The sequence below is a fragment of the Gossypium arboreum genome, chromosome 13 (assembly GCF_025698485.1).
Source record: "Gossypium arboreum isolate Shixiya-1 chromosome 13, ASM2569848v2, whole genome shotgun sequence".
Classification (NCBI taxonomy): Eukaryota; Viridiplantae; Streptophyta; class Magnoliopsida; order Malvales; family Malvaceae; genus Gossypium; species Gossypium arboreum.
Genome location: NC_069082.1, coordinates 81,135,385 through 81,207,473, shown reverse-complemented (window position 1 = coordinate 81,207,473; position 72,089 = coordinate 81,135,385). Strand labels below are relative to the sequence as shown.

Sequence of the window (72,089 nt, the reverse complement as noted above, 5' to 3'; positions counted from 1 at the left end):
TTTGAAAACGAGAACTTCAAACCAACAATTTACAATGTAAAAATAAAACCTTTTATCCTAACAAAAGACAAAATTGTTACTTTAAATCCATGCATGGAATCACAGTTAGTTTGAAAATAAAACCCGCTCAAAAATATTGTCCATGCACCAAACCATATAATATTCCAAAACCAGAACCCGAAACTTTGTGAGTCCAATATCAAACTCATACCACAGTCCTTTTAAAATTTATTACAAATCCAATTGAAAACATATTATCAAACTTCATTAAAATTTTTTAAAAACCCAAACTAAAACGAGAAATTTTGAGACCTCCTCTTTGACGTGTCCAACGCCTAATCTCGAGGGTTACCTGAAAATGATAAAACTAAAGGGGTGAGCTACAAAGCTCAGTGTGAGTCTTAAACAATTTTAATTAAACCGTGTTAAACAAAATCTCAAATTAACATACAAAAATTCTTAAGTAATTCATGGCGACTAACCTATCACATAAACAAATAATTTTGTAATTTTTTATAAATAGTCTCATACATGGCACCTACTGTGACACCCCTAAAGTGACCCTAGTTGGAAAGCGGTTTCGGGACCACTAAACCGAGTCATAAAAATAATTAACCGTCATAGTTGATGCTTATTATATGTATATATGCATGTGTGAAAATTTCATGTTTGAATTTTGTTAATTGTAAGTGAATTTTATTAAATAAGACTTATGTGAGAAAATTTAGAAATGTGCTAGGCAAATGAAAAGTGGCCTATTAATGCATGTTATGAAAATGATGGGTTTGCATGTCAAATTACCCAAAACTAGAGCTAGTGGCCGGCCATGCTATGGGGTGAAACATGTTGTAAACATGTTGTGTTAGCGTGTTATGTTAGAAAGAATAAAATAAAAGGTTAGTAATAAAGTAATGAAAAGAGAGGGGGATGAAAACAAAGTTGTCTCATCCATGCCCCCCCCTCCATTGCCGTGAATGGAAGAAAGATAACAAAAGAAAAAAAATTACATGCTCATCTTTCTTCTTGGTTGCCGAATTTGGGAAAAGGAATATTGAAGAGGAAAAACCAAGGTATTCGGCCATGGCTATCCTAGTTTAAGGTATGCATTGTGATTTTTTTATGGACTATGAGATTAGATTGATAAGTGCATAACTTATTTAACCCATGGTTTAATTTCATGCATCAATAGACAAAGGTCCATTCGGCAAGTGCTAAATTGGTGTCATTTTGATAAGTTTTTTTTGAAAGATGTTAATTATTTGTTAAGTAGCTTAAATGATGTTTGAATGAGTAGAATTCATGGTTGAAAAGTATAAATTGAAAGTTGCCGTATGAGTGTATATACATTTTAGATAGAAAAATGTTGTTGTTTAGTTGAATTTTCATTTGATAAATGTTCATTCGGACAAATGGGAGAAGAATAAGATGAATTTAAATGTTGTGGTTTATTATTTTAGTTGTTAAATGATTGGGTATGAGGTATTTGATTACCTAATTGAAAGTAAGTTAAGTTGTTATTTGATATTAAATGCAAATTCTATATATGATAATAATGTAAATGTAGGTGGATTCATGAAGTATTTTCGGTTATATGCTATGTATAAGTATGAGTTTTTAAAGTTGGATTTATGAGTATATGTATATTAGTCTAGGAACATTCGGTTATATGGTGTTAATATGCCTTTGAAATCGAATGATATTTTGAGTATATATATATATGTACATTCGGTTAAGATAAGGTTTATTATAAAAGCTAAGTTGTGTGGTTAGGGCCGAATGGGATATATAAGATATTAAAACATGTTATAATTATATATTGGTGTACATGGTTGTAATTAATCCTCTACTTGAATTCGATTAGATATGGTCATGGTATGAGTTTAGTAGGGTTAATACCTTAAAATTGAATGGAGTTTTAGTTAATCTTTTGTGTCATGTTCGTTAAAATAGTTGATGATTTGGGTGTTATTATACGCATTTAGGCTAAAGATTTTTCAGCTATGTTTTATATCTATGAAATAATTATAATGGATAATATGTAGGAGTAATTTCGCTTGTTAAAAATGTGGTGCGTGTATGGCAAATGGTATATACATAATGCATTGAAGTTACCCTATAAGGTTGAAATGAGTAATTAAATTATTGGTGTGTATGCATTTTTTATTTTAACTTGGCATGTGAAATGGGTGTATAATAGTTAATATGTGTGCTTAAGGTGATGTGATAAAATAATTAGCTATATGGTTTGGTTCATTATTGAGTATAAGGGTTAAGTGCTTTAAAAGAGCTTTTAATGTTGAAATGATTAAACAAATTCATTCGTTTAAATTAAGCCCAAGAGCAAAGAGGATCAAAGTCGGATAGGGAAAAGAGAAAGTAAGCGAATAGTCATGGATATCTAGTCGTCGACCGCTTCGAGGTAAGTTTTAAGTGATTAAACGTTGAGTAAATTCAATCATAATAGGACATAATGAGTTGATTTAATAAGATATGATGTGGCCATGATATGTCTTAAACTCAAATGGTAAGTTCATAAGTGTTTGGACTTGGAAATTTAAGAGCAAATTGTAATAATTTGCTTTGGACAGCAACAGTAACGTGATTTTAGAAAATCACTATAAATTTTGTGTGGAATTATAGGCTGAATAAAATATGTAATCAAAGCTTAGTTAGTCTAGTTTCTTATAAAAGAGACCGTGTAAGCAAAGAAATTTCCTATAAAGAGATATTTAAAGTTGTGTGGGACAGTGTCAGAATGACTCCGAAATCCCTGTTCTGTTTTTAGAAAATCATTATAATTTTTACAAAAATGGTTATAAGATAAAATTTATATGCTTAGACTCCTTAATGAGTCTAGTTTCAAATGAAATCAAATAGAACACATTTTGAATTCTGTACAATGAAAAATTTGATTTGTAGTGAATAGTGGTCAGATTAGTCAAACAGTGAAACAGAGGAAACTTTAAGAAAAATCTGGTATTGATTGGCCAAACCTAAAATTCTGGAAATTTTATGGATAGAAGATATACGAGTCTATATTCAGGGAAAATTAACGGCAAGTGATTTGGAGTTTTGTAGCTCCAGTTATAAATAATTTAGTGACTATTGCTCAGGAAAACAGCTCATAGTGAATATGTGATTTTGTTGTAAACATGGATAAAACTTGTTTTAGTTGCTCATAAGCTATTGATTAAACCCATACGTGAATTCTAAATCGTGATATTGTAAAATGATATATGAGTGTTAGATGGATCTTTGATATTAAAATATGTGAAATCGTAAGTTTATGAGTATTCGAATATGAAATGATAGTATGGCGTGAAATTGAATTATTCATTGGAAAATGATTGATGTAGATTCGGCCAAGACAAAGTGTATACATGATAGTATATGTGGTATGTGAAGTATATTTGGATAATTGTGATGTGAGTACATGAAAATTTATATTTTGATTTAGGATTTTATGTGATGAATGTGAATGTGTATATATGAGATATGTATATGTGGTAAAGCCGAATGGCTAATGTGAAATATGTATGAGATATGCATATGTGGTAAAGCTGAATGGTCAATGTGAAATATATATATGAGATATGTATATGTGGTAAAGCCGAATGGCTAATGTGAAATATGTATGAGATATGTATATGTGGTAAAGCCGAATGGCTAATGTGAAATATGTATGAGATATGCATATGTGGTAAAGCCGAATGGTCAATGTGAAATATATATATGAGATATGTATATGTGGTAAAGCCGAATGGCTAATGTGAAATATGTATGAGATATGTATATGTGGTAAAGCCGAATGGCTAATGTGAAATATGTATGAGATATGCATATGTGGTAAAGCCGAATGGTCAATGTGAAATATATATATGAGATATGTATATGTGGTAAAGCCGAATGGCTAGTGTGAAATATGTAGGCGATGTGCGTATATTGTGGCCGAACGACCAAATGTGAAAGGTGTGTATTATTAGATATTTGATGAGGCAAATGAATTACAAATATGACAATCGATGTGAATGTTGTAACATGTGATTAAATGTACATGAAACTTGAAATATATTCCGGTAAGACCCGATGACTACGTGTGGAGATTATGTCGGGTAAGACCCGATGACTACGTGTGGAGATTTTGTCCGGTAAGACCCGATAACCGTGTGGAGATTTAAATGCGAGCTAAAGGTCTCGCCAATAATCCGATTAGAGGTTAAAGCTATAAGACTTCGTAATAAGAATTGCTTATAAATATATTCAATGCGAAAGGTTAAACAGGTATGTACTCCAAGTTTATATGTGAGCTTGATTTGAACTAAATCATAAGGTAGTTATGTGATGCATACCAGAGCAATCTATGAGACTATTCTTATGATTATGTAACATCGGATCAGTGTGAGAGGTTATGTGAAATCATACAATATATCTATGTCACATGAGCTCACTTTTATGTGAAAGTTTATCTGCCTATTGTATATGATGAGATGTGCATATTCAGTAAAGGGATGGTATGCCCGAAGGAAGAGTGAAATAAAAATACGAACAACTATGTTATAATTTGATTGTTATCTGTTGACACTGCTTAAAACTTACTAAGCATTGTAATGCTTACTCCGTTTACTTTGTTTTCTCTGTTTTATAGATCTCATTGCGGTTACTGTGCTCGGGGATCGTCGAAGAACTAGTCACACTATCACTATCCATTACTTGTTCTGTTATGTTTAGAATTATTTTATGGCATGTATAGAATAGACTAGTGGCGGAAGAATATTTTTGGTTAATGTATATAAGCCATGCGAAAATGGCATCTTTTGAATGTTTACTTAGAAGTTTAAATTTTATCCTCGGTCGTGCTTAGTACTTATTTAAATGAATGATCTTTATTTCAAGAAAAGTTCAAAATTTTACTGTTCTGACATGAGTTACAAGTCCGGTAATGCCCCTTACCTATTCCGGCAATGGTTACGGGATAGGGGTGTTACACCTACTCTTATACATATCAAATGTAAATATCACAAACGAAAAGTCATACGCGAAGTACTTACTTGAAACAGAACAAATGTAATTCATGCACAAATGCATCAATCTTAAATCCAACCTATAAAACTGCTACACATCATCTTCAACTATCCGACACGCACCAATTAGGGTCAATTAGACCCTTCCATCCTCTACACAACAAGTTTTGGGTTATGGTGGACCCATCCAACCAATCACACCTTGTAGTGGTTTTTTGCCGCTTAATTGTTATGCGGTTTGGCTGCTAAAATTATTGTGGATTTGCCACTGAATTAATAGTAATGCAATTAAACCGACAAATCAAAGTTCATTCACTTTATATCCCAAACCCATCCACAAATGCAAGTGCAAAAACCAAAATGCGTACAAAAATTCAGAATCAAATGTACTCATATTTGATTTTCATATTCCGTAACCATAATCGCAGATTCATTTATTTTAACAAAAATGGAATCAAACTTACTTGTGTACAATTACAAAGTAGTGAAACAATAGTAGACAATTTTCGAACATCGCATCCAAACATTTTGTATACCATGCTTACATAACAGATTATATAAACAACTTAAATAAACATAAAGAATTAATTTACTTAAATATGTATAAAAATGCTTAAACACACAAGGTATTTCTTAGGGACTAAAACGAATCATTTAATGATTTAGGAGTCACAACTGCAAAAAAAGGACCACACGGCTGTGTGGAAGGGTTCAAATTATGTGACAGGGGTACATGGCCGTATGGCCAGACCATGTAACTTTTTGTTCCTGTGTGAAAATATTTCACAATTTAGAAGTAGAGGAGACATGACCGTGTGACTGAATGACATGCCTAAGTGATTGAGTTACACTCTTGTGTGCACTTAACAAATTTTCCCAACAGGGGTCACACAACCATGTGGCCAGCCCGTGTGACCCACTCCAGACCATGTGGTAAGAAATTAACCTAATTTTTACAGCAACACACAGCTGTGTGGACTGCTCGTGCGTGGCACAAGCCCGTGTGATCTTGAAGCTATCCCACAAACTGTTACAAATCACAAAATTTAATAGCAAAATGACCCCTAATTACTTACGATTAAGAAACACACATTAAAAATGCAATTTCAATTTTATCGGATATAAATCATGCAACTCAATACAAAATCAACCCTTTAATTACAAAAGTTTTGAAAACACACTTGATTGACTGAAGAACAAAAGAATAGATGAAAACCCTTTGAGGAGCAGCACTAACGAAAATGGTGATGGAACACTTGAGGTGTCACAAATTACCACAAATTGAAGTATGCTAACGAAGAACAAAAGAAAAGAACCCAAGGTGGGTTGCAAAATAAATAATAGCAAAAATAATGCAACAACCAAAAGAAAGGTAAAAACCCAAAAAAAGAAAGCTTGAAAACGAAAGTCAAAGAAGGGAAAAAACAGTAAATCAAAGTCTGAATTTGTTTTTGAAGAATCAATTTGAAGTGAGAGAGACAAAGAAGGAATGTAAGAGCAGTAAATTTTGGGATTTCTCATCCTTTTCCAAAAAAAATAAAATAAAATGAGATTAACTAATTAAAATAAATTTTAACAAAAGACCCATAAGATTTTTTTTAAAAGTTGAAACCAAAGCCAAAAATAAAATTAATTCCCACTTGGTACACATGAGGATTCAAACACAGGACCTAAGGGCAAGCTGACGTCTTACTATTGAGCCAACAGGCTCATTCTGTTCCTTAAACGCAAAAACTAACTTAATAGTCCAACTGAAGCACTAACCCAACTAAGATACCTTAATTCTTCTAGCCCCAATTTCGGAGTGTTACACTGACAATCTACAAGGAAGAAAAACCAAATAAGGTAAGCTTGTGTAAAGCTTGATAAGTTCATGGTCGTAGTCATGGTCGGAGTCTTTTAAGAAGTTATTTACAAATTACTCTAAGTAATTGTGAACATGTTTTATCTGGAGTCCAACCTTGTATTCTAGAAAACATGAACGAAGAACTAACAATAGAGTTTTGAATAGATAAGGTATCAATGATGATGGAAGGTTGTTGGCTGAATTAAAGACCAAACCGTTGATGTTTGATGGGATCAAGGCAGCGCAGTTAGATGATGACAAGTTGGCAAGAAAAAGAGAAATGGTTCAGAATGGCATATTAGAAAATTTTAGCATTGATGATTGTGGTTGCTTGAGATTTCAAAATTGAATCTGAGTTTCGGATGTTTCTGAATTAAAAGAATTAATACTTCACAAAGCTCATGATAGTCCTTTTGCTTTGCATCTTGGAGGAACAAAAATGTATCGCAATCTACGAGAATCCTACTGGTGACTAGGAATGAAAAGAGACGTGGTTAAGTATGTGGCTAAATGTTTAACTTGTCAGCTAATTAAGGCAGAACATCAGGTTCTCACAGGATTACTTTAGCCTATTTCTATTCCTAAGTGGAAATGGGACCATATCATGATGGATTTTATAATGGGGTTATCTTTATCGTCAAGTAAGAAAAATGCTATGTAGGTGATAGTTGATCGATTCGCGAAATCATCTTATTTCATAGCGGTCAAGACTGATTGGTCACTTCAAAAGCTTGCTGAAGTTTATATTCAAGAAATTGTGAGATTGCATGGTGTCCTTATGTCGATAATTTTTTATCGAGACCCGCGTTTCACTTCGAGATTTTGGAAACAATTGCACGAATCTTTTGATACGCGACTTAATTTTTGCACAGCATTTCACCCGTAGACTGATGGACAATCTGAGCGTATTATTCAGATTTTGGAAGACATGCTTTGCACTTGTGTTATTGATTTTGAATCATGTTGGGAGTTTACTTACAATTGGTCGAATTCCTATATAACAATAGGTTTCAATCGAGTATTCAAATGGCTCCATATGAAGCCTTATCTGGTCGTAGGTGTCGAACATCTGTTTGCTGGATGGAATTGGCTGAAAGAAGAATGATCAGGTCGAAATTAATTTAAGAAATGAAAGATATTGTTAAGAAAATTCGAGATAGATTGAAGATAACTTTTGATACAAAGAAATCTTATGTGGATTTGAAACTTCGAGATGTTGAATATTCTGTTGGCGATAAGGTATTTCTTAAAGTTTTGCCTTGGAAGAATATTTTGAGATTTGGTCGAAAAGGGAAGCTGAGTCCTCGTTTTATTAGACTGTATAAGATCATGGAAAGAGTGGGACCATTTGTGTATCATTTAACTTTTCCTGAAAAATTATAGAAAATGCATGATTTTTTCACGTTTCAATTCTGAGAAGATATTGATCAGACCCGTCTCACATTATTTCGACAGAAGATATTGAAATTCAACCTGATTTGTCATATGAAAAAGAACCGGTTGAGATTTTAGCTCGCGAGGTGAAAGAGTTACGTAACAAGTGAGTTTCATTAGTGAAAGTATTATAGCTTAGTCATAGTGTTGAGGAAGCGACTTGGGAATGGAAAAAGACGATGAGATCTCAATACCCCCACTTCTTTTCAGGTAAATTTTAGGGATGAAATTTAATTAAGGGGAGAATCATAACGACCCTATAGTCAGGGTGTAACACCCTAAACCCGGCATAAACATTATGGCCGAATCTGGTAATGTTAAGAAAAAGGGTTTTGAGAATAATTTTATTTCGACAAAGCTTTGTAAAGTTGTTCGGTAAATCATCCAAGTTTTACAACTAGTACCTAAAGTGTTATTTAATTAATCCATTTGACAAAAAATTGTTTACAGTGGAAGTTTAAGAACCCGTTTAAATTTTAGAAATCCCGTTCGTATTTTTGGAAAAACCTTTGTTTTCGTAACACTTTGATTTTAGTCAAACATTGCAATAAAGGTTAAAACACATCCAAACCAAAATAAGAATCAACAGTCCAAAGAGTCCAAAAGTTACAAAACTCCTAGAAATAGCATTTAATTCAAAATAAAAACCAATGTTTAAAACAGTTTACAAACTCGTGGTCACCGTGAGACTCTGCCGCACCGATCTGCCTAAGTCTGCTGATTACCTGAATAGAACAGACAAACAAATGTGAGTTTTCGAAAACTTAGTGTGTAACCCAACAGAAATAGACATGCAACATACACAGATTTTATAATCAATCAGATACAGATTCAGACCTAAGTCCATAACAGATGCAATTATCAGAATCAGATAAACAGAATAGACACAATGAGTCCTACCCCATCCTCTACACACTATCTCCGACCATCCCATCACACCATGTAGGGCTAAAAACACCTACCTAACCCTATACACCAAATAGTGTCAATGCGACACATTACAGATAATATGCAGTCAAGCTACCAGAATATAGGTGAAGTGTCGCCATACAGATCACTTCCTCAACATATGCAAAACCCACCCCAAACACAGATACAAAAATAACAGATACAGTAATATCATGCATAACATGCTCATATACAGATAACATATATTCTTAAATAGAACAGTCAGATATACGTATCGGGGTTCTACTCAGAGCCGACTATCAAAATATCAAAGCACACCAAACAGGGTTTGGTTAGCCCTTACCAACCCTACAGTAGGCCCACAGTCAATCGAAATGACCCGTGTGACCCTAAAGAAAATTTTAGAATCATGGGCCCTCATGACCGTGTTGGCCCACACGCCCAAATTGGCCTTACCCGTGTGGCCCACACGGCCACACTCACACCATCACACAGTCGTGTCTCGTACACGGTCATGCCTTCATCAAACACACACGGCCAACCACATGGCCAAGAACATGCCCGTATGGTGTCGTCAGATTTTTTTTCAACTTTCGTCGAAACTCAAACTTTTGTGATTTGGGAACACACCTGATTCGTTTAAGATGCTACAGTAATCCATAGCCCTCCAAAACCTAAGAAGCAACATACCAACACTAATTTAGAATTTAAATTACGAATTCATTAATAACAATCTAACAAAAACTCGACTTACCGATGACGAAAACCACTGCTAACACCAACAAATAGAGCAAAACTCACTGTTCACCTCCTTCTCCTACACCAAAATAATCACAGAAAAATCAAATTTCACGATTACACGAACACGTCATCACGGAAGGAAATAATCCACTTACAGAAAATGAAAACTCCAACAACGCAACCCTACTTACCTTAACCAAGCAAGGAGCAACGGAATTCCAAAAGCAATGAATGATAGGAGTTAATAGGTGATGAGCAAAATTGGAGAAAAGAAGAGGAAACAGAATTTTACAGATAAGGGAATAAGAAACATCAAAAAAATAGATGGAGAGATTTTTGGGAAATTAAAATAATAAAAATAAAATAAAATAAAATAGATATGACAACATATCCCTAGATTTTCTCCCACTCCCCTCCCAACCCACTAACTCTTAACCACCTCAAGATTCCAACTTCACTGAAATTATATCACATAACCGAGTAAAAATTAACACCCATGCTCGTGCAGGGGTTCAAACATAGGACCTCCAACACACTAACTCATTACCACTCGAACCAGTAGGCTCATTCTAATATGAATTAGCAAACAATTTAATATAAGTCCACTCAAGAAGAGTAAAGCTTGATTCCAAAATAACAAAGTTTTGCCAAAAGTGGGAATTGAACCCAAGACCTCACACACACACCCAAAACACTTAGCCACTGAAACAGATAAACATTTGTGTTAGATTTCACAAAAACAGACTTAAATTATTCAAGGTGTTACACAGGGGTATAGGAAAGTGTATTTTCGGGACTCCGTTCCCGTAAATCGGACTCGTAAATATTTATCAAAAATATTTATGAAGTTAGTTGGGTAGTTAATTAGATTTATATTAAGTGAATTTTGTGAAATCAAAAGTTATTAAGTATAAGGACTAAACGCGTAAAGGTTAAAAGTTGAATTATAAATTGAAATAAAGTAAATGGACTAATGTAGCAATTGTACCATTAAATAAATTGGTTGAGAGGTGGTCAGCCATGGTTTAATGATATATATGCATGTATATAATATATATTATGTATATGTTAACTTTAATTATAATGTTAATAATAATGATATTATAATAGAAACATAATAAAAGAAAATAGAAATATAGTGGAAAAAAAGAGTGAATGTATGCAAATTAAAAAAAAATGAGAGAAATAACAAGAGGCCGACGGCAACCTAAGGGGTTTTGAACTTTTCAACTCCAATTGGTTGGTCAATTTAGTCCCTTTTTCTTGTAATTTTTATATTTTTGGAATCCCGGTACTTAAGGTTACCCAACCCATGTTGTAATTTTAGTATTGATTAAGATTTTAAATGCTGTTATTATTAAATAGTTTTAGTATTAGGGATTAAATTGATAGATTTTTAAGCTAAAAATAGAAAAGGATTAAACTGTAGAACAAATTGTAAATTTTGAGTAATAGGGACGAAATTGTAAAAATTTTGAAATTAGGGGTTTAATTGAAAATAGGAGGTTAAATTTAGTTTAAAGTGAAATTTTTATAAAAATTAAAATAGTCAATGTGAAATTGAATTGTGCTGTATTAATGTATTTTAATTGTTTTAATTTTTTAGCTAACATCGTACCGGAATCTTCGACTAAAAAGGGAAGGATAAAATCGACATCGAATAGCTCGAAATCCACGGTTTGTATTTCTATAAATCCGAACCTCGTTGTTAATTATTGTAATTCAATTTAATGCACATGGTAAGTGATTGAGGTTAGTATTTGGCATTTTGATAGTTGACTGAAATGAATTGAATTGGTATATACATTATGAATGTATTGGTTAATTGAATTGAAATGAATATATGTGCAAATATGAGAATTGGATATTGGTTGTATTTGAAATGTGAAATGGAAACCTATTAATTGTATCGAGCTGAGTCAGATATAAATGGCATGCCATAGGATAGGAAGATTTCATGGATTGCTTCAACTTCGAGTCGATGAGGGACTGGATGCCAATTTGCTTTAGTTTAACTGATGAGACACTAGGTGTGAATTTATATAGCACTGGGCACAATTGTTACTTCGGATTTATCCAATGAGGCACTAGATGCCAATTGGTGTGTTGGTTGGACCCGTGTATCCATCTGAGTCCGAGTCGTGTTAATAGGGGTAAATAAATAATAAAGTTTTTTAAGTGATATTGAAATAACATGATATGTGAAATGGAAATGAGATAATGGATTGAAAATGAAATGTGAAATATGTTGTGAACAAATGGAATATATGAGTTATGTACTCATGAATTGAATATGGAATGAATAATGTCATTGTCTAAATGAAATGTGGATTGATATGTGAAAAGCTATTTATATAGCTAATGATGTGTAATGAGATATTTTTTAAACAAAACAGTTATGATAGTATGTGAAAATTGAATATGGTATGAAATGATATGATAATATGCATGAAATTGAAATAATGATATATGACAAATATAAGCTTAGACGATAGTATGTTTGCATAATTCAAATTATGCATTTTTTTTATCTTTATGTCTTTAATTGTTCGGATTATAGAAATATCACTAAGTTTTACTCAGTGTATGATTTTGGTTTTCCCGTGCGCAGGTTAGGTACTTCTCTTTTGATCATCGATTCAGCATCCAGCAATGATCCCGATCTCAAATGTAGTGATGTTTATCTTTTTGTGTTGGCATGTAACTAGAATGTCTAGGTAATAGCTATTTTGTGAATAGATTGTAAATGAAGTTATAAGTGTAATGTTGATTTGAGTATGTAAATGTATGTTTGTGTTTGAAGCTATAATTTGGTATGTTGTTTTACACCAATGCTTGTTATGTGTATGTGAAATTAAGTTGATGTTTTAGGTAGACATGAGCTAGGCCATATTGATGGATTTTTGCATGTTGAAAATTTTGATTTGAATGATGCATTGATGATAAGTTTTGATGATATAAATGTGGTACCAATGAGGGTACATTGGTTAGGCACTTAGGATGATTGTTTTGGCATGTTTTGAGTGTGTTTGATCGTGTTTTGAATAGGTTAAATGAATGGTTTTTGAGTTTCTTAATGCCTAAGAAAGTAGGAATGATAAACATATTGTTTAAGGCACATTTTAGGTCTACATGGCCAGACATCCGAGTGTGTCACTTGGCCGTGTGAGACACACGACTAGCACACGGGTGTACGAGGCCATTTTTTAGGGTTACACAGCCTGGCACACGGGCGTGTGGCTTGGCCGTGTGACCCAAGCCAGTGAGTTACATGGGCACGGACACTGGCTAGGACATGGCCGTGTGACCCCTGCAATTAAAAGTTTTCTAACTTTTTCCTAAATTTTTCAAAAGCTTTCGATTTAGTCCCAAATTGTTTCTAAAGTGATTTTTAGACCTTGAAGGCTTGAATAAGGGACGTTATGCATGTTAATGATGAATTATATTATGATTTTGAAATGTTTTGAAATGAATGATTTATATTATGGTTACTCCGTAATGTTCCGAAATCCTATTCCGGCGACGAATACAGGTTAGGTGTGTTACAATATTTTATTAATCAATCTGAAAATTTACAAAGCTTCTCCAAAGTCTCTATTTATAGGCTAAGAAGTATAAATGAAGTAGAGTTCTACTTTTAATTAATATTAGAGCTTAAAGTACATAAAAACTTATCTTGATCTTGATGGACTTCTACTTAATAAGATTTTCAAAACACTAATAATGTGTCTTGTTAAAACCTTACTAAGATACAAACTGTAACCTCCCAAACTCATCCTAGATGTTATGGCTAGATTGAGAAGGCTACATTAGTCACTGAAATGGCTAAGCTAAGTTATGTTACTTTTGAAGATTTTAAAATAAACTCATTTTAGAAAAATCGTAGTTGTACTTTGAGTTAGCATAAAAGCATTCATTCATTAGGCCGTGTATGCTTAGGATTCATTTTATTGTTGATTTTTTTTGTTTTAGAAAAACCATTTGCTTGTCGTTCTTCTTGAAAAAAAAATATTGATGTTAAACTAATGCAGCGAAAAAACCATTTTTCAAGTCATTTTGGAAACTTAGTTGCCTTATCGATTTGTTTTTCAAAAATGGTTCCTTTGTAATACAGTGGAAACTAAGGAACAATATCAAATTTGACTTAAGTCCGATATCATGCATTATCTAGTTATTAGCTTGAGTAATCCAAGCATGCAAAAATCCCCAAAAGAAAAGTTACCAAGCCACAGATTAGAAGTCATTAAAAATTACAAACCTAAACAAATAGAGATTGATTAATACTTATTAAAAAAATAATTCAAGGTCCAAGGTGATTCTCTGAATGCCAAGTCCGATCCTAATTTTGAGGTTTACCTGAAAAGTTAAACACTATTGGGGGTGAGCTTAAGAAAAGCTCAGCGTGAGTCGAATAATTATTTAAACAAGTAAAAACATCAAATACAGTGAAACATATTAGCATTAACAGAAGGAAATAGAACCATCATAGGAATTTCATGTCATTACATAGCCATTATCAAATTGATGTCAAATAGTGTATGAGCATAGGTCATTATTCATTCGAGTAACAATCATTAATTTCGATACCATTCAATAAAACAAAATACAATGCATAGCATAAATCAATAACATTCGAATATGTCAAACACATGATGCAATGCAAAAAGGTTCCTACCCATATCATCTACTCTACACAACGAGTTCCCCAGAACCCGTCTGCCAAACTCCAAAACATTATGAGCATAGCTCGATATGGTAAAACTACCAAATAATCAATAATGCAGAAAAGCTACTAGATATCAAATACTTTGATACAATTGCCAATAACATATAATATGCGATAAAATCGCCAATCCCCTAGATACTCCAGGTGCAGTGCACTAACTACGAATAATGCAGACTTCATATGCCATCGGTACTCCATGAAACTCCTCTGTCAACCACAAAATCTCAACCCAATGCATATGCAATATGTCACACAATCTCATACGTAATCATATTTCAATACTTTTCACATTCATTTGACATGCTCAGCATGTATCAATAATCACATACTTTCAGCAAATGGAAACAATGTTCCAATCTTTCAAATTACCATTGTGTTGGTATCAATCAATATCGTTCAATTTCACATACTTTACGGATTTTCATTGTGCATAAATAGCACCCTTTTCAGTACACAATGACAAATATCTCATGCATTTAAATCATACATAAGCTTAATATATCAACACATTATATCATTCATTCAAACATTCTCATATCTCATAACTCAAATATGCAGTTACAAACTCAATCAAATATCCATACTATCAAACTAGGTTTTTTGGAAACATATCAATCTTTTAAGGCTCGAAACATACCTAGTTTGGCCACTCAAAAAATCAATAATTTTGCTATTAAGTCAATCCAATCAGCAAACTAATTTATCAAATATAACATGATATTTAACATTTTCAAACAATTTTATGAGTTTAGGACCCACACCTTATTTTTTGCTTCCTCACAGCACACTAGTGAATCTTCCAATTTTCCTTCATGATTCATTAAACGAACCTAAACCAAAATTTAGCATAAATTCAATCAATTTACCATTAAACCAACCCCCAAACACCCACTTATGAATTTAAACTAATCGTTGAAATAATAACTATTTTATGAATCCAAACTAGTTAGATTCCTTACGCTGTATTGATGCAAACCGTACGTACAATTGTTCTTCGGCTTTACAAGCTATTTAAAGATTAAATTCCTTACTTTAATTAATTCATAACATTTACCCAACAATAACAAACTAGTTACCCTTAATTGCACTTATGCTTCACGATTTGTAGGTTTCGAATGGCCAATCGATGAAAAATGTTTTTCCCTAATTGAAATGGGTTTAAAAGATGATTAGGAGGGTTAAATAACTCGAGTTAAGGCTGGAAAAATATAAGAAAGAACCAAGAAACAAAACAGCCCCTTTTCTTGCCTATAGGTGCACGCACCACCACCGACAATGGCCAAAATTGGGGCTGAATTTTAAAACGGTTTGAGATTTCATTAAAATATGTAAAAATACCTTTAAAATCATTTAAAATCCAAAAAATTTCAGATCTAGAAATTTATGTTTTTAATGGACAATATTAATGAAGAAATTGAAGAGAGAAGAGACATTACCCACGCTAGTCGAGAGAAATGACAATGACACTTTCTTGGCAATGTTTGGGATCAATCTTGGAGTTCAAGATTTCATATTTGGGGCTGATTTTAATGAGGAAAAATGACATCAATATGGTGGAGAATATGTTAACAAATCTTGTGGCAAAAAGAAAAAGAAAAGAAAGAGATGGTAAAACTAGGTGTAAGCGACAACAACAATGGAGGAAAGGAAAAAAAATTAAAATCAAAAAGAAGGAGAGGAACGACTAGGGCAATTAGGAGGAGGATTAAAGGCTGATTATTAGGTAAAAATTAATATTTATACCTAGGTTAACGAGGTTTGGATGGTCCACATGTTAAAACAAGGGGTTTTTGTCAAAAAAAATTAAATTATCTGCATGGGAATAGAATTGAAGTTAGGGCCTCAAGGATAAGTTCACTAATGTTTAACCATCAAACCAATAACTCATTCTTCATATAATTTTGAAATATTTATTTTAAAAAAATAAGACATGTCACAAGCTAAGGTTTAAGGAAAAATTTGCAAAATAATAAAAATGGTGAGAGAGGAGGGATTTAAACTTGGGTTTCAAGGAACATTTCACTAGCACTTAAACAACAAACCAAAACCTCATTTATTTCCTAAAATTGCATAGATAATCGAAAAAATTAAGGCATCACCACTCTCTCTTGATTCACAAACCTGATTCTACTAACCCCCATTTTTGGGATGTTACAAAAACCCTGTGGGAAAAAAAATTCCTAATGAAGGAAAAAGAGTATACATATCTATAATATGCATAATATGTTGCCTCGTTAAATTTCTTATTAGGAAAATTCAATGGGACAAAACCTCAGTTAAGGGAAAAAGAGTACAACGCGTATTTACTCCCCTATATGAAACATCACATAATATCTCATATTTTATGTATTCAATCTTGAATACTAGCTTTTCAAATGATCATTTGAACGTATTTGCTAAGCATTTATATCAACATTCTTTTGAAAGTCATGAGTGAAGGAAAATTTTGGGGGAAATATATTTTGATCTTTTCAGGAGTTTCAACAATAATAATAACAAACTTTAATTATGATCCCTTTATAAAAATACAAATAGGTATTTTGGATTATTTTATAATCCTCTTTCAACTACTATTGACTAAGCCAAATTTACCACATATGTTCAATTATTTCAATTCATTTAAATGAACAATTTCCCGATAATTTCAATATGTTTCTGGCATTCTAAATCCTTTAAGGATTTTAATATAAACTTTACCATATAGTGATTCATAAAAGGTTGTAACAACTATTAGACACAGGTTAAATCTTTTATGAATTGTTAGTTTAATAATATATCTAAACATTATTATTGCATCCACCACAAAAGAATATTATATCTTTTCATAATCGATGCCAAGACTTAGCAAAAACTTCATACTTTATTCTATTTTGCAAAAATACTTCATTTGTACCCTCACTAGCTTTATGCCTTTAGATATTTGGACTACTGGTCCAAAAACTCCACAAGTTTAATTGTACTTGAGTTGCGTCTTTCTATTTTGATCAATTTATTTCATATTTGTATTTCTCAATAAATTTATTCAAGTTCCTCCTTTTATTTAATAATTTCAACAATAATATTGCATGCAAAACCACTGTTGACCACTATTGTTATCGATTAGACATTTTCTCGAATTGACATAACTTATCGAGATCTCTTATTTTCACTATTTTCATCTTCAATTTTAGGTACCTGAATCTGTTTTGGAGTTTTACTTATTAGTTAAGTCTTGGGTCTTTTTTGGAGCACCCGCCTTCGCTATATGACCATTTAGATTTATTATTTTCTTTTATGAGAATTTTCATATTTGGAACTTGTAATGAGTTGTCCTTATTGAACTTCTGATTCAAATTACTCTCTCCTAACTCATTACAAGTTATTATTTCTCTCCCCTAATGTCGGAAAAACTATCAAATCAAAATAGTAATAACAAATCATGTCATAATTGAATCTCCGATACATTTAAAACGTATATTAATACAAGGAGTCTCGTAATTAACAAATCATCTTTGTTGTGGTGGAGCAATTGGAACATATACACATACAAAAATTCAAAGATGAGAAATATTTAGCTCTTGACCAAAAATCAATTATAATGGGGAATATCTATAACTTATTGGCTTGATGCGTATAATACATAAATTAACATAGTCTTATGTTGAAATAGGAAGTTTAATTCTCATAAGCAATAGTTTAGACATTAGCCAAAGACGTTAAATCAATAATTTCTCCAAACCATTATGCGCATAAATAACAAAGTTTTACAAAAGTTTTTCAAACTCAATCAATAAAATACTAAGATATAAACACATCAGTATTAGCAAGATGAATTGTCTTAATTGCATGATCTGAGATTAATCATTTAAACAAGAAATCTTGCAAACGTCAAGTTGCAAGTTAGTAACACACATGTGATTATTTTGTAGATGCATCTACCAAAATCATATAATATCAAAATCATCCACATGGTGGATGAATGAGCCCATATTCATTTTAGAAATGCAAGACATCAAATCTCAACTTTAGCTAGTGAGTTTATAATAATCAATTTTCATTGAGAATAAGCAACAAATGAGAATTCTTTAAATTAAAGAATCTCCTGGTTCTTTAATGGATGTCCATATGAATTCTCGATTAATTTTCGCATCATATATCATCCAGGATAGTCTAATTGGTCATGCCAAGTACTAAATGTATTTGTATTAATAAACTTCTAGTTTACTTTAATATGTGTTTCAATTGTACTAAATTGTAACAAATCGATACTTTTACTATCATTCCTTTTACTTTGTATCCACATATAAATACTATTGTGATATTTACTACTAGAAATGTCTAAATCAATGTGAATTCTATAATGCCATTAAGTCAATAAATATAATTTCCAAATAATTATATGCAATATTCACTTCAGGGAATATACCAAAATCTCAAAATGAAGGGCATTTGGTTTTGTGGTATGATTCTCGCTCCAGGTGCGAAAGGTCCCGAGTTCGATTCAATATAATTTTAAAATCCTTTTAACTAGAGTTTTGCATAATCAGTTAACTATCAAGAATAACTGCCTAGGTTATGTGTAACACCCCCAAACCGGCCTAGACGTTATGGTCGAATCTAGAGATGTCACATGGAATAGGATTCGAAACCAAGTTTGTCGAGTTAAAACCGTTCCAGTTAATTAGCTTTTATCTTAATTCGAAGTAAAACGCAAGTTCCTCGTTATGTCTAAAATTGTATCTTTTTAGCAGAAGCTTTGGAAAATACTGTTTTAGAAAAACCGTTTAATCTTAGTGAAAACTGAGTTTGACCTTGCCTCGCAGTAATAAAATCGTAAATCAAGTTTTTAAAGCCAAATAGTCCAAAGTCCAACAGTTATATCAAAACCCCAATTAAGTAATAAAATCTGAAAATTTACGGGAAGTAGTCTAAAATTTTCGTGTGGCCACCGACGAGTCCTTTACTGCACCGATCCGTTAAGTCTGGGGATTACTTGTACAAATTAAACAGAAAGGGTGAGTTTTCGCAAACTCAATGTGTAACCCCCACAGAAAACATGCATACATTTTATCATCAGAAATCAGTCATATACAATCAAGGGGTTGAGCCGATTACAGATTCAGTTTGGGCCTTAGCCCATTCAGATTATAGTTTCATATATAAATTAGGGCCTTGGACCATCTCAGATACAACACGCAGTAACAGAAATTAGAATCCTACCCACTAGCCTGTACATACCATCTCCGACCATCCCTACACACCATGTGGGGTTTAAAACACCCACCCATCCCTACACACCATGCTGTACCGAAATGCAACACATATTGAGTAATTTGCAGCTGAGCTGGTAGATAACAGGCTTAAGAGCCTTTCAGACACTTCCTCCAAATATCATCCACCCACCCCGATGCAATGCAACATACAACAAATGACATGCTAATATGCATTTATCTGTACATACATTCAGTGTAGAATACATGCTCAATATTATCAGGCTCAGTACGATATCATACAAATAGTTCACCTATATAGGGGTCTGAATGTTGCTTACCGACCCTACAGTAGGTTCACAGCTGACTTGGGCGACCCGTGCAGTCTTAAAAACTTTGCAGTAAAAATGGGCTCACACGCCTATGTGGCCTACCCGTGTGGCCCACACGACCCAAAATCCCACACGTCGTGGGCCCACATGGCCGTGTGGCCCACACGGCCCAAGTCAGTCTAGCTCGTGTGTCACACACGGCCTACTTAGCCGTCACATGGCCGTGTCCTGCGGGCACGGCCTGGGCTCGTAGTTCACATGGCCGTGTCCCCTCACATGGCCTACCACAGGGGAAACCACATACCTGTGTGGCGTCGACAGAATGCTTTTTCAGCGAACAAGACAACCCATGATTTGATGCAAAACCAGTCCCCAAGCGAACGGCACCTAAAACAGCAACAAGACAACCCATGATTACTTAAACTTCCCCAAACCAAACGAACCGCTTCTAGACCATAACTCGTAAAACAAAACTGAAACCATTTCCCAATGGTTAAACAAACTCACCTTTCTTGACAGCCACAACGACCTTTCACTACACCACTGAAGGATCTCGTTTTCGCTCAAGGAACACCTACCAAGCGGTTTAATGAATTAACTCGAAATACCTGAGAGAACAAGTAATACCAAATGAACTCACAAATTCCTCAACAACCCTTACCTTCAAAAGTAGAAAGGCAGAACTGAGAATAGCAACCCACAATTGCAAGAAGGAGGATTCGACAGACCAAAAACACAAGAACGTCAGAAAAATGGAAATTTTCGAAAAGAGGGAAAAACCTTTTGAAACAAATAAAAATATATGATAGGCCACTAAATCCTTTAATTTACTCATCTACTAACCTACTTCTCAGAGTTTTAACCCTACCAAAACTCTTCCTAAAAACCAAGAAAAAATAAACTCCCCTGCTCGCGCTGGGATTCAAACTCAAGACTTTCAGCAGACTAACACTCCACCTAACCACCAGACCAGTAGGCCCATTCTGATATAGCTTATCAATAATTAAATAAAAGCCTATTGACTAAAGATTGGGCTTTATTCATAAAAATACCAATTTTCCCAAGTCATGGCTTGAACTTGGAACCTCATACACACACCCAGAACACTTAACCACTACGACAAGTACACAGTTGTGTCACCCATTCGTAAAAACAAAATTTTTTTGAGGCGTTACAACTCTACTCCCTTAAAAGAATATTTCATCCTCGAAATTTATCTGATTAGAATAGATAAGGATACTGCTGACACATTGCATCCTCAGGCTCCCACTTGATCTCTTTAGTGCTATGATTCCGCCATAGCACCTTCACTAAGTGGATAGATTTCCTTTGTAGGACCTTAACATCATGATCTAGAATTTGAACCAGCTCCTTCTCGAAGGTCAAATCTGGCCTAACCTCAATCTTCTCAACCGGGACAATATACATGGGATTAAAGCGGTAGCGTCTTAACATCGAGACGTGAAATACATCATGAATGCAATCCAACTCCGAAGGTAGCTTCAACTGATAAGCGACAGGTCCCACACGTTTCAGAATTTGTTAAGGCCCAATAAACCAAAGGCTCAACTTTCCCTTACGACCAAACCTCAGTACTTTCTTCCATGGTGAAACCTTGAGAAATACAAAATCCCCCACAGAATACTCGATATCCTTCTTTTTCAGATCTACATAGGACTTCTGCCTATTAGAAGCCACTTTCAAACGATCCTGAATCGGCCTAACCTTATCCTCTGTCTCGGAAACAAACTTAGGACCCAGAACACGTCGCTCGCTTAATTCAATCCAACATAAAGGAGTGCGACACTTACGACCTATAATGCCTCGGAAGGTGCCACCTGGATGTTAGACTGGAAGCTATTATTATAGGCGAAATCTTCCAACGGCAAGTATTCCTCCCAACTACCTCAGAAATCAATCACACAGCTTCTCAACATATCTTCCAGTATCTGAATCACCCTCTCAGATTGGCCACTTGTCTGAGGATGGAAAGTAGTACTGAAATCCAACCTTAAACCCAGAGCTTCGTGTAGCTTTTTCCAGAACCAATACGTGAAGTGAAGATCACTATGATCGAGATAGGTACCTCATGCAATCTCACTATTTCTGGTATGTAGAGCTTAGCTAATTTCTGAAGAGAAAAGTCTGTCCTGACCGGGATGAAGTGAGCACACTTGGTCAATTGATCCACGATGACCCAAATAGAATCCTTTTTAGTGAGTGTTAGAGGCAACCCACTAACGAAGTCCATTGTTACTCGCTTCCATTTCCATAACGAAATCTTAACTGGCTGCAGCAAAGACAAAGGTAACTGATGCTCAGCCTTAACCTGCTGACAAGTCAAGCAGCAAGCAACGAAGTCAATAAGTTTACGCTTCAACCTTGACCACCAGTACAACTCTCGAAGATCTCGGGACATCTTATTTCCACCAGGATGCATAGCATAGGGGCTACTATGTATCTCCCTCAGAATAGACTGTCTTAAATCCTCATCATTCGATACGCAAATCCGACAGCAGAAATAAAGTACCCTATCACTGTTTACCCTAAAATCAGTAGTACCACCATTTTCAACCTGATGAAAACATAACTCAAGAGACTTATCCCTTAACTATTTACCTCGAATCTATTCAATCCATGTCGATTTAACCTGGAGTTCTGCCAATAGACTTCCACCGTCAAATAGGCTAAGTCAAGCAAACCTCTCTTTCAGATCGGTCATAGTTGTATGGCTCAACGCATCAGCCATCACATTAGCCTTGTGGGGATGGTACTCAATGGTACAATCATAATCTTTAAGTAGCTCAACCCATCTACGCTGCCTCAGATTCAACTCTTTCTGAGTGAGAAGATACATGAGGCTTTTGTGATCAGTCTATATGATACACTTCTCACCATACAAATAATACCTCCAGATTTTCAGTGCGAAAACTACCGCGGCCAACTCCAAGTCATGTGTCGGATAGTTCACCTCATGAGCCTTAAGCTGATGAGACTCATATGCTACCACCTTACCATCCTGCATCAACACACATCCCAAATCGACATGTGACGCATCACTATAAACAGTGAACTCCTTTCCAGACTCCAGTTATATCAGAATAGGAGCCTAAGTCAGAATAGTCTTGAGTTTGTCGAAGCTCTCTTGCTGTATCAGTCCATAAAAAAGGAACTCCCTTACGTAGAAGCTTAGTCAATGGAGCTGTGATCAAGGAGAACCCTTCTACAAAGTGCCGATAGTAACCCACTAACCTCAGAAAAGTGCAAATTTCAAACACATTCCTCAATCGTTTCCAATCCAACATTGCTTCAATCTTATGAGGATCGACTCGTATCCTCTCAGTAGAAACTACGTGTCCCAAAAATGTTACTTCCCAAAGTTAGATCTCACACTTGCTGAACTTCGCATACAACTGTTTCTCACAAAGAGTCTGTAGTACCACTCTAAGATGCTCATCGTGCTCATCTTAAGACTTAGAATACACCAAGATATCATCAATGAACACCATAAACCGATCCAAGTAGGGCTAGAACACTCGGTTCATCGAGTTCATAAATGCCGTTGGTACATTAGTCAATCCAAAGGGCATCACTAAAAACTCGTTGTGACCATAACTAGCCCTAAATGTCGTCTTATACACATTAGCCTCCTTAACCCTCAATTGGTGATAACTCGAACGTAGATCAATCTTGGAAAACACAGAAGCCCATTTAAACTGGCCGAATAAATCATCAATCCTCAGAAGTGGGTATTTATTCTTAATTGTTAGCTTGTTCAGCTGTCAGTAGTCGATACACATCCTCATTGTACCATCTTTCTTTTTCAAAAACAACACAGGTGCTCCCTACGAAGACATACTGGGATGAATGAATCTATGATCCAACAACTCCTGAATCTAAGCCTTGAGCTCCGTATGCTCTTTCGGTGCCATTCGGTATGGGGCGATAGACACCAGAGCTGTACTTGGAATAAGTTTGATCCCAAATTCCACTTCTCGATTTGGAGGCAAACCTGGTAGCCCCTCAGGAAAGACATCCAGAAAATCTCTTACAATTCTGATGTCCTGTACAGAAGAATCCCTAGAATTAGAAACACTTACATATGCCAGATATGCCTCATAACCCTTCCGAACCAACTTTTCCTCCACCAACGTAGAAATCATATTAGTCAGAAAGTCTCGACGTTCCTTAATCACTACCACCTCGTCGTCTCCCTCGATTCTCAAAACAACCCTCTTAGTCGTACAGTCCAGACTTACTCAGTGCTTGACCAACCAATCCATCCCTAAAATTAAATCGAACTCCCCTAACAGAAGCTCCATCAGATTAGCTAAAAATACTATCCCTTGTACCTCTAGTGGAACGTCTCCATACAATTTGCTACCTCGAATAGATTGCCTCAAAGGACTCACAATAGTCACCTCACTAGAAGTTTCCTTAACCAAAATCCCTAAAATTTCACAGTGCTAGCTACGTTGGAGTGTGTAGAACCTATGTCTATCAATGCCAAAAAAGGTACATTGTAAATTAAAAATGTACCCATAATGACGTCTTAAGAATCTCAGTCCTTTCAGCAACGAGTAAAATAAACAAGAGCAGAATGCCTCACCTCAGTATGTCCAACACCCCAGCCCGGTGCCCTTTGTCCACGGCCCATACCGTTACAACCCCTAGCTTGACCATGGCCCCTAGGTGGCTACTGAACTACCCTCTGCGGCTGCACAGTACAAGAAGAGCTTGCGTCAGATCAGCCCTCAGCGGACACTCTTGAAGGTGGTACTCAGTAGACCCACATCTCAAACATGCCCTAGTCATCCTCCAACATTCGCCCGGATGTCGTCTACCATAATGCCTACAATGCAAGATCCCAATAGGTGCAACAGAGGGCCCAACTCTAACTAGCCCATCAGATCTGGCCTTTTTCTTTCCTCTTAGCAAAACTCGAGGGCTCCGAATCTCTCTTATTCTTGCCTCTCTCTTTATCCTGGTTTTGGCACTCAGCACTTCACCTTTTCAATGATCTTCGCCTTCTCTACCAATGCTGAAAAGTCACGCTCCCTCTACGGAGCTATTAGAACTCTCAAACTATCCTTGAGTCCATCCTCGAAGCGGACATAACTCTCATATTCAATCGCCACCATGTCTCTCGCATAACGGCTCAATTTCAGAAACTCGTCCTCATACTCGGTCACTAAACGATCCCCTTACGTGAGATTCAAGAACTCACGTCTCCTAGTGTTGATGTAGCTTGCCCCCACATATATACCTTGAAAAGTAGACTTATAGAAATCCTATGTCAGTCGTTGGGTTGAGTGCCCTCCTTTACGGTCAACCACCATTGGTATGCTTCATCACGAAGCAAGGAAACAGCCTCTTTCAATTTCTGTTCAAGGGTAAAGTCTAGATTGTCCATGATTCTTTTAGTGGCCTCCATCCAATACTCGGCCACGTAAAGGGCAACTCCAGTGACACTCCTAAATAGCTTAGCCCCGTTAGACCGAAGTAATTTTGTAACCGACCCTCAGTTCCCAGATCCAGCATTGGTCCAAGCAACCCCCTCTAAAATCCTTAACATAGCCTGGGACAATGTGTCGTCCCCGACCATGGTGTCTTGAGACCTAGTCTACGTGGCAAGGGAAACTGGCGTCTCATTCGTGTCTAAATTAGGCATGCGGTTAAATGCCAAGGACTCAACTCGAGCCCCTCTACGGCCCCTTCCACAGCCTCTAGTACCCTATCCATGAATACCTTGTGTAACACCCCTTACCCGAGACCATTGCCAGAGTCGAGCACAAAGCGTTATTGGACTTAGCTTACTAATTCGGGGCATAAAAATTTGATTTCAAAATTAATTTAGTTTCATTCATTCAATATGTCCCTAAAAATGGTCCTCGAAACCCTAAATCATTAAATTGAAATGGTTCGGGAACAAACCGGAATCAATAAAAATTTTCCGATCACTTAAACAAATCAAAACAATTTATTTCATCTTTCATAAATAAACTGTCCGTTTGCGTCATAGTCACTAAATAAATCATAACTCAAGTTACAAAACTCAAAATTCTAATCCGTAAATTTTTTTTAAAATCTAAACTCATATATCTTCTTACTAAATTTGTTTCAGAATTTTTTGTCTAGCCAATTAGTACAGTTTATTAGTTAAATTTTCCCCTGTCTCAGTGTTTAGTTGCTCTGACCTCTGTTCACTAAGAATTAATTTTCTCCTTGTACAGAATTCAAATAACCATGAGGTTTATTTATATTAAAATTATACTCAATAATTAATCTATACATATAAAGTATAACTCCTAATTATTTTCATAGAAGTTTTAGTGAATTTCTAAAGTTAGAATAGGGGATTTAGAAATCACTCTGACCCTATCTCACCAAAATTTAAGTATCTCATAAAAAAACTCCTTTATTTACTCTGTTTCTTTCATATGAAAATAGACTCAATAATCTTTAATTAAATATCTCATTCACTATCTAAATCCATTTCTAATATTTTTAGTGATTTTTCAAATTCATGTCATTACTACTATCTGATACTGTTTCAAAGCAAATTTCACCTTTTTCATGATTTCCATGGAATAACTAGCATTTAGGCATACATAACACCAAACATGTCATTGATTAGCCATTCTAATAGCTAATCATTATCAAGCATTTACATACCATTCATTAGCCATATCGTAAGATCATACACACAAAATGGCTACGATGTTATACATGCCATACTCAAAATGAAACGTCTAGCTATACCAAAATAATCCTTATGATAGTGTGCCCGAACCTCTGACGTACTTTACGATCCCTAAGTTAGCTTGAAAAAACTATAAAAAGAAGGAAAATAAAGGGGTTAAACATTAAGTTCAGTAAGTTTTCATGCAAATAAATAAGAACATTCATAAGAATTATCTTACTACTTGGCATGATACTACTTAATGCAACTTCATTAATTGTCATAGACATATTTTAAACTTCTTCACTTACTCACTTACTTAAATACTTACTTAATCAAATTTATTAATACATTTTACTTACCTCTTTCCTTATCAAGCATACATGAACATTATATTCTTACCTTTGCTCTTCTAGCATTAACTTGTCTTACCTTTTTAGTATAACTCATCTTACCTTACATTACCTTGATATTCTCTTTAAATTTTCCCGTTGAACCACTTGGAATGACTTGTCATGGTCTTACATGGTATCCTTTTGAAACTTACCATTGCCATGTCTCGACATGGTCTTACATGGTATCCTTGCCTTATGAACTCACCAATGCCATGCCTTGGCATGGTCTTACATGGGACCTTTGCCTTATAGTAACTTATCAATGCCATGTCTTGACATGGTCTTACATGGTATCCTTGCCATAGAAACCTTACCAATTACTATGCCTTGGCATAGTCTTACATGTATCCTTAAACCCTAATGTCATGACATTTGTATCCTACACATTCCTAAGGTTCAACCGGGACTTTCTGAAATTACTTCTCCGTCAATTCATGCTTGAGTCTTCTTTCAATAATTTCATAAAATAAATATACACATGCTGGAAATTAACAACATTAACATAAAATAATAGAATATTCGATTTATTTACCGTAAACTTACATCGAAACAAAATACGATCAACTATATCGATTTAGTCCACTATCTTTTTGTTTCCCCGGTCTAACTTCGAATGTTGTTCTTCGTTATCTACAATAAAAAATTTAGCTTATTTAATACTCACATTTACTAAAACAGTCCTCGACTCAAACATTGGAAAAATTACACTTTTGCCCCCAAACTTTTACATATTTACACTTTTTTCCCAAGACTCAGAAATTAAACTTCATCCTATTTTCTTATGCTTTATGACACGCTGATCATTTTTCTCTTCTATTGCAACATCAAATTCTCACTCTAACATGTACTTATGAATATTAGGTATTTTTACCAATTATGTCGTTTTACTCGTTTTCACGTAAAACCGCTTAGCAAAAGTTGTTTAACACAATTTCAAGCTTCATATTCTACCATAAAACATCAAAATAAACACATTTGACCTATGGGTATTTTTCCAAATATAAACCCTAGGTTAAATTATTGCTAGAATAAGCTTAATCAAGTTACCAGGACTCCAAAAACGTAAAGAACATTAAAAACGGGGCTTGGAATCACTTACTATGGAGCTTGGAAGCTTGAAACAAGCCCTAGCTATGGAGAACCCTTGACATTCGGCCTAAGGAAGAAGATGAGCACATTTTTGCTATCTTTTCCCTTTTTAATTATTTTATTTGACACTTTACTAAAATGCCTTTCATTAAAATTTTTAGTTATTTCTACCTATGTATATCCATTTTTGTCCATGAAAATATAATGGTCTAATTACCATTTAAGGACCTCTAATTCAATTATGGAACTTCAATTCAACCCTTTATTAATTAGAACTCATATTTATTGACTTTTGTAATTAGGCCCTAATATGCAAATCAGACATGCAATCACTGAAATTTCTTATCGGTATTCTAACACATGCATCTAATCACTCGGTAAATCATCAAATTAATCGCAATAAACTTTTCTATCTTAGATTCGTGGTTTCACAACCACTGTTTCATTTAGGCCCTATTTTAGGACATTACATTTCTTCCCCCTTTAGGGATTTTCGTCCCCGAAAATCTTACCTATGAAGAGATTTGGGCACTGTTTTCGCATAGCCTCTTCGGGCTCCCATGTAGCCTCATCTACCCCATGTCTATTCCATAATACTTTTACAAGTGAAATACTTTTTTTCCTTAATTGCTTTACCTCTAAAGCTAAAATCTTTACTGGTTCTTCACCGTAAGTCTTGTCTGGCTGAATCCCAACCTCTGTCTGAGAAATCACATGTGATGGATCTGAACTATAACGACGTAGCATAGATACATGAAATACATCATGAATCTTCTCTAACTCAATCAGCAAAGCTAACTGATATGTTAATGGTTCGACTCTCTCAATCACTTCAAATGGTCCAATAAAACGTGGACTTAGTTTGCCTTTCTTGCCAAATCTGAGAACTTTCTTCCACGGGGATACTTTCAAAAACACTTTGTCGCCAACTTGATACTCAATCTCTTTTCTCTTCAAATCTGCATATGACTTCTGTCTGTCTAAAGCTTCTTTCAAGCAATCTCTAATGACTTTTACTTTCTCTTTTGTTTCTTTAACTAGATCAACCCCGTAAATCTAATTTTCCTTAAGTTCTATCCAATAGAAAGGTGTGCGACATTGACGTCCATACAAATCTTTATAAGGTGTCATCTGCAAACTCGACTGATAACTATTATTGTAGGCAAACTCCACTAATGGTAAGTACTTTTCCCAACTATCTTGGAATTCCAGTACACAGCACCTAAGCATATCTTCAAGTACCTGAATAACTCTCTCTGACTGACCGTCAGTCTGAGGATGGAAAGTTGTACTAAAACTCAACTTTGTGCCCAAAGCTTCTTGTAACTTCTTCCAAAACCGTGAAGTAAATCTTGGATCTCTGTCTAAAATGATCGATAATGGTACCCCGTATAGTCTAACTATCTCTAAAATATACAACTCAGCCAACTTGTTAAGTGAATAATCTATACGAATTGTGATAAAATGAGCTGACTTTGTTAACTTATCAATCACAACCCATACTGCATCTTTCTTTCTAGGTGTCAACGGCAATCCTGTCACAAAATCCATAGTAACTCGGTCCTGTTTCCACTCAGGGATTAGCCCAGGTTGTAATAAACCTGAAGGTACCTGATGTTCAACCTTTACGTTCTGACAGATCAAGCATCTAGAAACAAACTCTGAAATGTCCCTTTTCATTCCTACCCACCAGTACATTTTCTTCAAATCATTATACATCTTTGTACTACCTGGATGAATAGACAAAGAACTATTATGTGCTTCCTTTAAGATCTTTTGAATAAGCTCATCATTCTTCGATACACATACCCTATCTCTGAACATCAAACAACCGTCAGAACTTATCTGAAAATCTGACTCTATATCCAACTCACACTAAGCTCTTTTCGCTAGCAACTCACTGTCATTTTTCTGAGCTTCACAAATTTCTTCAAGAAACATCGGTTTAGCTCTCAACTAAGCTAAGATAAAACCATCATCTGATAAGGCTAGACTAGTGTTCAAAGCTCTTAATACAAACAAAGATTTCCTACTTAAAGCATCAGAAACAACGTTTGTCTTACCTGGGTGATAATCGATCACTGACTCATAATCTTTAATCAAATCTAGCCATCTTCTTTGCCTCAAGTTCAAATCTTTTTGAGTCATCAAATATTTCAAACTTTTGTGATCAGTGAATATTCGGCACTTCTCACCGTACAAATGATGTCTCTAGATCTTCAGCCAAAAACAATGGCAGCTAGTTCTATATCATGTGTCGGATAGTTCTTCTCATGTGGCTTTAGCTGTCTAGAGGCATAAGCAATTACCTTTCCTTCCTGCATAAGTACACAACCAAGTCCATTCAAGGGCACATCACTGTAAATCACAAACTCCTTACCTGGCTCTGGTTGTACTAAAACAAGAGCTTCAGTCAATAATGCCTTTAACTTGTCAAAACTCTGTTGACACTTCTCAGTCCATTCAAACTTGACATCCTTTCGTAGCAATCTTGTCAGCAGGGTAGCTATCATGGAAAATCCCTCTACAAATCGTCTATAATATTCGGCAAGACCAAGAAAACTTCTAACTTCTGATACATTTCTAGAAGGCTTCCAATCAACAATGGTTGAAATCTTGCTCGGATCAACCCTGATACCTTCACCTAAGATAATATGTCCAAGAAAACCAACTTCTTGTAACCAGAACTCACTTTTGCTGAACTTGGCATACAACTGATTATCTCTCAGAATTTGTAAAACTGTTCTCAAATGCTCTGCATGCTCAGTCTCATCATGGGAATAAATCAAGATATCATCAATGAATACAACTACAAACTTATCCAAGTACGGTCTGAAAATTCAGTTCATTAAGTCCATGAAAATTTGTAGGAGCATTAGTTAAGCCAAATGGCATCACAAGGAACTCATAATGACCATACCTAGTACGGAAAGCAGTCTCCGGGACATCTGACTCTTTAACTTGCAACTGATAATATCCGGATCTCAAATCTATCCTGGAGAACACAGTGGCTTCCTTCAATTGATCAAACAAATCATCAATTCTAGGCAGTGGATACTTGTTCTTTACTATTACCTTGTTAAGCTGTCGATAATCTATGCACAATCTTATCGATCCGTCTTTCTTTTTCACAAATAGCACTAGTGCACCCCATAGTGAACTACTGGGTCTTACAAAGCCTTTATCTGTTAATTCCTGCAACTGAGCTTTCAATTCTTTCAATTCCAACGGGGCCATTCTATAAGGAGTAATAGAAATGGGTGTGGTACCTGGAATCAACCTAATACCAAACTCAACTTCTCTAACATGAGGCAAACCTGGTAGTTCTTCAGGAAACATATCGGGAAACTCACATACCACAGGGACTGATTCAATTTTCAATTCTATATCTTTAGTGTTCAACACAAAAGCAAGGTAAGCTTTATACCCTTTTCTCAAACATTTCTGAGCAGACATAATAGAAATCATGGCAAATGAACTATATGACTCTTCTGAATTAACCCGAAGAATTTCACCATTTTCACATTTCAACTCAATGAATTTCTTTCCACAATTCACTATCACATCATGTGTAGTCAACCAATCCATACCAAGAATCACATCAAATTCATCAAACGGCAATAGCATGAGATCGGCTGGGAAACAGTGACCTCTAATCATCAAAGGGCAATTTCTACGAACTTTATCTACTAATACATGCTTGCCTAATGGATTCGATACTTTAATCACAAATTCTGTAGATTCTATAGGCATACTCATACTAGGCATCAATTTCATGCAAACATATGAATGGGTCGAACCTAGATCAATCAAAGTAATAACTCGAGTATTATGGAGAGAAAATGTACCCGTAATCACATCGGGGGAGGATACCTCTTCGCGAGCACGGATAGCATAGTTCCTCGCAGGTGCTCTAACATCTGGCCTCACTGCTAAATCTCTAGATGCACCTCTATTACTTGCCCCAGCTCCCGAATTTCTCAGTGGTTTGCCTCTGACAAGAGCGTTTCCTGATCTTACACTCGGTATTACTTCTCTTTTAATCATCTCGGGACACTCTCGAATAAAATGGTCTGGTGCACCACATCGAAAACAACCTGTCTTAATTGCTCGACACTGACCTGGGTGACGTCGACCACATCGGGGACACTCTGGTCTATCAAGCTGAACACTGCCAACACTTGCAATCGAAGTGGTCTGAGCTTTCAGACTCATAAATCTTCTACTTCTGTTTCGACTAGAATATGCAGTTGAAAAATTAGATCTAGTGGAGAACTCTCTAGGCCTCTTGGATGTATACTGAAATGACTTGCTCATTGGTCTTTTCTTCGTGTCTTGCGTCTCAATTTCAACTTTTCCCTTTCTTTTTAACAGCTCCTTTACCTTACAGGCTCTCTCAACTAGGACAACAAACTCTTTTATTTCTAGGACACCAATCGACAATCGGATATCATCATTAAGCCCATCCTCAAATCTTTTGCACATAATAGCCTCTGTAGACACACACTCTCGACCATAATTGCTGAGTCTAACAAACTCGCACTCATATTCTGTCATGTCATATTGCCCTATTTCAACTCTAGAAACTCTTTTCTTTTCTGGTCAACAAACCTCTCACTGATGTACTTTTTACGGAATTCCTCCTGAAAGAAATCCCAAGTGACTCTCTCTTTCGGTACAACTGATGCAAGTGTCTTCCATAAATGGTAGGTCAAATCTTTAAGAAGTGATACAACACATTTCATACATTCCTCAGGTATGCAGGATAACTCATCAAAGACTCTGATAGTATTCTCAAGCCAAAATTCTGCATTTTCTGGATCATCATCTTTTGTAGCTCGAAACTCTTCGGCTCCTTGTTTTCTGATTTTATCAATTGGCGGCTTTTCTCTAATAACCGTACCTATGACGGGGAGCTACATGGGTGGTCTGAGGATCATGAGGGGGTGGAGGTCTAACAGCCGGATTCGTACGAACGAACTCGGCAAACCATTCATTCATAGCTTGGAAGAAGGCTTCTCAAGCCCCTCCTCCTTAACTAATTGTAATGGGCCTTTCACTGCTATCTAGTGGCACCGCCCCTTCTGCAGGAGTGGGTGCATTACTCTCTACATCATCTGCACCAACTTGTTCGGGATCCATAACTATAAAATAAAACATTTTAAAATCGTCATGAGTCGTCACATTATCAACATATAAGTATGGCATGTATAGCTTGACTCTTACTCATACTAAATATTCTGAGAATCGACTAAAATTTTGCTCTGAAACTAATAAATGTAACGCCCCTTACCTGAGACCGTCGTCAGATTCGAGCATGAGGCGTTACCGGACTTAGGTTACTAATTCGAGGTATAAAAATTTTCTTTTAAGATTAATTTAGTTTCATTCATTCAATATGTCCCTAAAAAAGGTCCTTGAGACCCTAAAACATGAAATTTAAACGGTTCGGGAACAAACCGAATTCAATAAAAATTTTTGATCACTTAAACAAATCAAAACAATTTGTTTCATCTTTCATAAATAAACTGTCCATCTGTGTCATAGTCACTAAACAAATCAAAACTCGAGTTACGAAACTCGAAATTCAAATCCGTAAATTTTTTATAAAACTAGACTCATATATCTTCTTAATAAATTTGTTTTAGAATTTTTGGTTCAGCCAATTAGTACAGTTTATTAGTTAAAGTTTCCCCTATTTCAGTGTTCGGCTGCTCTAACCTTTGTTCGCTACGAATTAATTTTCTCCCTGTATAGAATCCAAATAACCATGTTGTTTTATTTCTCTTAAAAGTAGACTCAATAAGGAATCTATAAATAGAAATTATAACTCCTAATTATTTTTGTACAATTTTTAGTGAATTTATAAATTCAGAATAGGGGATTTAGAAATCACTCTGACTGTAACACCCCTTACCCGTTACCGTCGCCGGAACAGGATATAAGGTATTACCAGAACATAACACATACCATTAAACATAATCGAGATATAAATATGTCATCCAATTTGATAGTGCATCGTATAACATATGTCTTGAACAATATTAGCCCACTTTAATGGCTTGTACAAAGTATCCGGTCGAAATCTTGTAACTAATATTTTAACCTAGACAAATATGACACGTAACAAAATAATTAAGCCTACTATACATGCCATAATTCAAAACGTTTAGTTCAAATACCCTAAAGTATGATAGTGCGGGTAGATCTTCACGATCCTTAACTCCCGAGCAAGCGAAGAACACTATAAGACAAAAGAGAGAAACAAAGTAAGCTTATAGCTTAGTAAGTAAGTATGTAAATACTAATTAAAGAATCTAACATGTTTACACAACAATTCAAGTATATCTACTTTAACTTCACTATTCATTCCACTTTGATTAAGCTGTCTCTGCTGCGTCATATTCACTAAATAAATCATAACTCGAGTTACAAAACTCGAAATTCAAATCCGTAAAATTTCCTGAATCTAGACTCATAAAGATTTTTGCTAATTTTTTTCTATAATTTTGGTTCAGCCGATTAGTACAGTTTATTAGTTAAAGTTTCCCTGTTACACAGCTCGACTGATCTGACCTCTGTTCACTACAAATTGAATTTCTCTCAGTACACAATTCAAACAACCCTGAAGTCTGTTTCATTTAAAACTAGTCTCAATAAGGAATTTAGGCATGTAAACTATATTTCTTAATTTGCTTTGTACAATTTTTAATGATTTTTCAAAGTTGGAACAGGGATCACGTATTCATCCTGAGCAAGTCACATACAATTGTAAATATCTCAAAATATAGAATTCCTTTGCTTGCTGTGTTTCTTTTATATGAAAGTAGACTCATTAAACTTTAATTTCACATCTCATTCAACCTCTAATTATATTCCTCCTATTTTGGTGATTTTTCAAAATCACGTCACTGCTACCATCTAAAAATAGTTTTAATGCTAATTTCACTCTTTCACACATTCTTTATGCTAACCTCATTTTATCTTATATATGTATATACCACAAATCATTTTCACCACATTTCATTCACCATAAGTGTAGGTCCAAACCACAATATCACCACAAAACCATCCCGTTGAACAATTCGGATCAATCCTCGATATTTAATGGTTTCAAGACACCCCACCATCATACTTCGTTTAGTTCGGCTCTCTTGTACACATGGTGAACACTTAGTACCACTCATGCGACCCAACCGATTTGTCTCGTAGCTCTCTTGTCTGCATGGTGTCCTTCACTTGGAATCACGCATGCGACCTAGCTACATTTATCTTTCACGTAGCTCTCTTGTCTACATGGTGTCCTTCACTTGGAATCACGCATGCGACCTAGCTACATTTATCTTTCACGTAGCTCTCTTGTCTACATGGGATACATCTCGTATCACACATGTGACCTAGCTACTCTGAGGTGTCTCAGAAGCGTTCTTGTACACATGATGTGCACTCAGCATCATACATGTGACCTAGCTACGCTCCCTCTATTTCATTCGATCTCTCAATGTTCAAGGGATCTCTCTCTCTATATTTATTTCCATTCTTCCAATAGTCGATTTATATTTTAACATCAGCTAGTATATTTATATAATAGGCTGAAATATAAGAATGTACATGAAATTATTGTAATATTTACATACAAACTTACCTTGGTGCAAAATATGGAAATTTTGCAATTTAGTCCAAAACTTTTTCCTTCCCTGCTCGAGATCAATTCGCGTCTTTCTTGATCTATAATAACACATTTAGCTCATTTAATACTCATACTATTTATTTCAATCCAAAATCACATTATGGAAAAATTACATTTTTCCCCTAACTTTACAAAATTACATTTTGCCCCTAGGCTCGGAATTTAATTTCAGCCCTTATTCTTATGTTTTATGATATGCTGAACATTTTCTCTTCTACAACAACATCAAATTCTCACTCTATCATATAGTTATGAACAATAGGTATTTTACCGATTATGCTGCTTTTACTCGTTTTCACTTAAAACCGAGTAGCACAAGTTATTTAACATAATTTAAAACCTCATATTCTATCATAAAACATCAAAATACACAAATTTCACCTATGGGTATTTTTCCAAATGTGAACCCTAGGTTAAATTATTACTAGCATAAGCTTAATCGAGCTTCCGGATTCCAAAACGTAAAGAACATTAAAAGCGGGCTTGGAATCACTAACTATGGAGCTTGAAAATTGAAGAAACCCTAGCTATGGAGAGAGGAGAATTCGGCAGCAACTAAGGAGGATGATGATCAATTTTGTGTTATTTTTCCCATTTTATTTCATTTAATATCCAAATGACCAAAATGCCCTCCTTACTAAACTTTCAAAAATTCCTTCCATGTCCTAATTTTGTCCATGAACTTAAAATTGGTCAAATTGCTATTTAAGACCTCCTAATTAATATTACAAAACAATTTCATACTAAAACTTCGGGATGCAAATTTTGCAACTTATTCGATTTAGTCCCTACTTTCAATTTAAGCACTTTAGGCATAGAATTTCATCACGAAATTTTCACACAATCATGCAATCATATCATAAACCCCAAAATAATTATAAAACAATTATTTCTATCTCGGATTTGTGGTCACGAAACCACTATTCCGATTAGGCCCTAATTCGGGTTGTCACACTGACCCTGTCTAACTAAAATTTAAATATCTCATAAAATACAACTCCTTTATTTACTTTGTTTCTTTCATATGAAAATAGGATCAATAAGCTTTAATTATATATCTCATTCACTATCTAAATATATTTCTACTATTTTTAGTGAGTTTTCAAATTCACATCATTACTGCTGTCCGATATTGTTTTCAAGCAAATTTCACCTTTTTCATGATTTTCGTGGAATAACTAGCATTTAAGCATACATAACACCAAACATGTCCTTGATTAGCCATTCCAATAGCTAATCATTATCAAGCATTTACATACCATTCATTATCCATATTGTAAGATCATACACACAAAATGGCTACGATGTTATACATGCCATACTCAAAATGAAACGTCTAGCTATACCAAAATAATCCTTGTGATAGTGTGCCTGGACCTCCGACGTACTTTACGATCCCTGAGTTAGCTTGACAAAACTATAAAAAGAACGAAAATAAAAGGGTTAAGCATTAAGCTCAGTAAGTTTTCATGCAAATAAATAACAACATTCATAAGAATTATCTTACTACTTGGCATGATACTACTTAATGCAACTTCATTAATTGTCATAGACATATTTTAAACTTCTTCACTTACTCACTTACTTAAATACTTACTTACTTAATCAAATTTATTAATACATTTTACTTACCTTTTTCCTTATCAAGCATACATGAACATTATATACTTACCTTTGCTCTTCTAGCATGAACTTGTCTTACCTTTTTAGTATAACTCATCTTACCTTACCTTACCTTACCTTACCTTGATATTCTCTTTAAATTTTCCCATTGAACCCCTTGGAATACTAAGGATACACGGGTACCTTACCATTGCCATGACTTGTCATGGTCTTACGTGGTATCCTTTTGAAACTTACTATTGCCATGTCTCGACATGGTCTTACATGGTATCCTTGCCTTATGAACTCACCAATGCCATGCCTTGGCATGGTCTTACATGGGACCTTTGCCTTATAGTAACTTATCAATGCCATGTCTTGACATGGTCTTACATGGTATCCTTGCCTTAGAAACCTTACCAATTGCCATGCCTTGGCATGGTCGTAGATGGTATCCTTAAACCCTAATGTCATGACATTTGTATCCTACACATTCCTAAGGTTCAACCGGGACTTTCTAAAATTACTTCTCCGTCAATTCATGCTTGAGTCTTCTTTCAAAAATTTCATAAAAAAAATATACACATGCTGGAAATTAAAAACATTAACATAAAATAATTGAATATTGCATTTATTTATTGCAAACTTACCTCGGAACAAAATACGATCAACTATATCGATTTAGTCCCCTATCTTTTTCTTTCCCCGGTCTGACTGTGGATTTCATTCTTCGTGATCTATAATAACAAATTTAGCTTATTTAATACTCATATTTATTAAAACAGTCCTTGAATCTTTGGAAAAATTACACTTTTGCCCCTAAACTTTTACATATTTACACTTTTTCCCCAAGACTCAGAAATTAAACTTCATCCTATTTTCCTATGTTTATGACATGCTGATCATTTTTCCCTTCTATGGCAACATCAAATTCTCACTCTAACATGTACTTATGAACATTAGGTATTTTTATTGATTATGTCGTTTTACTCGTTTTTCACGTAAAATCGCTTAGTAAAGTTGTTTAACACAATTTTAAGCTTCATATTCTATCATAAAACATCAAAATAAACACATTTGACCTATGGGTATTTTTCTAAATATAAACACTTGGTTAAATTATTGCTAGAATAAGCTTAATCAAGTTAGCGGGACTCCAAAAACATAAAGAACATTAAAAACGGGGCTTGGAATCACTTACTATGGAGCTTGGAAGCTTGAAACAAACCAGCTATGGAGAACCCTTAACATTCAGCCTAAGGAAGAAGATGAGCAAATTTTTGCCATCTTTTTCCCTTTTTAATTCTTTTATTTGACACTTTACTAAAATGGCCTTCAATAAAATTTTTAGTTTTTTCTACCTATGTATATCCATTTTTTCCAAGAAAATATAATGGTCTAATTGCCATTTAAGGACCTCTACTTCAATTATGCAACTTCAATTTAATCTCTTAGCATTTAGAGCTCATATTTATGAACTTTTGCAATTAAGCCCTAATATGCAAATCGGGCATGCAATCACTGAAATTTCTTATTGGTATTCTAACACATGCATCTAATTACTCGGCAAATCATAAAATTAATTGCAATAAACTTTTCTATCTTGGATTCGTGGTTTTGAAACAACTGTTCCGTTTAAGCCCTATTTCGGGATGTTACACCTCGTGCACTCATCGTAAATTCGAAGTTTATCTACATTAACAGTTTTATGAATCAATTACAGTTCTAATATTTATTAGCAGATATTTTTTGCAAAATAGTATCAGAAGTTTAGAGTTTTTTATCACGAATAGTAGTCTTACTACAGTTTTCAGTATACACTATCAATAGTGTTTTCAGTACACTGTACTACCTATAGTAGTTTCAAAATATGCTAATCATATTTTCAAAAAAAACTTATCAAAATTTTCAGAATACTTACAGAACCGGCACCGGAGACTCGGTGTACCACATATTCAGTCAAATCATTTGTAAATCAGTTCTTTGAAACCAAACTTTTAAAACCCAAAATCCACAGCCGAGTTTTGCAACCTAACTCTGATACCACTAAATGTAACACCCTAAAACCGGCTACACATTATGGCCAAATCTGGCGATGTCACATGGAATGAGATTCGAAACCGAGTTTGTTGAGTTAAAACTGTTCTAGTTAATTAGCTTTTATCTTAATTCGAAGTAAAATGCAAGTTCCTCATTATGTCTAAAATCGTATCTTTTTAGCGGAAGCTTTGGAAACACTTCTTTTAGAAAAACCGTTCGACCTTAGTGAAGACCAAGTTTGACCATGCCTCGCCGTAATAAAATCGTAAATCAAGTTTTTAAAAAAAAAACTAAAATTTAAAGCGAAACAGTCCAAAGTCCAACAGTTACATCAAAACCCCAATTAAGTAATAAAATTTGAAAATTTATGGGAAGTAGTCTAAAATTTACGTGTGGTCACCGAAGAATCCTCCACTGCTCCGACCCGTCAAGTCGGGGATTACCTGTACAGATTAAATAGAAAGGGTGAGTTTTCACAAACTCAATGTGTAACCCTCATAGAAAACATGCACACAATTTATCATCAGAAATTAGTCATATAGAGTCTGGGGCCTGAGCCCATTACAGATTCAGTTTGGGCCTTAGCGCATTCAAATTACAGTCTCAGATATAAATTAGGGCCTTGGCCTATCTCAAATACAACACGTGGTAACAGAAATCAGAATCCTACCCACCAGCCTCTACACACCATCTCCGACCATCCCTACACACCGTGTGGGGTTTAAAACACCCACCCATCCCTACACACCATGCTGTACCGAAATGCGGCACATATTGAGTAATTTACAGCTGAGCTGCCAAATAATAGGCTTAAGAGCCTTTCAGACACTTCCTCCAAATATCATCCACCCACCTCAATACAATGCAACATACAACAAATGACATGCTAATATGCATTTATCGGTACATACATTCAGTTTAGAATACATACTCAATATTATCAGGCTCAATACAGATATCATACAGACAGTTCACCTATATAGGGGTCTGAGTGTTGCTTACCAACCCTACAGTAGGTTCACAGTCGACTTGTGCAAGCCGTCCAACCTTAGAAACTTTGTAGTTAAAATGGGCTCACAGGCCTATGTGGCCTACCCGTGTGGCCTATATGGCACTATACGTCCTGACCCAAAATCTCACACACCCGTGTGGTTTACCTGTGTGGGCCCACACGCCCGTGTAGCCCAAAAGGCCTAAGTCAATCTAGCCCGTATGTCGCACACGGCCTACCTGGCCATTACACGGCTGTGTCCTGCGCGCACAGCCTAGCCTCATTGTTCACACGGCAGTGTCAGCCTAGCCTCGTTGTTTACACGGTCGTGTCAGCCTAGCCTCGTCATTCACATGGCTGTGTCCCCTCACACGGCCTACCACATGGCCAACCACACGCCCGTGTGGCATCGACAGAATGCTTTTTTGGCTTTTCACTGAATCCCATTTTCTATATTTTCGAGTACACACCTTTCACATATTTGATGCGAAACCACTCCTCAAGCGAACAACACCTAAAACAGCGACAAGACAACCCATGATTACTTAAACTTCCTAAAACCAAATGAACCACTTCTAGACCATAACTTGTAAAACACAATCGAAAGCATTTCCCAATGGTTAAACGAACTCACCTTTCGTGACAGCCACCACGACCTTTCACTACACCACTGAAGGATCACGTTTCCCCTTAAGGAACACCTACCAAACTATTTAATGAATTAACTCGAAATACCCAAGAAACCAAATAATACCAAATGAACTTGCAAATTCCCCAACACACCTTTACCTTCAAAAGCAAAAAGGTAGAACCGAGACTAGCAGCCCACGATTGGAAGAAGGCAGGATTCGACAGACCAAAAAGACAGGAACATTAGAAAAATGGGAATTTTCGGAAAGAGGGAAAAACTTTTTGAAACAAATAAAAATATATGATAGGCCACTAAATCCCTTAATTTACTCATCCACTAACCCACTTCTCAGAGTTTTAACCCTACCAAAACTTTTCTTGAAAACCGAACAAAAATAAACTCCCCTACTCACGTAGGGATTTGAACTCAAGACTGTTAGCAGACTAACACTCCACCTAACCACTAGACAGCAGGCCCATTCTGATATAAGCTTATCAATAATTAAATAAAAGCCTATTGACCAAAGATTGGACTTTATTCATAAAAATACCAAAATTTGCCCAAGTCATGGTTTGAACTTAGGACTTCACACACACACCCAGAACACATAATCACTACAACAGGTACACAGTTGTGTCACCCATTCGCAAAAACAAAATTTTAAATTTTTTTGGGGCGTTACATCATGAATAGAAACAAGCTTATATTAATATATCAATTAAAATCACATCTCAAACATAAAAATATGACATAATGAAAAACTAGCAATTTTTTTTTCATAACCATCATCATAAACATGCATGAAATTTAATTCAAAATCCAACCATTCATGCTCATAGAACTTTTCATTTACAATTGCTCATGTCATTTCTCTAAATAATTAACAAATGGAATAATATAAAACGTATGCACTACTACTTTTAACAATTCTTTGAACTAAATCAAATCCAAATAACCATAAAATTTATTGGTTTATTAACACTAATTTGCATACTAGATATGTTTTAATTAAATATATTTTAACTATAAAACCTACTATAGCGACATAAATAAATCAGTTAATATTCATTTTCATGAACTAATGAGATGTTAAAAACAATATGTAACCCATGTAATCAAAACTTAAAAAAACATCTCAAATATTTAAACCATAAATCAAGTTGATTAAATATTTAAAGATATACCTTTTTTCTCTGCATTGAGTCTTGACGATTTTTTCAAGAAGTAAGAAAATTAAACTCTAGTAGTAGACTTTGAATCCAATCAAAATATATTAATAGAAAACTATGAGAGTGGATCTTTTTTTCCAAGTGTACAACAAATACATAACCAATTACTTTTCATACATAAGTTTTCTCACTTGCAAGTTCTCATTAGTAATATTTTTCTACGTAATTTTAATTGAAACTTATTCTGAATACTGTAGAGTTATACTCATAGTTTTAAAAAAACCTTGCAACTTCAGGTGCATCCAACCATAACGAGCTTTAGATAGAATTATCATATTCTACTGCTCATAAGTAGATTTTTCAGAGTCCAATATTTTTCTTTCAATCCCTTAATGAGGATGATGGCAAAAGAAGATCACAAAGATAGTCACAATCAATTCAATTTAATAACAAGAGTAATCAATAACTCAACCCTCCCTTTTTTCATCCTTTCAAAATACATATTTATAGTAATAGTGATTCATATGAAATATAATCTTTTCTGTATTCACAATCTCAATATGATATCTATTATAATAAATATATTTTAAAACTAATGCATTAACCATCACAATTTTTGTGCTTTTTAGATATTAATATATTAACTCTTACGAGTCATCAATTAATTTTGTACTATCAAATATTGAAATAATATTTGTTTGTTTCAATACCAAATAAGATAAATATTTTCTATCTATAATGATAGAATTCATTACTACATTCTCATATCCTTCCTCAAAGAATATTAATAGAAACAAAATATTTGGGCATACGCCACATATGTGGCCAATAATTTTTCATATCACATTGATAACGTAAGTTATCTTTACCCTTTGAAGAGTTATCTTGAGAACTCTCATTGTTCTCTTATTTATTACTATGTTCCCACTTTTAATGGTCCATGATTATATCTTTTATTTTCTTTATGTTTGCATGCACTACAGGGAATGCAACAAATCTAGTAAGATAGACTTTTAAACACCTCTATTGATTCTTTATTTCGTAATCACCATCTCAAACATAAGTAGATTTCAAATCAGAATCTATCTATTCATGTTTTTCATGATTAGTCTCCAATTATAATAAACATGAAATAATAAATAAATCATAGTAAAATATACCCGAAGATCTTTAACACCATCGTTGTCACCTTGGCTATTGTCATGAGCACTATTACAAGTACTAATATAACTATGCTTTCATAAGAACATACTACATATAACTTATAGAATCTTATGATGCTCTAATAACTTATTTGTACTTTATAATTCAATCCGAAAGGTATAATCCAATCATTCATGAATAACAAAAACAATCTCTTTAAAGATGATCAATATCAAAAAACTTATATTTTGCATCGATAATTAATATATATTTAAACAATCATTTAAAAATAATATAATACAAAGTTTTATTAGTAAACCTTATAAACCCATCGATATTCAACAATATAACTTAATAATTTGATCAGACTTAAAACAAAAAATAATAATAATCATAACTCAAAAAAAATTGAAGTTCCTTATCAATTTAAATTGTGCTCTATAAATCCAAAATCCATGCTAAGATAAAAAAAAATTCACCATCCAAAGCAATAGATTGTAGTTTCCATCTTGGTATTGAGCCTTTTAATGTATGCTCAAACCTTTCATTCAAAGTAATACTCTTTTACGAACTTTAATAAGAAGTAAAACAAGTTAATTAAAATAATCTCAAATTATTTTAACTTGATTGAGAATTAATCTAGATATAAAACACAAAGTAGATAAAACCTTCCTACAAAGAGTTGCAAACAGCAGCAGGCAAAAGGCAACAAATAATGGAGAATTAGGGAAGTAAGAGTTCAATTTGAATAACAACCAACAATAATAAAAAGCCATTTGAAGAAGAAAAGGAGTCAACAAAATAGAAAAATAAGAGTAATTGTAATGCCCCACTAAATTTATTTCTGTTTCCGTAAACATCTGACATAAATGAGTCTCTACTTCAGTGGCTAAGTATTCTGGGTGTGTGTGTGAGTTCTTGGGTTCAAGTCTCACCTTTGCCAAATTTTGTTATTTTTTATCCAAGCCTTACTCCAAATTTTGTTAAATTTTATCCAAGCCTTACCCTTGTTAAGTTGGCTTTTATAAATTTGTCTATTAATCCATATCAGAATGAGCTTGCTAGTTCGAGTGGTAAAGGAGTTAGTATGTTAAAGGTCCTGTGTTCGAATCCTTGCGCTAGCGTGGGTATTAATTTTTGCTCAGTTGATTGATAAAGTTTCGGTTAAGCTAAAAGTTTGAAGAGGTTGTGAGATAGTGGGTTAGTGGGAGAAAATCAAAGGATATGTTGTCACATCTTTGATTTTATTTTTCTTTTTTAAATTTTCAATTAGTTTCTCTCTCTTCCAAAATCAATCTGACATTAGTTTCCCTGTCTCACTGCCATTTTTCTTTTCCTCTTCTTTCTTGCAATTTTGTTTCTTTTTGTCTACTATTGTATCTTTGTTTCTCATTATTTCAGTGTTCATCGCACGATTCTGGTAAGTGAGACTTTGATATTCTGTAACTTGTGATTTCCAAAACACTGGTTGGGTTATACTTTTGTTTTGGCGAATAGTGAGTTGATGAGGGTTTGATTTCTTCATTTTTGGTGGTATAAGAGAAAGTGGTGAGCAGTGAAGTTACATTCGGGTAGCCTAAATTGCACTAGGGTCTATTCGTGTCATCGGTAAGTCATGTGCATTATTTTGAGTTATGTGTCAATTCGTAATTGACAGCTAATTGGGCAATTGGATCCTATTTCTTAGGTTTTGAAGGCCTCGAGAGTGGTTTCGTATAAAAAATCGTACCAGGTGTGTTCCCAAAATGCAAAAAAATAGAGTTTCGGTGAAAGCCAAAAATGCTTACTATTTACACCACACGGGCATGTGGTTGCCCATACAGTTGGCCGTGTACGAGACACGACTGTGTTTGACGAAGATGCGGCCATACATAAGACACGACCATGTAATAGTGTGCATGGTCATACGGGCTAGGCCAAGTTGGACGTGTAGGGCCACATAAGCATGCCACACGGGCGTGTGGGTTTTTAGGCCAGGCTGTGTGGGCCATAGGGTAATGCCAAACAGGGTGTATGGGCCACACAAGCGTGTGGGCCCACATGGGAAAGCCATACGGGCATGTAGGCCCATAATTCTGAAATTTTCCGTAGGGTCGCTCCGATCGACTTTGGGCCTACTGTAAGGTCGGTAAGGGCTAACCAATCCCTAAAACTATGTAATCTGTTAGCATGATATTCTGCTTTGAATATGTCACTGTTATGCATATTTGATTATTCTGATGTATATATGTATTTGATATCTGTATTGTGTGACATCTCTAATTTGACCCTAGTCGGAAAGTGGTTTTGGGACCACAAAATCGAGTCATAAAAATAATTAACTGTTAAATTCTATGTTTATTATATGTGTAAATGCATGTGTGAAAGTTTCATGCTTTGATTTTGTCATTTGTATGTAAAATTTATAAGATAGGACTCATGTGATAAAACTTGAAAGTGTGATAGGTAAATTTGTAAAGTGTCAAATAATGCATGAAATGTTAACATGAGGGATTTGCATGTCAAATATTCCTTTTTGTTTATAGTGGCCGGCCATGATGAGGAATTTATATTAAAAATAGACATAAATAATTACTTATGACGGTTGTATAATTTTATATTGTTAAGGAATAAAAAAAAAAGAAGAAACAAATAGCTCAGTGGAGAGAGGGAATGAGTTTTAAGTTTCATTTTTCTGTGCATGTTGATTTGGGGGAAAGGATAAAGCATATTCGGCCATTGTTGTTTTAGTTTGAAGCTCAAATTAGTTGGTATGTTAATGATCATTTTTGCTTATAATTTATATTTTTGGAACCTTAGGATCAAGAACTAGCATACCCATGTTGAAATTTGTGGAATGATTGTAGTTAATAGAAATTACTACGGTAGAAAATCTAAGTTCTTAATATTATTATGGTAGATTTTTAAAGTTGGAAGTGAAGTGAGATGATTTGCAAAGTCAATTCATGAAATTTCACATTGAGGATTATTATGGAAAATTTTAAAATATGGTGGATTAAATTGTTTATTTATGTGAAATTATCAATGTATAAAAAAAAATACGTCATTGACATATTTTGAAGTCTTTTATTTGAAAGAGTTTTGTTTGGGTGCTTGATGTTGAATTTGTGTTATTTTATAGAGTAAATTTTACTACATTTAAAAATTAAGGATTTAATTGAGTAAATTATAAATGAGAAGGATTTTATTATAAATTAAAGATATACATATACACGCTGTATATTAAGGGTTAAGTATTTGGCAATAGTGGGTTATGTGTTAATTGTGGAATTAACTTGGTGGATATGACGGATTAAATTGTATAGGATGTAAATGTTTTGGGGAAAATGTGTAAAAGTGTAAATAAGTAGCTAAATGTTTTGAATTAAATGGTATATGAATTTGAGATTAATATTTACATAGTCATTTTAGAAACGAGTAGAATGATAGTTTGATAATTTTTAATTATTAGTGTTTAATTAAGTACAATGATTAACTTAAGTGGGAGATAAATTAGTAATTAGTATTAAATTTCAAAGTGAGATTATAATAAAGGATTATTTAAATAAATAGTCCATTAATTTGATGAGTTTTGGTTAGTGGATAATTATGAGAGAATTATATATATATATATATGTAATATATGTTAAGTTATAATAAGAAAATGAAAATGATATGAAAGTAGGAATAAAATAAAAGAAACAAATAGAGTAGTGGGGAAAGAAAAGGAAAGAGAAACAAAATTAAAGCTTCATCTCTCGCATGCCGATTTGGGGAGAAAAAAAAGGTTAGCATCATTCGGCCTTTAAGTGCCATTTTGAAGCTTATTTCATTGGGATGATTTGATTATTTTCAATTAAATTTTATATTTTTGGAACCTTAAAATTTTGTAGTAGGTTACTCATGTGGAAATTTAGAGAAATTATGACTTTTGTGGAAGTTGCCATTCTTGAAAAAATTTACTACTTGAAGTTGTTTTGATAGAATTAGAGGTTAAATTGTTAATTTTGTGAAGTCTAGGGACTATTTTGGTGGATTGTTCTTTTTGCTGGAAATTTGAATTGAATTACTAGGTTTAGTGAGTAATTAAAATATTTTGTACCATGAGTTTTGTTAGTATTAGCTTGCAAGGAGTTTAATGCTATAAATTAAATTAGCATGGTGTTAAGTTATAAAATTCAAGAATTTAGGGATTGTTAATAAATTATATGTATATTTGGTTAATTATGGAAATGGTAAATTCAATGATTAATTAGTAAAGTAAATTGAAATGAAGTTTTGCCGAATGTGTTTATTGGTGTGTGAAAATTTGAATTGTAACGTTAAATCGTTAGTATGTGTTCTATGATTTCCTAATGTGAATTAAGGTAAATAATGTGGAGAAGGATGAGTTGAGTTGTAAAATTTATGTATATGAATTAGTGGTTAATGGACAATCGGTCAAAGTGGTTAATATGCATTTGATTCTTTTGTAAGTCTTAAGTTTTAAAACGGGATGAATATGATATTATGTTTTAAATATGTGAATGAGAACTTTACAGAGTAAATTGTATAAATCTGCTAGGGACAGCAGCAGTAGCGTATTTTGAAAAAATTACCATAAATTGTGGGAGTTGAGTTAAAAGTTGGATAAATTATGTAATTAAAACTTGACGCGTCTAGTTTTGTATAAAAGAAATCGTGTAAGTAAAGGGGTTGCCGATAATGAGATTTTCAAATTTGTGTGAGACAGAGTCAGAATGGCTCCGAAATCCTCTGTTCAGTATTTGGAAAATCATTATAAATCGTACAAAAATGATTATAAGATAAAATTTTATGCTTAGACTCCTTAATGAGTCTAGTTTCAAACAAAATAAACGAAAACATATTTTGAATTCTGTACAATGAGAAATTAAATTCTTAGTGAAGAGTAGTCAGAGTAGTCAAGCAGTAAAATAGGGGAAATTTTAAGAAAAATCTGGTATTGATTGGCCAAACCAAAAATTCTGAAAATTTTTTAGATAGAGGATATACGAGTCTATTTTCAGGGAAAATTAACGGCACATAATTTGGAATTTCGTAGCCCTAGTTACAAATAATTTAATGACTGTTGCTTAGGAAAACAGCTTGTAGAGAAATTGTGGTCATGTTGTAAACATGGATAAAACTTGTTTTAGTTGCTCATAAGCTATTGATTAAACCCATACGTTAATTCTAAATTGTGATATTATAAAATGATATATGAGTGTTAGATGGATCTTTGATATTAAAATTTGTGAAATTGTAAGTTTATAAGTATTCAAATATGAAATGATAGTATGGCTTGAAATTGAATTATTCATCGGAAAATGATAGATGTAGATTCACCAAGAGAAAGTGTATACATGAAAGTATATGTGGTATCCAAGTATATTTGGATAATTGTGATGTGAATACATGAAAATTTATATTTTGATTTAGGATTTTATGTGATGAATGTGAATGTGTATATATGAGATAAGGTAGAATGGCAAATGTGATGAATGTGAACTCAGATATATATGTGTGATAAGGCTGAATGGCCAATGTGATGAATGTGAACATGCGTATGTGTGATAAGGCCGAATGGCAAATGTGATGAATGTGAACCTGTATATATATGTGTGATAAGGCCGAATGGCCAATGTGATGAATGTGAACATGCGTATGTGTGATAAGGCCGAATGGCCAATGTGATGAATGTGAACATGCGTATGTGTGATAAGGCCGAATGGCCAATGTAATGAATGTGAACATGCATATATGAGATAAGGCCGAATGGCCAATGTGATGAATGTGAACATGTATATATGTGGTAAGGTCGAATGGCTAATGAGAAATGTGTATGAGATAGATATGAGGTAAAGCCGAATGGCTAATGCGAAACGTGTATGAGATGGATATGTGGTAAAGCCAAATGGCTAATGTGAGATATGTATGAGATGTGTATATATATATATTGTGGCCAAATGACAAACGGCGGAAGGTGTGTTTTATTAGATATTTGATAAGGTAAATGAATTACAAATATGATAGTCGATGTGAATGCTGTAACATGTGAATAAATATGCATGAAACTCTATGATGTAAACACAGGATTAAAGACCGGATGACCATATGTGGTGACTATGTGCAGGTTAAGATCCACTGACTTCGTGTGGAGATTTCATCGAGCTAAAGGTCTCGCCGATAATCCGAGTAGAGTTTAAAGCTATAAGACTTCATAATAAGAATTGCTTATAAATATATTCAATGCGAAAGGTTAAATAGGTATGTACTCCAAGTTTATATGTGAGCTTGATTTGAACTAAATCATAAGGTAGTTATGTGATGCATATGTGAGCAATCTATGAGACTATTCCTATGATTATGTGACATCGGATCGGTGTGAGGGTTATGTGAAATTATACAATATATCTATGTCACATGAGCTCACTTTTATGTGAAAGTTTATCGCCTATTATATATGATGGGATGTGCATATTCGGTAAAGGGATGGTATGCCCAAGGAAGAGTGAAATAAAATACGAACAACTATGTTATAATTTGATTGTTATCTGTTGATACTGCTTAAAACTTACTAAGCATTGTAATGCTTACCCGCTTACTTTGTTTCCTCTGTTTTATAGATCTCATTTGGAAGCTACAGTTCGGGGATCACAAGACAACTAGTCACACTATCACTATCCACCGCTTATTCTTGTTATGTTTTGAATTATTTTATGACATGTATAGAATAGACCAAAGGGTCAAGAATATTTTGGTTAATGTATATAAGCCATGCGAAAATGGCATCTTTTGAATGTGTACTTATAGAAGTTTAAATTTGTATCCCTGGCTGTCTTTAGTATTTATCTAAAGGAATGTTCTTTACTTCAAAAACAAAAAAATTTCAAGATTTTTACTGTTCTGATATGAGTTTCAAGTCCGGTAATGCCCCTTTACCTATTCCGGCGACGGATACGGGATAGGGGTTTTACATATTGAGCATGTAAGCATGATAGTTCTGAATATATATGTAACTGATTGGGGTGGGATTTGCATATGTGGAGGAAGCGTGTAATACCCTATACCCGGCCTAGATGTTATGGCTAAAATCTCTCGGTGTCACATGATAAGGTGCTTGAAAACCGTGCCATCTCGGTAAAACCATTATTCGTTTAAATACTTTTCTTTATCTCTTGTTAGCGTCTAAATCGTGTTACTCATTCAGTCGGTGGTTTTAAAACGTTATTCATTGCGGAAACTTTTAAAACAGTTTAAGTGATCATGTAATTCCTGATAAAACATTTCTTTCTTTGAAAACCAAGGTTTCATATGACTAGCAGTTTAAAATCCATAAAGTAAAGAAAAACAGAAACCCCAAAACCAACAAAAGTCCAAAAGTCCATTTTAGAACCCAAAAGTTTAACCAATAAAATTAAAGTGGAAATAAAACCAAAAATCGTATTTAAACCCATAACAGTCCAAAACCGTGCTCACCGTCGAGTTCTTTGCCGCACCGATCCATCTAGATCTGGGGATTACTTGTGCACATTTAAACAAAAGGGTGAGTTTACGTAAACTCGGTGTGTAATCCCACAGAAAAACAAACAATAGCAAATCATAATGCATAGTTAAAACAGTCCTGGGCCTAAGCCCTTTTAAGTATCAGTAACAGTTTGGGCCTTAGCCCATTTGAGTACAGTATCAAATATGTAGTATTCAGCAACAAAGTTCTAACCAACCAACCTCTACACACCATCTTCGTCCAACCCTACACTCCATGTGGGGATTAGATCAACCCACCCATCCCTACACTCTAGGTAGTACCGAATGCGGCACAAAATAGTAATTTGCAGCTGAGCTGCCAGTATATTATGCTTAAGAGCCTTTCAGTACACTTCCTCCAACTAATATTATCCCAACCTCATGCAATGCAACATACAATAGAATGTCATGCTATCACAAATCTACCAGATACACACGTAGTTCAGTATAAATGCTTATATATCTATAACATGCTTAGTACATAATTCACATAATCAATTTCCCACAGATAAGGGTCTAAGTAGTGCTTACCGACTCTACAAAGGTTCATAGTTGACTTGGGTGACCCGTGCAACCTTAAAAGTCATTTCAGTAAAAATGGGCTCACACACCCATGTGGCCTGCTCGTGTGGGCCCACATGCCCGTGTGGCCCACACGACCTAAATTTGCCTTGACCATGTGGATTAGATGGCCTGGTCCAAAATCCCACATGCCTGTATGGTTTACTCGTGTGGCCCACATGCCCGTGTCACCCACACGACCCAAATTAGTCTAGCCCGTGTGTCGTACACGGCCTACCTGGCCATAACACGGCTGTGTCTTGTGCGCATGACCTAGCCTCGTCGATCACACGCCCGTGTTATGTCACACGGCCTACCACACGGGTGACCACACGCCCGTATAGCATCGATAGTGAGGTTTTCGACTTTCGTTGAAACCTAGTTTTCTGTGTGTTTGGGTACAGACCCAGTATCGTTTTTGATGTAAAAGCACTCCCAAGGTTACCAACACCTATAATTAGAATATCCAACCCCTTTAGCACCAAAAATCAAGCCTAACACAACTTACCCAAATACACATAAACTGACTTACTGCAACCAAGATCGAACACAATCTTGATTCAACCCGATGGAACACAGCTCTCTGCCTCAAAACCTTCCCCTAAACGCAGAATTCACACTTAGTCCGTGATATAGCATTGCAAATGCCCAAACCAAAAAGGTGAAGGTTTGGAAAGAATACTTATCAGACGAACAAAGGATTACGTACGATCAATGAACGATTACCACGTAAAACCGAAGGGGAGACGACAAAGGAGGGGAAAAGAAAAAAAGAAAATGTTAGAAATTTTTTAGAGTGAGATAGAGGAACAAAATTTTGAAGAAAAGAAAAACAAAAGAATAAACTGATAATTCCAATATCCTAACTCCCCACTATTTTCTCCATCAAACCACCCACTACTCAGAATTCCTGTTTGACCGAAACTCTCTCGGCCAAGTGAGCAAAAATATACTCCTACGCTCGTGCAGGAATTCGAATAGGGATTCAGACTATCCATTCTGATATACACTTACAAACAATTAAACTTAAGCCTACTAAGCATGGTTAAGGCTTTATTCAGAAAAATACTAAAATTTAACCCAAATAAGGCTTGAACTTGGGACCTTCCATACATATCCAGAACACTTAACCATTAAAGAAACTACACACTTGTGTCACATTTTCACAGAAACAAAAATAGAATTTTTTGGGGGTGTTATAACTCTACCCTCTAAGAGAAAATTTCGGCCTCAAAATTTACCTAATCAGAATAGATGAGGATACTGCTGATGCATCGCATCCTCACGCTCCTACGTGGCCTCCTCAGTGCTACGATTCCACCACAACACCTTCACTAATGGAATAGATTTCTTCCGAAGGACCTTTACATCGCAATCCAAAATCTAAACTGACTTCTCCTCGAAGGTTAAAACTAATCTAACCCCGATCTCCTCAATAACGACAATATACGAGGGATCAAAGCGGTAGTGCCTCAACATCGAGACATGAAACACATCATGAATACGATCCAACTCCGGAGGTAGCTCCAGCTGGTAAGCAACCTATCCCACTCGCTTCAGAATACAGTAAGGTCTAATAAACCCAGGGCTCAATTTGCCCTTACAGGCAACCAAATCTTAATACTTTCTTCCATGGCGAGACCTTGAAAAACACGAAGTCCCCCATAGAGTACTCAATCTCACGCTTCTTCAAATCAGCATAAGACTTCTGTCTGTTAGAAGCTGCCTTCAGATGATCCCTAACTAGTCGAACCTTATCCTCAGTTCGGAAACCAACTCAGGACCCCATACACGATGTTCACCCAGCTTAGTCCCACATAAAGTAGTATGGCACTTACGACTATACAAAGCCTGTGACAGCCCAAAATTGACCCTAGTCGGAATGTGGTTTCGGGACCACAAAACCGAAGCATAAAAATAATTAAAAATTTATTTTGATACCTATAATATGTGTGTGCTCATGTATGACATTTTATGATGATTGATTTAGTGTTATAAAGGTGAATTTCACTAGAAAGGACTTGTGTGAGAAAACTTAGAAATGAGATAGGCAAATGTTGAAGTGGCCTATTGATGCACACTAGGAAAATGTTGTCCTTGCATGTCAAATTCCCCAAATTTGACTATAATGGCCGCCAAGGTGGGCATGATGGGCAAGGAAAACATGTTTCCAACATGTTTGGCTAGTGAGTCATGTAGGAAGTATTATAATAAAAATAAGCATAAAAAATGAAAAAAAAAAAGAAAGATGAGCTTGGATGCCCCTTGCCGTGAGTTGAGAAAGAAGGAAGAAAAAATTTTGTTGTGTTCATCCATTTTCACTTCTTGGCCGAAAATACTAAGGAAAAGGGGAGGACTTTTGCTTCATGCTTGGGTTGGAAGAGATCTAGAAGGAGATTTGGCTAAGTTTGCATCAAGATTAAGGTATGTATGAGGTTGTGTTAGGAGTTTCATGCATGTTTTGGTTGCTAACTTGATGTGCATGTTAGCCATGGCTCAAATCTTTGTTATGCCATGGAAATGGTATTTGGCCAAAGTTGTTATGGTGATAAAGCCATTGCATGCTAAGTGTAAAGCTTGATGATGATGCATGCAATGATGGATTGTCTACTCTTGAGTAAGATTTTGAGTTTTCTTTTGTTTAATCATGATTGAAGTTGAAAAGGAGCATGATTGTCATATTCGCCATGATGCATTCATAAGCATGGTTCATGCTTCTTGCATGTTAGTTAAAATTTGTGTTTTGGATGGCTATGGACACCTTGAAATTCGGCCATGCTCATATATGTATATATATGTTTGCACATGATGTTTAGTTATGAACTAAGTGATGAATATGTTTGTTTAAAGAAGAAGATGTTGAAGAATGAATGTGAAATTGCAAGCACATTCGCCTAGCACACATATGAGTGCTCGATGCTATATTATAAGTTTTGAGCAACAATATGCAAAGCATTAACTAGTAAAATGCATGCTGTTTTGTGAGGTATTAAGTGCATAATTGGCCTCAACATGTACATGAATATTCGCCTTGGGTAGCCTATTGAAGGCCTTAGCTTTTCCTTGATGCTCGAATAAATTGTATTGAATTGCTTGATGTAGTATAAAATGTGCATGACCATTGTGTATTCAAGCTAAAGAGTGGCCATATGACCATTTAAACTCCTTGTCATATTCGCCATAAGCTAGCACAATGAGGTTTTAATAGATTGAATTTGTTTGAATTAGCTCAAGAGCTAAGAGGGCCACAATTGGACAAGGGAAGGAAAAAGTGATCGAATAGCCGTAAAAGCCGTTCGACAACATCCGAGGTAAGTCCTCAAGAAGTGACCTTAATTGAATTATGTGGAATGAAATATGGATGTATTGATTATTGATTTATATGTGTATGAGTATTCAATTCTACCCGGGCTAAGTCCCAAGGCGATTATGCTAATGATTATAATTGTGTTTGAGCCTTAGTAACTGAAAATGAAATATGTATGTCCAATGATTATTGATGTATGTGTGCATGAGAAATTGAATGATATCCGGCTAAGCCCAAGACAATTATGCTGGAAATTATATCCGGTTAAGACCGAAGGCAATTGTGCTAGCGGCTATATCCGGGCTAAGACCAAGGCATTCGTGCGAGTCATTCTATCCGGCTAAGACCAAGGCATTTGTGCACATGCTTATATCCGGTTATATTCAAGAATCTTGGGCTGGAGGTGAGTGTTGGTTGCTGTAATAAATTCAATTAGTACACTCGAGAAGCCCAAAGAATAAGGTACGTTTATATGTGCATTGGAAAGTCGACATGTTTGAGCAACATTCGCTCAATCGACTAATGAATTTCAGTTATTGAATTGATTGATACTTTGTGAAAGTATATAATGATGAAGTGTGAAGTAAGAATGTGTATTAATGAAATGACGCATTTGGCTATGTGAATGTATTGCTGTAATTAGAGTTGATTATATTCCTTGAGACTTACTAAGCATAAAAATGCTTACCCCGTTACTTTGGTTCTCTGTTTTATAGATTTCGCTCGATAGCAATCGGATTCGGGATCAATAAAGTCGAAGTCATCCACACTATCAACGTCTCTATTTTGGTATAAATTTTTGGTTGAACTTTGAAATGGCATGTATAGGACTACCCCTTGTTGGTTAAATATGTTGTGATGTATTTGTGTACGGCCATACGAAAATGGCTCGTAAAAGTGAAGTATCGACTTAGACTATTTGCGGTTTGTATATGTATATATTTGGTGTCATGATGTGACCATGGATTGGAAATGGGAATGTTGGTCACATGATCAGCCATTGGCATGGTTAAAATGATCATATATGAACCTTTGTATGGCAAGACTAGTTGGTTCATGGAGACTACCAAATAGGTAAGACCTACCTTAAAAACAGATGCTGCCAGCTGCAGTGACGTGAATGTGAAAAATCACCAAAATTTGTAGGAATGGTATTAAATAGTGAATAAGCTATGTAAATGAACCTTGATGAGTCTATTTTCATATGGAAGAAACGAAATGGTCATAGGAGTTACATGTTAAGAGATATTAAAACTATTGTGAGACAGGGCCAGAACGGTTTCTGGGTCCCCTGTCGCAACTTTAAAAATTTGCTATAAATTATCCAGAAAGAATTAGGAGTCATGCCTTATATGTACAGATTCCATTTTGAGCTAGTTTCATTAGAAACAAACGTCACCAGTATTAAAGTTCTGTACAGTGAGATATTCAAGTTGTAACGCGCGAAGGTCAGAGCAGTCGATCCCTGTAACATGGGTGACTTTAACTAATAAACTGTACCAATTGGCCCGACCAAAAATTCTAGAAATAAATCCATGGATGGATACATGAGTCTAAGTTCAGGGAAAATTTACAAAACCAGTTTCCGAGTTTTGAAACTCGAGATATGATTTTTAAGGTGACGGTGACGCAGTTTTCCAGCCTGACTGGAAATGTCAAATTGGTGGGCAAAACAAGTGAACTTGGTTTGTTAACCCCTCGTGTCCGACACCGGCGACGGTCTCGGGTTCGGGGTGTTACAATTTTATTGGTATCAGATCCACGGTTTAGTCGATTCTAGGACTACCGTGATGTGTTTGGGGTCTAGCTATACATGCCATTTAAATGATGAATCGATAGTGTGGTGATTTCTGACAATTTGACTTTGTGTTTGTTTATAGCAATGGATCCCGATCCCAACCGAAGCGATAGCTGATGATGTGGAGAGTGTGGCGCTGCTCCGCGCAAGGGACAAGGCGGCGGACTCTCAACCTATGGCCAACAATCCGAATGATGAGGCTAGGCAAGCCTTTTATAGTGTGATGAGCGAATGGTTTAATCAATACATTCGAACTAACACTACTGTTCCACAACCTCCATTCCCGACAAATGCAACCCCGCACCTACAATACCTCCGGTGATGACCAAATAAGGTCAAGTAAGCCCCAATCGACGAGATTCAAAACATGGGGCCACTGAATTTAAGGCTACAGATGATGATGATGCCGAAGCGAGCTGAATTTTGGTTGGATAACACTATCCGGGTGCTCGATGAGCTATCCTGTACACCCGATGAGTGCTTAAAGTGTACCATCTCCTTGCTACGTGAGTCCGCCTACTATTGGTGGAGTACTCTGACTTCTGTGGTACCTAGAGAGCAAGTGACTTGGGAATTCTTTCAAACCGAGTTCGAAAAAAGTATATCGATCGAGATTCATCGACCAAAAGCGAAGGAATTCCTTGACCTTAAGCAAGGTTCTATGTCGATTCGACTCTGAACGAAAATTTGTGAGGCTTAGCCATGCGAGAGAATGCATTTCGTCCAAGCCATTATGTGTAAACGCTTGAGGATGGGCTGAATGATGATATAAGGATGTTCGTTGGCATTCTCGAGATACGAGAGTTCGTAGTACTTGTTGAGCGAGCTTGTAAAGTCGAAGAGCTTAGAAAGGAGAAACAAAAAGCTGATGTGGGAACTGGAGAATTCCGAAAGAGGTCCTCGGGAAAGTCTCTTCAACAAGCATCGAAGAGATTTCGAGATGATGCGAGTCGGTCTAGAGGCGTTCGGGCTTTTCTAGACGAGGACATAATCAACCCCCGTGACCACACGAGTCACTTCGATCGCTTGATGGTGGAAATGATCGTAGAGAGGGCGGAGTGTCCACATTGTGGCAAATGGCATTCGGGAGCTGTTGGTTCTGTGATCGCTCCTCGCTATAAGTGTGGGTCGGCCGACCACTTTATGAAGGATTGCCCGAGGATGCATGAATAGAATGTAAGTCAGAGTGGAAACCCGGGTGCTACCACTGCTCGAGGTAGGCCACCTAGAAATATGGGCAATGTCAGTGGCGGTCAGAGAGGATCTAGAGATGCTACCATCGGATCCGAGGCTCGTGCTCCTGCAAGGACTTATGCCATCTGCGCGCGTGAGGATCTTGCCTCTCTAGATGTCATTCTGGGTACTTTCACTCTTTTCAATACAAATGTGATTGCTTTGATTGACCACGGTTCTACTCATTCATATATATGTGAAACCTTAGCATCCGAAGAAGAGTCGCCTATTGAGTCTCATCGAGTTTGTAATTCGGTGTCAAACCCTTGGGTCATTACGTGCTTGTCAACAAAGTGTGCAAGAAAAGTCCCTAGTGTTCCGAGGATCTTGTTTTCCGCGGACTTGATGCTTTTTCCGTTCGATGAGTTCGACGTTATTCTTGGTTTGGATTGGTTGACCATGCACGATGCGGTTGTAAATTGCAAGAGCAAGACTATCGATTTGAGGTGCGCGAATAATGAAATAATTCGGGTTGAGTCTACGGACTTAAAGGGGTTGCCGTGTAATATCGCGATGGTGGCCCGAAATATGTAAGAAAAGGGTGCGGCGTACCTTGCGTCGTGCTCGATGACAAGGAATCGAAAAGGAACCCGAATCGTGCCCGTGGTTTGTGAATACCGGATGTTTTCCAAGAATTGCGGGTTTACCACTGCTCGGAAATAGAATTTGGCATCGAATTGGTACCGGTACCACTCAATTTCGATAGCTCCGTATCGTATGGCACCAACGGAATTAAAGGAGTTGAACGCTCGATTGCAAGAATTGGTGGATAGAGGTTTTGCTCGCCGAGTTTTTCGCCTTAGGGTGCGCCGGTGTTGTTCGTGAAGAAGAAGGATGGAACCATGCGGTTGCGCATCGACTATCGTCGACTTAATAAAGCGACAATAAAGAACAAATATCCGTTGCCACGTATTGATGACTTGTTCGATCAATCAAGGAGCCTCGGTGTTCTCGAAAATAGATTTGAGATCGGGCTATTATCAATTGCGAATCCGAGATTGGACGTACCCAAGGCGCCTTGAGCGAGATATGGTCACTATGAGTTCCTAGTGATGCCGTTTGGGCTCACTAATGCCCTCGCGGTATTTATGGATTTAATGAATCGGATCTTCGACCATATTTGGATCGATTCATAGTCGTGTTCATTGATGACATCTTGGTCTATTCAAGAAATGAGACCGAACATCTTTGAACACTGCGGTTAGTCTTTGCAAATCTTACGGGATAAGCAATTATATGCTAAGTTCAGCAAGTGTGAGTTACGGTTAAGAGAGGTTAGCTTCTTGGGTCATGTGGTATCTGATCGGGTATTCGAGTCGACCGAATAAAATTTCAGCCATACTTAATTGGAAGCCTCAGAAATATTCTTGAGGTTCGAGCTTTTTGGGGCTTGTCGGTTATTACCGACGATTTGTAAAAGGCTTCTCAACGATAGCCACGCCGATGACGGCTTACTCCAAAAGGATGTTAAGTTCGAATGATTTGAGAAATGCCAAAAAGTTTCGATCAGCTGAAAACTTATTTGGTGAAGCCCCAATTTTAGTGCAACCCGAATCGGCAAAGAGTTTGTCATCTATAGTGACGCCTCCCTCCTTGGGTTAGGTTGCGTATTGATGCAAGAAGGTCGAGTTGTGGCCTATGCGTCGAGGCAATTAAAGCCACACGAGAAAAATTATCCGACCCATGATCTCGAATTGGCCGCCATTGTGTTCGCCTTAAAGATATGGCGACATTACTTATTTGGTGAAAGGTGCCATGTGTACTCGGATCACAAAAGTCTCAAATATTTGATGACCCAAAGAGACTTAAATCTGCGACAAAGAAGTTGGCTCAAGTGTTAAAGGATTATGAGTGATCATTGACTATCACCGGGAAAGGCGAATGTGGTTGCGGATGCCTTGAGTCGTAAATCATTATTCGCTTCTGGCGATGAGCGTGCACTTGTGCATTCGATCCGATAGTGTATTAGTAGCTGAATTGAAAGCCAAACCTTTGTTGATACATCAAATTCGAGAAGCTCGAGAAAGTCGACGACGAGTTGGCTGCAAAGCAATTTGAGTGTGTGCGAACAAGGACTCGAAATTTCAAATCGATGATGACGATTGTTTGAGGTTCAAAAGTCGTCTGTGTGTTCCAAAGAATTGAACTCATTTCGATAATTCTGAATGAAGCCCATTGTAGCCGAATGGCAATCCACGGGAGTACGAAGATGTACAATGATTTGAAACGTCGGTTTTGGTGGCATGGTATGAAGCGAGACATCTCCGACTTTGTTTGAGATGTTTAATATGTCAACAAGTGAAAGCGGAACATCGGTGCCTTGAGATTACTTGACTAATCACGATACCCGAGTGGAAATGGGATCGAGTCACAATGGACTTTGTATCCGGACCGCCATTGTCGACAAGTAAGAAGGATGCGGTTTGGGTCGTGGTAGATCGATTGACTAAGTCGGCCCACTTTGTCCCCCCGTCGCACGGATTTTCAATGGACAAATTAGCGAATTGTACGTTTCTCAGTTGTGAAATTACACGGGTGCCTATTTCCATCGTGTCGGATAGAGATCCGAGATTTACCTCGCGATTTTGGAAAAAGTTGCAAGAAGCTTTGGGTACCAAGTTGCATTTCAAAGACCGCCTTTCACCCCAAACCGATGGTCAATCCGGCGGATAATTCAGATACTTGAGGATATGTTAAGATGTTGCGTCCTCGAGTTTAGTGGTTCATGGGAGCGGTATTTGCCGTTGATTGAATTCGCTTACAACAACAGTTTTCAATCAAGTATTAAGATGGCACCCTACGAGGCTTTGTACGATCGTAAATGCCGTACACCATTGTTTTGGACCGAGCTTGGTGAAAGCAAGATTTTGAGTGGATTTGATTAGGGATCTGAATGAAAGTGAAAGTAATCCGTGAAAGTCTGAAAATAGCCTCCGATCGTCGAAGTAAGTCGCACGCGGATCTGAAGCGTAAGGATATCGAGTATCGGTGGGTGATAAAGTGTTTCTCAAGGTATCGCCTTGGAAAAAGATACTCGATTCTACCGTAAGGGCAAGTCGAGCCCGAGGTTCATTGGGCCATATGAGATATCCGAGCGAGTCGGTCCGATGGCATATCGTTTGATTTTGCCCCTGAACTCAAAAAGGTTCACGATGTCTTTCATGTTTCGATGCTTGACGCTATAGATCCGATCCATCGCACGTGATTAGTCCATCAGAAATTGAAATTCAAGCTAATATGAGTTATGAGGAAGAACCGATTCGTATCCTATCACGAGAAGTGAAAGAGTTGCGAAACAAGCGAGTTCCGCTAGTGAAAGTGTTATGGCTCAAGCACAGGATAGAAGAAGCTACTTGGGAGACCGAGAACTCTATGAAAGAGCGATATCCAAACCTATTTACCGGTAAGATTTTCGGGGACGAAAATTTCTTAAGTGGGGGAGAGTTGTGACAGCCCAAAATTGACCCTAGTCGGAATGTGGTTTCGGGACCACAAAACCGAAGCATAAAAATAATTAAAAATTTATTTTGATACCTATAATATGTGTGTGCTCATGTATGACATTTTATGATGATTGATTTAGTGTTATAAAGGTGAATTTCACTAGAAAGGACTTGTGAGAAAACTTAGAAATGAGATAGGCAAATGTTGAAGTGGCCTATTGATGCACACTAGGAAAATGTTGTCCTTGCATGTCAAATTCCCCAAATTTGACTATAATGGCCGGCCAAGGTGGGCATGATGGGCAAGGGAAAACATGTTTCCAACATGTTTGGCTAGTGAGTCATGTAGGAAGTATTATAATAAAATAAGCATAAAAAATGAAAAAAAAAAAGAGAAAGATGAGCTTGGATGCCCCTTGCCGTGAGTTGAGAAAGAAGGAAGAAAAAAATTTTGTTGTGTTCATCCATTTTCACTTCTTGGCGAAAATACTAAGGAAAAGGGGAGGACTTTTGCTTCATGCTTGGGTTGGAAGAGATCTAGAAGGAGATTTGGCTAAGTTTGCATCAAGATTAAGGTATGTATGAGGTTGTGTTAGGAGTTTCATGCATGTTTTGGTTGCTAACTTGATGTGCATGTTAGCCATGGCTCAAATCTTTGTTATGCCATGGAAATGGTATTTGGCCAAAGTTGTTATGGTGATAAAGCCATTGCATGCTAAGTGTAAAGCTTGATGATGATGCATGCAATGATGGATTGTCTACTCTTGAGTAAGATTTTGAGTTTTCTTTTGTTTAATCATGATTGAAGTTGAAAAGGAGCATGATTGTCATATTCGCCATGATGCATTCATAAGCATGGTTCATGCTTCTTGCATGTTAGTTAAAATTTGTGTTTTGGATGGCTATGGACACCTTGAAATTCGCCATGCTCATATATGTATATATATGTTTGCACATGATGTTTGGTTATGAACTAAGTGATGAATATGTTTGTTTAAAGAAGAAGATGTTGAAGAATGAATGTGAAATTGCAAGCACATTACCTAGCACACATATGAGTGCTCGATGCTATATTATAAGTTTTGAGCAACAATATGCAAAGCATTAACTAGTAAAATGCATGCTGTTTTTGTGAGGTATTAAGTGCATAATTGGCCTCAACATGTACATGAATATTGGCCTTGGGTAGCCTATTGAAGGCCTTAGCTTTTCCTTGATGCTCGAATAAATTGTATTGAATTGCTTGATGTAGTATAAAATGTGCATGACCATTGTGTATTCAAGCTAAAGAGTGGCCATATGACCATTTAAACTCCTTGTCATATTCGCCATAAGCTAGCACAATGAGGTTTTAATAGATTGAATTTGTTTGAATTAGCTCAAGAGCTAAGAGGGCCACAATTGGACAAGGGGAAGGAAAAAGTGATCGAATAGCCGTAAAAGCCGTTCGACAACATCCGAGGTAAGTCCTCAAGAAGTGACCTTAATTGAATTATGTGGAATGAAATATGGATGTATTGATTATTGATTTATGTGTGTATGAGTATTCGAATTCTACCCGGGCTAAGTCCGGCGATTATGCTAATGATTATAATTGTGTTTGAGCCTTAGTGTGAAAATGAAATATGTATGTCCAATGATTATTGATGTATGTGTGCATGAGAAATTGAATGATATCCGGGCTAAGCCCCGAAGACAATTATGCTGGAAATTATATCCGGGTTAAGACCCGAAGGCAATTGTGCTAGCGGCTATATCCGGGCTAAGACCCGAAGGCATTCGTGCGAGTCATTCTATCCGGGCTAAGACCCGAAGGCATTTGTGCACATGCTTATATCCGGTTATATTCCAAAGAATCTTGGGCTGGAGGTGAGTGTTGGTTGCTGTAATAAATTCAATTAGTACACTCGAGAAGCCCAAAGAATAAGGTGCGTTTATATGTGCATTGGAAAGTCGACATGTTTGAGCAACATTCGCTCAATCGACTAATGAATTTCAGTTATTGAATTGATTGATACTTTGTGAAAGTATATAATGATGAAGTGTGAAGTAAGAATGTGTATTAATGAAATGACGCATTTGGCTATGTGAATGTATTGCTGTAATTAGAGTTGATTATATTCCTTGAGACTTACTAAGCATAAAAATGCTTACCCCGTTACTTTGGCTCTCTGTTTTATAGATTTCGCTCGATAGCAATCGGATTCGGGATCAATAAAGTCGAAGTCATCCACACTATCAACGTCTCTATTTTGGTATAAATTTTTGGTTGAACTTTGAAATGGCATGTATAGGACTACCCCTTGTTGGTTAAATATGTTGTGATGTATTTGTGTACGGCCATACGAAAATGGCTCGTAAAAGTGAAGTATCGACTTATACTATTTGCGGTTTGTATATGTATATATTTGGTGTCATGATGTGACCATGGATTGGAAATGGGAATGTTGGTCACATGATCAGCCATTGGCATGGTTAAAATGATCATATATGAACCTATGTATGGCAAGACTAGTTGGTTCATGGAGACTACCAAATAGGTAAGACCTACCTTAAAAACAGATGCTGCCAGCTGCAGTGACGTGAATGTGAAAAATCACCAAAATTTGTAGGAATGGTATTAAATAGTGAATAAGCTATGTAAATGAACCTTGATGAGTCTATTTTCATATGGAAGAAACGAAATGGTCATAGGAGTTACATGCTAAGAGATATTAAAACTATTGTGAGACAGGGCCAGAACGGTTTCTGGGTCCCCTGTCGCAAATTTAAAAATTTTCTATAAATTATCCAGAAAGAACTACGAGTCATGCCTTATATGTACAGATTCCATTTTGAGTCTAGTTTCATTAGAAACAAACGGTACCAGTATTAAAGTTCTGTACAGTGAGATATTCAAGTTGTAACTCGTGAAGGTCAGAGCAGTCGATCCCTGTAACATGGGTGACTTTAACTAATAAACTGTACCAATTGGCCTGACCAAAAATTCTAGAAATAAATCCATGGATGGATACATGAGTCTAAGTTCAGGTAAAATTTACGAAACCAGTTTCCGAGTTTTGAAACTCGAGATATGATTTTTAAGGCGACGGTGATGCAGTTTTCCAGCCTGACTGGAAATGTCAAATTGGTGGGCAAAACAAGTGAACTTGGTTTGTTAACCCCTTGTGTCCGACACCGGCGACGGTCTCGGGTTCGGGGTGTTACAAAGCCTCATATGGTGCCATTTACATACTCGATTGAAAGCTGTTATTATAGGCAAACTCGGCTAACAGCAGATAGTCCTCCCAACTACCTCGAAAGTCAATCACACAGCTCCTCAACATATCCTCCAGTATCTAAACCACCCTCTTAGATTGACCATCAGTTTGAGGATGGAACGCAGTACTAAAGTCCAACCTTGAACCCAGAGCCTCATGTAGCTTCTTCCAAAATCGTGACGTAAAACAAAAATCCCTATCAGAAATGATCGAAACTGGTACCTCGTGCAGTCTCACTATCTCAGAAATGTAAAGCTTCGCCAGCTTCTACAAAGAATAATCAATACGAACCGGTATGAAGTGAGCGAACTTGGTCAATTGATCCATGATGACCCATACTGAATCCTTCTTAGTGGGTGTCAAGGGTAACCCACTAACGAAGTCCATCATCACACGTTCCCACTTTCAAAGGGGAATCTTAATTGACTATAGTAAACCTGAAGGCAACTAGTGCTCAGCCTTAACCTGTTGGCATGTCAAACATCTCACCACAAAATCAGTAACCTCATGTTTCAATCTTGGCCACCAATACAACTCTCGGAGATCTCGGTACATCTTATTCCCACCAGGGTGCATAGCGTAAGGGCTATTATGCGCCTCTCTCAGTATAGACTGCCTTAGATCAACATCATTCAGCACACATATCCAGCGTCGGAAACATAACACCCCCTCAGCATTCAACCCAAAGTCCGTAGTACTACTACTCTCAATCTGTCGGAACCAAAAACCCAAAGACTCATCCTTCAGCTATTTACCTTAATCTGCTCGATCCAAGTTGGTTTGACTTGTAGTTCAGCCAACAAACTCCCATCATCGAACAGGCTAAGTCGAGCAAACATTGCTCTCAGATCTATCATACCCCTAAGGCTCAACGCATCAACCACCACATTGGCCTTGCCAGGATTCAATGGTACAGTCATAATCCTTAAGCAGTTCAACCCATCTACACTGCCAAGATTCAGCTCCTTCTAAGTAAGAAGGTACTTGAGGCTCTTGTGATCAGTGTAGATGACATATTTCTCACCGTACAGGTAATGCCTCTAGATTTTCAAAGCAAAGACTACGGCGGCTAATTCCAAATCATGTGCCGAATAGTTTGCCTCATGCGTCTTAAGCTGACGTGACTCATATCATACCACCTTACCGTCCTGCATCAACACACATCCCAAACCGACATGTGATGCATCACTGTAAATTATGAACTCCCTTCCAGATTCAGGCTGTATCAGAATAGGAGCTTGAGTCTGTACAGCCTTAAGCTTCTCGAAATTCTTTTGCTGTGCATCAGTCCAGTTAAATGGTACACCCTTACATAGCAGCTTAGTTAAGGGTGCTGCAATCAGTGAGAAACCTTCTACAAACCGTGGTAATAACCTGCCAGCCCCAGAAAACTGTAGATTTCTTACACATTCTTAAGTTGTTCCCAATCCAGTACAGCCTCAATCTTTCAAGGATCGACCCGAATCCCCTCAGTAGACACCACATGACCCTGAAATGTTACTTCACGTAACCAGAACTCGCACTTGCTAAACTTAGCATAGAGCTATTTTTCCTTCAAAATTTGAATAACAATACTAAGGTGCTCGTCATGCTCATTATTAGTCCTCGAATAAACCAATATGTTTTCGATGAACACCACCACAAATCGATCTAGGTAGGGCTGAAACACTCAGTTCATCAGGTCTATAAAAGCCGCCGGTGCATTAGTCAGTCCAAATGGCATCACTAGGAATTCATAGTGACCATAACGAGTCCTAAATGCTGTCTTATATACATCAACTTCCTTAAATCTCAACTAATGATAGCCATATCACAAATTAATCTCGGAGAATATAGAAGCCCCTCGAAACTGGTCAAACAGATCATCAATCATCGAAAGTGGATACTTGTTCTTAATGGTCAACTTGTTCAACTGGCGGCAGTCGATACACATCCGCATGGATCCATCCTTCTTCTTTACAAACAGCACTGGTGTTTTCTTTAGAGACATACTAGGGCGGATGAACCCACAATCCAATAACTCCTGAACCTGAGCCTCAAGTTCTGTAAGCTCCTTCGGTGCAATTCAGTAGGGAGCGATGGACACTAAAGCTGTACCAGGAAGGAGCTCTATCCCAAACTCTACTTCACAATTCGAAGGTAACCCCGGTAGCTTTTCAGGGAAGACGTCCAGAAAATCCTTTACCGCCCTGATGTCCTTAACAGTAGTGTCTCCAGAATCAAAAACACTTACGTAGGCCAAAAATTCCTCACACCCCTTACGAACCAACTTCTTCGCCACCAGCGCAGAGATCACATTAGATAGATAATTCTGGTGCTCCCCAACCATGACTACCTCACTGTCCTCCTCATTTCTCAAGATGACCCTCTCCGTCGCATAGTCCAAACTTACTTGGTGCTTCACTAGACAATTTATCCCCAAGATTATATCGAACTCCCCAAACGAAAGTTCCATCAAATTAGCCAAAAATACCGTCCCTTGCACCCTTAAGGGAATATCCCTATACAGTTTGCTAACTCTAACCGATTGTCCCAGTGGACTCAGTACAGTTACCCTACTCGTAGTGCTCTCCATCGATAACCCCAAATTTTTAGAAATAGAATAGGCTATATAGGAATGAGTAGATCCTATGTCTATCAAAGCAAGATATGGTACATCAAAAATAAGAAACATACCAGTGAGGACGTCTGGAGCATCTCCCTCATCTCGGTGACATGCAGCATAAACTAGAGCCGGCTGATTCACCTCAATCTTTCCAACACCTCTGCCTGATGCTCTTTGCCCAGGCCTATGCCATTACCACCCCTAGCCTGACCTCGGCCTCTTGGTGGTTGTTGTACTACCCTCTGTGGTTGTGCATTACTAGTACTCTGAGTTTGCATCTGATCGGCCCTCAACGGAGACTACCTAATGCGGTGCTCTAAAGACCCACACTCAAGCAGACCCAGTCTTACTCCAACATCCACCTAAATGCGTCTACCACAATCGACACATGGTTGCAGTCCAGTAGCAGTAACATGGGGCCCAGCTCTAACTGGCCCATTAGATCTGGCCTTTTACTTAGGCCTCTGTACAGAACTCAAAAGCTCTGAATCCCTCTTGTTCTTACTCCTCTCTCTGTCACAGTTTTGGCACTCAGTACGCTTAACCCCCTCGGTGATCTTCATTTTCTCAACCAGTGAAGAAATGTCACGCTCCTTCTGCGGAGCTATCAAGACTCTCAAATTATCCTTGAGCCCATCCTCAAAGCGAACACATCAATCATACTCATTCGCCACCATACCTCGCACATAGTGGCTCAGTCGTAGAATTGTGGCCTCATACTCGGCCACAGTTTAATTTTCCTGAGTAAGGTTTAAGAACTCTCTCTTTTGGGCATCCACGTAGCTCTTCCCCACATATTTCCCCTGGAAGGTAGTCTTGAAGAACTCCCAAGTCAGACATTTGGGCTGAGTTCCCTCCTTAATAATAAGCCACCACTAATAAGCCTCATCCCTCAACAGTGAGACTGCACCCTTAAATTTCTGCTCGAAGGTGCAATCCAAGTCATCCATGATCCTCTCCATAACCTCAATCTAGTACTCGGCCACATTCTAGAGACACCCTTAAAGAGCTCAGCTCCATTGGACCGGAGCCGTTCCGTAACCGACCCTCGGCCCCTAAATCCAGTATTGGGTCCAGCGACCCTCTCTAATATCCTTAGCATGGCTTGGAACAGTGCATTGTCCCCAGCTGCACGATCTTGTGACCCAGTCTCAGTAACAGGCGACACTGGTGTCTCACTTGTGTCTAGATTTGGCATACTGCCTAGTGAAGATGACTCAACTTGAACCCCTCTACGGCCTCTACCTCGGCCTCTAGTACCCCATCCGCGAGTACCTGCGCTCATTGTCTAATCGCGTTTATCTGTATTAAAAGTTTTATGAATCAGTTACAATTCAATAATTATTAGTAGATGTTTTATGGAAACAGTTTTAGTAGTTTAGAGTGGTTTTCACAAATCGTAGTCTCTATTAGTTTCACTACAATTCCAATGTACACTATCTAAAGTGTTTTTAGAATAAACTCTCAGCAATTTTAATCAGTTTATCAAAATATAGAAAACATATAGGATCGGTGTCGAAGACTCAGTGTACCACATACTTAATCGAATCATTTCAAATCATTTGAAAATCAATTCTTAAAAACCAAAGTTTAAAACTCAAATCCACAGTCGAGTTTTGCAACCTAACTCTGATACCACTAAATGTAACACCCCATACCCGGCCTAGATGTTATGGCCAAATCTGACAGTGTCACATTATAAGGTGCTTGAAAATCGTGCCATCTCAGTAAAACCATTATCTGTTTAAATACTTTTTTTATCTCTTCTTAGCTTTTAAATCGTGTTACTCATTCATTCGGTGGTTTTAAAACATTATTCGTTGCGGAAGCTTTTAAAACAATTTAAGTAATCGTGTAATTCCTGATAAAACATTTGTTTCTTTGAAAACCAAGGTTTCCTATGACTAGTAGTTTAAAATCCATAAAGTAAAGAAAAACAGAAAATTCAAAACCAGCAAAAGTCCAAAAGTTCAATTTACAACCTAAAAGTTTAACCAATAAAATTAAAATGGAAATAAAACCAAGAATCGTATTTAAACCCATAACAGTCCAAAATCGTAGTCACTGTCGAGTTCTCCGTCATACTGATCCTTCTAGATTTGGGGATTACCTGTGTACATTTAAACAAAAGGGTAAGTTTACGTAAACTCGGTGTGTAATCTTATAGAAAAACAAACAATAGCACATCATAGTGCACAGTTAAAACGGTCCTAGGCCTGAACCCTTTTTCAGTATTAGTAACAGTTTGGGTCTTAGTCCATCTCAGTACAGTATCAAATATGTAATATTCAGTAACAAAGTCCTACCCAACCAGCCTTTACACATCATCTCTATTCAACCCTACACTCCATGTGGGGATTAAATCAACCAACCCATCCCTACACTCCAGGTAGTACCAAATGTGGCACAAAATAGTAATTTGCAGCTGAGCTGCCAGTATATTATGCTTAAAAGCCTTTCAGTACACTTTCTCCAAATAATATTATCCCAACCCCATGCAATGCAACATACAATAGAATGTCATGCTATCACAGATCTATGAGATAAACATATAGTTCAGTATACATGCCTATGTATCTATAACATGCTCGGTACATAATTCACATAATCAATTTCCCATAGATAAGGGTCTAAGTAGTGGTTACCGACCCTACGGAAGGTTCACAGTCAACTTGGGTGACTCGTGCAACCTCAACAGTCATTTCAGTAAAATGGGCTTATACGCCCATGTGGCCTGCCCGTGTGGGCCCACATGCCCGTATGGTTCACACGATCCAAATTTACCTTGGATGTGTGGACCACACGGCCTGGCGCAAAATCCCACATACCAATGTGGTTTACCCGTGTGGCCCACACGGCCCAAATCAGTGTAGCCCGTGTGTCGCACACGGCCTACCTGGCCATCACAAGGTCGTGTCTTGTACACATAGCCTTTCCTCGTTAATCAACACCTGTGTTTTGTCACACGGGCGACCATATGCCCGTGTGGTGTCAATAATAAGGTTTTGGCTTTCGTCAAAACCTCATTTTCTACATTTCTGAGTATACACCTGGTATCGTTTTTGACATAAAAGCAGTCCCAAGGTCACCAGCACCTATAATCAGAATATCCAACCCCTTTAGCACTAAAAATTGAGCCTAACACAACTTACCCAAATACGCATAAACTAAATTACTACAACCAAGAACGAACACAATCTTGATTCAACCTGATGGAATGCCATAATCTAGAGTTGTGAATCCCCAAACCAAAAAGGTAAAGGTTGAGAAAGAATGCTTCCTAGACGAACAAAGGATTAAGCACGATCAACGAAGGATTACCACACAAAACTGAAGGGGAAACAACAAAAGAGGGTAAAAGGGAAAAAGAAACGTCAGAAATTTTTGAGAGGGAGAGAGAGGGACGAAATTTTGAAAAAAGAAAAACAAAAGAATAAACTAATAATTCCAATATTTCAACTCCCCACTATTTTCTCCATCAAACCACCCACTGCTCAGAATTCCTGTTTGACTGAAACTCTTTCGGTCAAATGAGCAAAAATATACTCCTAAGCTCGCGTAAGGATTCAAACACGGGACCTCCTACAGATTTACACTCCACTTAACCCCCAGACTAACAGGCCCATTCTGATATACACTTACAAACAATTAAACTTAAGCCTACTGAGCATGGTTAGCCTACTGAGCATGGTTAAGGCTTTATTTAGAAAAATACCAAAATTTAACCCAAATAAGGCTTGAACTTGAGACCTCTCAAACACACCCAGAACAATTAACCACTAAAGCAAATACACACTTGTGTCACATTTTCACAGAAACAAAAAGGGCGTTACACCGTGTGTCACACACGATCTAGGCACATGCCTGTGTTTCTACCCGTGTGGACAAAATAAAGCCATTTCTAACTTCATTCCTAACCCAAAATCACACCAATGACCTGTACTTAAACTCACAACCAAATACCAACCATTTCAAGCATTCAAATTAAGTAAACTCTATCATTATACATGGCATATCATTACATGCATACATGTTTTTAATCTTACCTTGGTATATTCCATATGTTAGACATAATTTGATCAACTACTTAACATACATGTAGCTACCATAGTATGATATTACAAGTATGTCAAAAACAACCATTACTAGTCATTCCAATTGCTAGATTACAACCTACATATTTAAGCCATCTATGGCCAAATTAGCCTATACATGCCATTATACCAAAATGATTTTACTATATATGCCCAAAATAAGCTAGTGGATAGTGTGATGATGCTCCAATGACCTTCAACCTTTGCGAACTTCCTAGCACTATAAAATAAAAAAATTAAAACGGAGTAAGCATTACATACTTAGTAAGTTCATATAACGAAAACTAAACTTACCAATCCCGTTTATTAAAAATAGACATACAATATCATTGTTTTTCATCAACTTGGCAAATTTGCCTAAACACATGCATTCAATCAAACATGTTAGTCACAAAATTTTCATATACATCAAGTAAGCACAAATGAACTCATCATAAAATTTTCCTTCAAGACGTTATTCATTTCATCCTATAATTCTCTTATCATGCCAAGAGTTGAGTCCGTTGAATCATTGAAATTCCGATGGATACTCAAGTTGTACACTCAAGGTGTACAATTCAATAACCCGTCAATTCTTATTCAAGAGTACCCATTAGGGCTCTTAATCAAAGGACACACTCTCGAGCCACATATTGTATTACAGGATTACCAG

The 72,089-nt window shown here is 36.3% G+C and overlaps 1 protein-coding gene across 1 annotated transcript; it reads right to left on the bottom strand.

Annotated features, from left to right (window-relative positions):
• Positions 1–66,803: 66,803 nt before the first annotated feature.
• On the bottom strand, positions 66,804–68,183 carry LOC108462717 (uncharacterized). The gene is made up of 4 exons (XM_017762631.1): positions 68,064–68,183; positions 67,814–67,981; positions 67,647–67,705; positions 66,804–67,527 (listed from the first exon to the last, which is right to left on the bottom strand). Exons 1-4 carry the CDS (start codon positions 68,181–68,183, stop codon positions 66,804–66,806), a joined length of 1,071 nt encoding a protein of 356 aa, XP_017618120.1.
• Between the last annotated feature and the right edge of the window lie 3,906 nt (positions 68,184–72,089).

Bases quoted from the DNA above. Each gene is read 5' to 3' on its own strand.
- LOC108462717 (XM_017762631.1), bottom strand. From the start codon at position 68,183: ATGTCTGACTTGGGAGTTCTTCAAGACTACCTTCCAGGGGAAATATGT. The intron at 67,982-68,063 runs GTATGAGGCCAC...GTTCGCTTTGAG, and splicing joins GAAAATTAAACTGTGGCCGA to GATGGGCTCAAGGATAATTT. The intron at 67,528-67,646 runs GTAGTCTCCGTT...GTAATGGCATAG, and splicing joins TCTTTAGAGCACCGCATTAG to GCCTGGGCAAAGAGCATCAG.